At 35.0% G+C, this 61264-nt stretch overlaps 4 protein-coding genes across 4 annotated transcripts; 1 reads left to right on the forward strand and 3 right to left on the reverse strand.

Annotated features, from left to right (window-relative positions):
• Nucleotides 1-983: 983 nt before the first annotated feature.
• Nucleotides 984-6573, forward strand: LOC126494457 (olfactory receptor 7G2-like). The gene is made up of 2 exons (XM_050131824.1): nt 984-1009; nt 5622-6573. Exon 2 carries the CDS (start codon nt 5635-5637, stop codon nt 6571-6573), a length of 939 nt encoding a protein of 312 aa, XP_049987781.1. The 5' UTR covers nt 984-1009; nt 5622-5634.
• Nucleotides 6574-27177: 20604 nt separating this feature from the next.
• LOC126494459 (olfactory receptor 7G2-like) lies at nt 27178-28125 on the reverse strand. The gene has a single exon (XM_050131827.1). It carries the CDS (start codon nt 28114-28116, stop codon nt 27178-27180), a length of 939 nt encoding a protein of 312 aa, XP_049987784.1. The 5' UTR covers nt 28117-28125.
• A 7228-nt stretch (nt 28126-35353) lies between these two features.
• Nucleotides 35354-36301, reverse strand: LOC126494466 (olfactory receptor 7G2-like). The gene has a single exon (XM_050131833.1). It carries the CDS (start codon nt 36290-36292, stop codon nt 35354-35356), a length of 939 nt encoding a protein of 312 aa, XP_049987790.1. The 5' UTR covers nt 36293-36301.
• Nucleotides 36302-51755: 15454 nt separating this feature from the next.
• Nucleotides 51756-55207, reverse strand: LOC126494467 (olfactory receptor 7G2-like). Its single transcript, XM_050131834.1, has 2 exons — nt 54283-55207; nt 51756-51799 (listed from the first exon to the last, which is right to left on the reverse strand). The coding sequence occupies exons 1-2, from the start codon at nt 55190-55192 to the stop codon at nt 51756-51758; spliced, it is 954 nt and encodes a 317-aa protein (XP_049987791.1). The 5' UTR covers nt 55193-55207.
• Nucleotides 55208-61264: the final 6057 nt, after the last annotated feature.

Genomic DNA, 61264 nt, shown 5'->3' on the forward strand with positions numbered 1-61264 from the left:
GGATAGTTCCTAATTTTCTAAGAAATCACCATACTGATATCTAAAGGGGCTATACCAATTTTCACTCCCACCAACAACACAGGAGTATTCTCTTTATCCCATTTTCTCTCCAGCATAAGTTGTCATCAGTGTTGTTGATCTTGCCCATTCTTACAGTTGTAAGATGGCATCTGAGAGTTGTCTTGATTTACATTTCTCTGACGGCGAAGGATGTTGAGCACTTTTTAAAATGTCTTTTAGCCATTTTAGATTCCTCTGTTTTAAGTTCTCTGTTTAGGTTTGTACTCCATTTTTTAATGGATTATTTGTTCTTTTGATGGCCAATTTCTTGAGTTATTTGTATATTTTGGAGATCAGACCTCTGTCTGATGTGTGGTTGGAGAAGGTTTTTTCCCATTCTGTAGGCTGCTGTTTTGTGTGTATATATGTATGTATGTATATGTATATATGTAGTTATTCATATGTACAAATGTGTATACATATGATAAAATATTAAAAAACTAGTTTCTGAATTGAGAGAGAAAGGAATGACATTGGAGGAGTTATAGGAAAAAGATGTAGGAACAGAAGTATAAATATATCACTTATGTATGAAGTTTTAAAATATACTTAAAATTTAAAATAAAAGTGATATAGTTAGGTTCATATGATTCTGGGGTTTTTTTTGTATTTTTATCAAGAGTTAGAGATTTTAATACAAACCAAGCAACAATAATAAAATGTTTAATATCTGTAATTCATGAAAGGGTCCATCATCAGTAGGCCATTTTTAATATGTTAATGTGACTTTAAGTTGTGTGTCTGGTATACAACAGAAGTATAGGTCCTGGTTTTGTAGTTACTTTCTTACTCTTTTTCTTAGAAAATTGAGACCATTGGTATTGCTGGAGACTAACAATCATTTTTTGTCAAGACCTGCTATTTTTTGGTTTATTTGATTGTATGGGTATGAAGTGTTGCTTTCTTCTTTTGACTTTCTGGTCTCGGATCATTTATTTTCTGTGAGTTTGTATGTGTGTGTGTGTGTATGGTTTACATAATCTCTTTAGTTTAACTTGTTTTTCTAGCATGTTCTTTTGGGATAGACTTGCAGATAAGAATTTCATACATTTGGTTTTATCAAGGGATGTCTTAATTTCTCCTTCTGTAATGATTGAAGCTTTTGTTGGGTAGAGAATTCTGTGCTGGAATTTCTAGCTCTTAGACTCTATGGTACATCTTTTCAGGATCTTCTGGCTTTTTAGCTTTCCATTGAGAAAACAAGTGTAGTAAAAATTGGTCTGCATTTGTATGTTACTTGAAATTTTTCTCTTGCTAATTTTAATGTTTTACTTTATTATATACATTTAGTGTTTTTATTGTTACATGCCAAAGGGGACTTTATTTTCTGACTTAGTTTATTTGTTGTTCTGTATGCTTCTTGTACCATGGCAGACATTTACTAATTTAGATTAGGGAAATTTTCTTTTAAATTTTTTGAAATATTTTCTGTATATTTGACCAGAGTTTCTTCTCCTTTTTCTCTTCCTATTATTCTTAGATTCGGTAATTTTATAATTTCCCAGATTTACATTGGTGTTTTGTTTCAGGAATTTTTAAAATTAGCATTTTCTTTGACTGAGGTATCCAATTCATCTACAATTTCTTCAATGTCTAAATTTTTCTTTTCCATCATATTTCCTTTTTTGCCTCTGAGATTCTTCTTTGAATTTCTAAATTGTTTATTTCTAGGTTTTTCTGTTTTTTTATTTTGTTTTAGTTATTCTCTTTTTAATTTCAGTTACTATGGGTTTTTGTCATTTCATTACAAAATTTGTATTTTTATGTATTTCTTCAAAAAATCATTTCCTTTTTAATTATGTCTATCATATTCATAAATGCTTTTTTATAGGTCTTTTATTTGTGCTTTAACTATTTGGGTATATTCATGCCCTACTGTGTTAGAGATGCTGGGCTATATTAAAAACATATTGTCATAGCTGTCATTGATTATGTTTCTTCATTGGTGTGTACACATCTGGGGTTGGGAAGAATGTTATTCTAAGTGCTAATAGCTGATCTTGCTTTTTCTCACTGTTTGTCTTCTTTGGTTTCTGCATCATCTTGGGTTCTCAGGAGTGTGTGGTGGAAGTGTGTTGCCTGTAAGTAAAATCTTTTTGGATCCTGATAGGTAGGGGCACTGGGGGTTCCTAATAAAATATATTTCTGTGTATTGTGACCAGAGTCTTAGAAATGGGAATGGGATGATGGTGGTAGTGCAGCTTCAGGAGAGTGAGGAAAACATGCTATTCCCCAAGGTTATGCTTAGTCAGTCTCCTTGGAACAGGGGCAGAGAGTAAGGATAAGTCACAACAGAATTTCTGCTACAGAGCTGGGTCTGGACGTGGAGGAATCCTGAGATATGTGAAAATCTGCAGTTAGCCTACCTTCTTCCTTTCCCAGTGTGGAATTGGGTCCTCAGGGAATACCTACTGGGCTTGGGGGACTGGAATAAAACGATGAGTTGGGGGTAAAAGTTTAAGGGGAATATCTGTGAGATATGGTGTGTATGTGTTAGGAAGTAAGAAAGGCTGCAGCAGATGTGCGGTAACAACTGGAGATGAGACTGGGGTATTAATGTAATAGTGGAGAGTTCACGATCTGCAAGTCACCGTCCTGCTTTCCTGCCCAACGTGGCTTGCTGGTTCCCAGGGAATGCCTGATGGAATTAGAGGCGGGAGAAAGCTTTGAGTGGGAAAAGATTTGGAGGGGGGTTGATCTATGCCATCTACCAGGGATGGAATGTGAGGGAGCTGCTTCAAGTGTTCTGCTGCAGAGCTACTGATGAGATTAGGGAATTAGAATTTGAGGAATGGAGGGAAAGGATAAGATATGTAGTTAGCACTGCTTTTTTCCTTGGCAAAGGTGCTACTTTTAATTTTTTAACCTTTACTTATGGTGTTTATGGACTTACAGATACACAAACACACATACACACATTATATGACCCCCTATATTTGCTAGCTTACTATTTTGTAGTTGAAGAATATTGAATGTTACAGTATAATTATATATTGATTTTTAAACTGAGTAATCACTGATAAATCAAATACAAAGAAGAAACTGTCCATTTTCATTTAATTATTGGTTATACTTTAGATATTTTTGAATGTAACATAGATGGCACAAATTAATTTGTCACAGTTTTTATGTGTATTATTAGACTGTATTTTACCTTCTCATTTGTGTATTCAATGCTTTCTTTTTAATTTATTTTAGTAAGTCACACATGAAAGGATATATTTTAACTGTCTCATTCACATTTTGTGATTATAATTATTCATTTTCCTATTCCTCCTTCCAAACTTACAGTCTTAATAATACTACCACAGCTTTCCACATTGATGTTTAGGATAGAGTGGAAAAAAACTTTCCTTGAATGATAGGATATAGATAGGGTAAGATATGCAAGATACTATCCATAACTATGGTAAAAAAAAAAATATCAGATGATGGAAAGGTAAGGTCCTCTTTTTGTGTGTTAATCAGCAAAGAAACTTTCTTCCTTACAGATGTTATGTCTGTAAGGACCTGTGCTGTCCTGTAGCCATCTGAGAGTCAAATGGGCTCCACTTAATTGGGACGTTTGTAAAGCAAAGTCCCATGGGCCACCAACACCACACTTAATCAACATTTGACTGTCTTTCCCATTTAAGCATGCACTACACCAACATTTGCTTTGAGAATCATTTATTTCTTCAAAGAAGGAAAAGTGCCCTTTTGAAATTCTGTGTTCACAGAAGGAACAATTTCTCTTATTGTGTTTGTAAGTTCAAGAAGAACTGTATGTCATTCCTTTATGCTAGTGCCCAGGTAACTTGAAAAACTCCATTTATGCTCTGTAACGTACATTTATTTGAGAAATTTTCATTTTGCTAATACTTACCCTGGTCTTAAAACCGTTCTAAAGAGCAGTCTACTCTTGATTCTTTTAAAGAATGTTCTATAATTCTCAGCCATTTTTATAGTATATTGGACAAAGCAAAAATTGCAATAGTGTATATGTAGGTTAGATAATATTTGGCTCACTATTATAAAGCATCTATTTACAGAACAGTTCTTTTTTGACTTTTTGTGTATGTGTATTGACAATAATGAGCATATTAAAGCTGATACTTAAGTAAAACTCTTATTTGTGTTTTTAAATATTATTCTATGATTTTGAAAATTTACAGCATAGAATACTACATAAAACAAATTAATTACATCAATTTAGAATTATGTAATATTATTATTTTATATGTAGTTCTGTATAAAATCATACACATAGACACATACATGTGAATATATAAATATATATATATTTTAAAGACTCAGGAGAATAATGAGTACCAACTTCTGTTTCATTTTTCCGTCTGGAAATGGAGCATATTTATTCTTCATATTATTAGATGTACATATGTGTTGTTTTAGCAATGTCAAATATTATATAGTAATATGCTTTAATTTATTGGTTAGTGATAGATGATAATAAAACTATTTTAATCATGATGCATAGCATGCTTACCAAAAATTTATAATTATTTGGTATACTTTAATGGTTATTAAAATATTTTATAAGTTTTATTTATTTTTCTCTAATCAGTTTGATTATACTTTTTTAAAAAATATATTAGTTGTTCATGTTTGTGAGTGTGTGCATGCATGAACGTCTGTGTATGAATGTAGGTATATCCTTGCCATGCTGTGCGTGTGGAGGTTAAAGGATATCTTTGGGTGTTGACTCACTCTTTAGCCCATGTAGATTCAAGGGTTCAAACTATGAATATCAATCTTTACAGCAAGTACCTTTACCTGCTGAGCCCACTCATCAGCCTCAGATTGGTAAATCTTGTAGCTAACTGTAGGTTATGTTAATTTAATTGCTATATAGTTCAGTAAATGTTTGGGAGAAGTGATAATACTGTTCATCTATAGTGTTAAGTTCTTGGTCTTCTATACACACAAAGTTCTAAGGTCTGTGATTCTACACTTGAATTTGAGATTATAAATCAAGGCTTCTCTATCTTTATTTCATTTTCAAACATTATTTTTATCCTATTTTGAACAGTTTCATGTCGTTAATAAATTACAAATTATAATATAGGTGCCTCATATATAAAACTCTGTTTTGGAATATCCTTGCAATACTTACTTAAGGACAGATGATATGTCACAGTGCTGTATATTAAGACACAGAATATCTTATATAATGATTTTATATCTTCCTTGCATTAAGAAAATAATAAGGCAAAAATTAAAATGAAGTGTGCCAATTTTAAAAATATTACTTGATATGGTGTTTGTATATGCTGTAAATCATTTTGTTTGATTATTTTTTAGTTGAATTCAGAATTTGGAGGAATTTTAGTCAGACACAATGTAATACATTATTAATACTTAGTGTTTAAATGAAGAAAAAGAAATAATTCAGTTTAATGTAGCCAAAAGAACAGAGCAGAAAAAGCAAAATGGACATTATTACAGGAAAGTGGGAAAAGAAAAAATAATTGAAAATTATTTTAGAAGGTGAAATTTTTCTTTAATGAAGTATCTTTGGAAAAAAAATATTTATGTCTTAATGTCTGTTTTTTCTCCCCTAGTCTTCTAAACAACATGGAATCCATGAATCAAACAGTTACAATAGAATTTCTGCTCTTGGGCCTTTCAGATGATCCAGAATTACAACCCATTCTCTTTGGACTATTCCTGTTTATGTACCTGGTCACATTTCTTGGGAACCTACTCATTACCCTGACCATCAGTTCAGATTTCCATCTCCATACACCCATGTACGTTTTACTCTCCCACCTATCCTTGACTGACATCTGTATAAGCTCAGCCACAGTACCGAAGATGCTTTGGAACATCCAAGCACAGGATCAGAGAATATCATACACAGGTTGCCTCACTCAGGCTTGCTTCGTCTTGATTTTTGCTGGATTAGAAAATTGTTTGCTTGCAGCAATGGCCTATGATCGCTATGTGGCGATTTGCCACCCTCTAAGGTACACAGTTATCATGAATCCAAACTTCTGCACTCTGCTAATTCTAGTTTCACTGATCATTAGTGTTGTGAATGCACTACTGCTTAGTCTCATGGTGCTGCGGCTGACTTTCTGCACAGACTTGGAAATCCCCCACTTCTTCTGTGAACTTGCTCAGATCATAAAGCTTGCGTGCTCTGACACGCTTATCAATAAGATTTTGATTTATATTGCAGCTGTCCTATTTGGCGGTATTCCTTTCTTAGGAATTTTTCTGTCTTATATTGAAATTGTCTCGTCTGTTTTCAAAATCCCATCAGTGCAAGGACGGTATAAAGCTTTTTCCACTTGTGGGTCTCACCTGTCAGTTGTTTCCTTGTTTTATGGGTCAGGTTTGGGAGTGTATATTAGCTCTGCAGTTACAGAATCTCCCAGAAAGACAGCAGTGGCTTCAGTAATGTATTCCACAGTCACTCAGATGCTGAACCCATTTATCTACAGTCTGAGGAACAGGGACATAAAGGTGGCCTTGAGAATGCTCATCTTTAGGGTGGCACACTTTATGTAATGTGATCATTCTTAGCATAAGTCAATAATTAACTTGGCAATAACCAAGTGACAGATTAGTACATGATTCTCAGACAGAAACTGAGAATATTTTCTTCACTCAAAGAATAAAATTTCTTTGAGTCTATTAATTGACAAAAATTGATTGTTGTGTCTATATCAATATGTCTATATCCTTATTCATTTGACCTTGGAAAATCTGTTGTATATTAATTATATAAGCAAGTATACTTTCACAGGAATGGCATAATCTATATTATCTTGGTGGGCTTATATTCTATTGTTATTTTACAATATGAAATACAGTGTTATGAAGATAGAGGACAAATAATGACTTAATTTATTATAGATACTGAAATTTCAATATTGGAATTAGTAGTTCATCAGTATGAGTCTATGATTTTGCTCTATGTATCTCTCATATTAATAGACCATGTTCCATTTTATAAACCTGTACAACTTCTGTGAAGAGCTCTCTTCCTCATTAAAAAATAAATTTCAAAGACAATGGTTTGCCATGATCAAGGATAGTCTCATTTCTCAATGAAGATATAATTGTAACACTAGCTTTAGTAGGAATCCATTTGAGTATGTGTGTATATATATGTATATATAATATACATTTATTTTTACACACATATACACTGTTTTTACATGTTTTATAAATATATGTATATATAGATACACGTATGTATATTTATATGTAATTTAAAAAGTACATAACCATCCTTGTTTTGATTAAAATTTTGATAGTCTTTTTTTGCTGGTTAAGCAGAGCTGAGTGTATTTTCTCTCTCATGTTTATAAGCAAATATCTATTTTATTTGATGTATTATTATTTTCAACCTAAATATATTTTCTGATTTAAGTTTTTCCATAAATTCAATTATTATATTAATATCATACAATAAACATGTATTTAATTTGACATTAAATAAGCTTAAAGAGACTTAATTCGTCTTTTATAAGACTATAGAGATATTTTATATGCTAAGCACATAAAATTTTCATTTTTGGTAAAAATGCATGTTGGTAATTTGTGTAATGAGCATCATATTATATTTATATATGATTTGGGGGTTTTGTATATATATATTTCAGAAATTTATCTATTGATATATTAGAACAAATATACTTCAATAATAAAAATTTATGAAGTTTATTACATTTAAAAATGCATTAGAAATATTTTTTCTGTAGACCTTTTGTGAACATATCTCATTGGAGGAAGAAGAAACACAAATGTGTAAGTTTTAGGAATGCCCTAGTTTACCACTATTAATGTCAATTATTCTCACCTACTAGATATATTTTTCAAAATCCTACTTCCTTCAATCTAAGGTATTGGCAGAATTTTGTTTTCCTTATGAGGCATGTAAGATCATAGTGGATGTTATTTTCCAAAGCTCATTCTATATTAAAAATTATAGAAAATGCAGATTTTAATTTAATGTTAGTATTAGTAATATTATTAACAGAAAATTTAAATGAGGATAAAATAATAATCCCTGCACACATATACTAATGGTCAATGACAATTCTTAAGATATGGAAGGAAACTGCATACTATTAATATATGAGCAAAAGTAGTATAGGTATAATACACACACAATTTATATTGTGAGAGGCTTTTCCGAGGTAGATGCAATACACACATACACACACACACACACATACACACACACAGAGTCAACTAGAAAGGGCAGATAAAAGTTATTATTGTACCAACTTGGTGATCTAACGAATTTTTATTCTACTCACTAACTGGAGTATGATTGAGGAGCTACTTATAGGCACAAGTTGCTTATACTTATACTCAAAAGCAGTTGCAATACTAAAACATCCACTTCAGTATAGATGAAGACTTATGAAATTCACAACCCAAATTTTTACATTATTACCAACAAACTCCACAGTGCTGAGAATAGGCTTGGCATGGCCTTTTGCTCCAGGCAGCTTTTTTCTGCATTAATAACACTGGTAAGTATATTCTGAATCCTAAAAACATAAGGATTTCCAGACATGGAAAGTTGGTTTCCTACTACAGTCTCAAGACTTTCCTATCCCACATGGGAGAAAAGTTTCAAAGTAGAGGAAATGACAATACAAAACCTTAGACTCTCACTTGAAAAATCATCTGAGAAACATGAGTACAATTCCAAAACTTACGGTTACTTAAAGCAAGTCAGAAACATAAAATTAGTGTATTAGTGATGCTAGCAAAAACATGGTATCATTAAATCTGTAATGAGGTTTGGTGCCCTCTTGAGGAAGAGATCTGGTAAGTTGTCCTCATTAACTAAGACCATGAAACCCGATATAGACAAGTACAAAATTACCACAATATATGGGCTGCCCATATATGCCCAGGCATAAATTTCATTCACCTTATATGTGGTATTGGGTTAAAGTTGTACTCATTAGATTAGTGCAATATGTTTGAGGATATTTTTCCCTTGAATTTAAATTTTTGAGGAGCATTTATCCTTTTTAACTGTTTTAAATTTGCAAACATGTATTAAAGTATCTATCACATATTCATTCTGTTATTTTATTAACTGGTAAATGAACAACTTGGCAGAAGCTACCTACAAAGAAAAATGATTGTCTTTAAGTAGTCAATAGCTCCTCAGCTAGGGGTGGTACTTTAGAAGTTCTTTCCTATGTAAATATGTTTTTCTTGTTGCTTTCAAATCATTAGCTCAACTGTTACAATCTAAAACATGTCCAGATGTAGTAACAAGTGCAAGTGAGCTTGTGAGTTATAAACTAAGATTAGTGATCATATTTTAATTCCATAATTGAATACAAGCAACCATAGGGGAGCTTTGATAGTTTGCTTTTCATCAACTTGGTATGCACTCCAGCAAACTGGGAAGAGAAAACTTCAACTGAGAAAAGATATCCATTATCTTATTATTTATGCATCTATGTGAATTTTCTTTATTAATATTTGATATTAGAGCCAAGTCTGCTGTGGGCATTAAGGCCTTCGAGGATAAGGTATGGGTTTTATGAGAAAGCAAACTGAGCAAGTCATGGAGGTCAAGCCAGTCAGAGGAGTTTATTCACATTCTTTGCTCAGCTCTTGCCTCCAGGTTCCTGCTTTAAATCCCTTTGCTGACTTCCCACCATGATAAACTATAAACTGTAAGATGAAATAGAACCTTTCTTGCTAAGCTTACTTTTGGTCATAGTGTATATCACAGCATATAAAACAAAATTTTAGAGTATACCAACTCAGCCTCTCTTTTGTAAATATCCTGAAAATATAAGCTTGCCTAGAATACAAGAAATTTCAATACATTATATTCACTCATTAATTCAATAATATAATTTCATTTTTCTATTTTCATTAAGCAATTAATACATTCCACACCATGCAACATCTTTTTTATTTTATTATCATGAATGAGTATGTGTGTGTAGTGTTGGAGGTGGAGTTTGCACTTGCCACAACATTTATGTGGCAGTCAAGGACAACATGTAGAGATGATTTATACATTCTTCTTTAGTTCAAGTTCTTCGTTTGACCTTTCTTTTACTCAGTTTATTTAGGAAGAAGCATTATGCAACAAGGGATCTTGCTGGTCCACATCTAATTCATAAATACAAAACTCAACATAATGGAAAAAAATCCATATAACGTTGTGCATTTATGATAATCATGCAATGTGATTGTGCTAATTTTGTGATATGAAGAACATTTTCTAGTTTTAGATACAAGCATTTATTGAATAACTAACTCATAATTTCAGGTATTTTTACTTACTAGAAGTTGCTATAAGAGATTCAACAAATTCATTTTCTTTCTATTTGTATCACATTGCATTAGAAAAATATTCAAATACCATATTTATTATTATAATTTAATTGCTCATATTGGCACAGCTAGAATGAAATAAAAAGTAATTATGCAAGCAAAAAGAATTCATTACCAGTATAAAATAATATAAAAACTTGAAACATCCATGAATAAAAATGTATAAAAATTTCAAATAAAGAAAAAGACTCTAACTATACCCCTGAGTAACAAGAACACTGCTTTATTGCAGTGGTTGTTAACCTGTGGGTTGTGGCCCCTTTGAGTATTAAATGACCTTTTCATGGGGGGTCAGCTAAGAGTATCAGAAAACACAGATATTTACATTATTTTTCATAACCAGAGCAAAATTGCAATTAAGAAATATGAAAAAAAAATTGTTGCAGGTAGTCACCACAGAATGAGTGATGGAGGAAGGACATTGGTTAATTATAATAAAGAAACTGCCTTGGCCCATTTTATTGGATAGAAAATTAGGTAGGCGGAGTATACAGAAGAGAATTCTGGGAGAAAGAAGCTTAGTGGAGGAGTCGCCATGATTCTCCAGCTCCAGACAGACGCAGGTTAAGATCCTCCCTGGTAAGCCAGCTCGTGGGCTACACAGAATATTAGAAATGGGTTAGAACAATATGTAAGAGCTAGCCAATAAGAGGCTACAGATAACGGGCCAGGCAGTGTTTGAAAGAATACAGTTTCCGTGTAATTATTTCGGGCATAAGCTAGCCATGCGGGCGGCTGGGTGCCGGGGACGCAGCCCCGCCACTCCTACTTCAACAAATGAGGAACTGTATTTTAAAAAGCCTGAGAATCACTATTGTTTTGCACTATTTTTCTCGACCTTGGTTTAAAGGCATGATCTGAAAAGATTGCTCCATTACAGCTTTCAGATGACCAAAGAGCTTCTGGGATCCATATGTCTGCTTTAAAATGATAGGTTTACAAATGTATACATGTATTTGAGAGCATCTTTTGAATGTGTTGTTGGGTATTTGAACTCTTGCTTGCTGGTCTTCCCAGAAAGTAATACGTTCTATCGTGTACTTTCCTCTTTATCTTGTTTACACTTTTGGTACCATAATTATGAAATATACTATTGTTTGGTTTCAAAGAAAGATACTTTGGCTGAGCCTTACTCTGCTTACTAGGAGAATAAGGAAATCAGCTTATACTTCTTATCATGATGATGCTGAAATATAACTTTGAAAATGAGAGAGAGAGAGAGACACAGAGAGAGAGACAGAGAGAGAGAGAGAGAGAGAGAGAGAGAGAGAGAGAGAGAGAGAGAGAGAGAGAGAGAGAGAGGTGCTTTGGTGTGTTTGTGTTTGTGTGTGAATTTAATCTGCATCACCCTTGATAGTGGGTAGATAGTTTTCCTCCTTTTTTTTTAGAAACTATTATTTTTATTGAGCTCTATATTTCTCTCTGATAGTTTTCCTCTTAAAAAAACACACACTTCCAAAGAGAAGACTGGGGTCACTATTCAATCAATTCCTAGGAATCTAGTAAGACAGCGGTATCTTAGGGGCATCTACAAAATAATAATTTACTGACATAGTTCTTGGTTCCCCAAGACACTACTTTTGTTACTTTGCTGAATGTATATAATGTAAATTTGCCCTAAAATCTATATGCTAAGAGAAAGTTACTTCCTACTCATCAGAGAGAACCCTTCTGAAGTGGACAGCAGTAGGCAAAGAAACTCAGAACTGTAAAAAGTACAAAAAATAATTGTTTCTGAACAGGTTATCATAAACTTAATATTCCAGTGCCTTTTGCTAAGTCCCCAGGAAAATTACCAGAAGGGAAGCAGAAAATCATAAGAAGCAGAGATCAGTGAGGAGCAGAGAATGATAGTATCTTCTAGACATGATAGGGCCAGGTCACTTATAGTACCTTTTTTTTTTTTTTTTGCATTAACAATACTGGAGCAAAAGCAAACAAACCAGTTTCAATATGGATAGAGACGTGGCTCAGGATCCCTCAGCACTTCCTGAAGATCTGCCAACATTTGATGACTGTTAGGAAAAGAAAAACCATTGTCATGTCTTTAAGGACTTAGTACTTGGAATATGATTCTTGTTCCAGTAGCTGGCTCTACATCCATGAGTATACAGACGGCATTAACTGTACTTAGTGTGTTATATAATTTAAAAAAGAATATAAAATTTGGAGTGGTAGGTGAGAGTGAATCTGTGTGGAATGGGGTAAGAATAGGATTGAATGGCCTGAAATAAACCTCACACACAGAAAACAATCCAAAGAATTAATGAAACAAATAGCTGGTTCTTTGAGAAAATCAACAAGATTGACAAGCCCCTATCCAAACTAATCAAAAGGCAGAGAGAGAATGAGCAAATTAACAAGATCAGAAATGAAAAGGGAGACAAAACAACAGACACTGAGGAAATTCAGAGAATCATTAGGTCTTACAACAATGGCCTATATGCCACAAAGTTGGAAAACGTAAAAGAAATGGACTTGTTTTTAGATAAATACAATATACCGAAATTAAATCAAGACCAGGTGAACAATTTAAATAGACCTATAAGTCATGAGGAAATAGAAGCTGTCATAAAAAACCTGCCAACCAAAAAGAGTCCAGACCAGATGGTTTTAATGCCAAATTTTACCAGAAATTCCGAGAAGAGCTGATACCTATACTCCTTTAGGTGCTTCACATAATAGAAACAGAAGAGTCATTGCCAAACTCTTTTTATGAAGATACAGTTACCCTAATACCAAAACCACACAAAGACTCAAACAAGATAGAAAATTACAGACCAGTCTCACCCATGAACATCGATGAAAAAAATTCTCAATAAAATACTGCCAAACTGAATCCAAGAACACATCAAAAAAAATAATAATCCATTATGATCAAGTAGGCTTCTTCCCAGAGATGCAGGGCTGGTTCAACCTATGAAAATCTATCAATCTAATCCATCATATAAATAAACTGAAAGAAAAAAACATATGATCTTTTCATTAGAAGCTGAAAAAGCATTTGAAAAGATTCAACACCCCATTATGACAAAGGTCTTGGAGAGGTTAGGGATACAAAGAACATATCTAAATATAATAAAAAAACAACATACAAGAAACAAACAGCTAATAACAAATATAATGGAGAGAAACTCAAAGCCATTCCACTAAAATCAAGAACAAGACAAGACTGTCCACTCTCACCATATCTCTTCAACATAATACTTGAAGTTCTAGCAATAGCAATAAGACAACATAGAAAGGTCAATGGGATTTGAATTGGAAAGGAAGAAGTCAAACTTTTGTTATTTGCAAAAGATATGATTGTGTACAACAGTGACCCCAAAAACTCTTCCAAAGAACTCCTACAAGTAATAAATACCTTCAGTGATGTGGCAGGATACAATATCAACTCAAAAAAATCAGTAGCTCTTCTATACACAAAGGATAGAGAAATAGAGAGGGAATTCAAAGAAACTTCACTATTCACGATAGCTACAAATAGCATAAAATATCTTGGGGTTACAGTAACCAAGGAAGTGAAAGATCTATTTGACAAGAACTTTAAGGCTGTGAAGAAAGAAATTAAAGAGGACACAAGAAACTGGAAGGATCTCCCATGCTCTTGGATGGGTAGGATCAACATAGTAAAAATGGCAATTCCACCAAAGGCAATCTATAGATTCAATGCAATCCCCATCAAAATCCCAACAAAAATTTTCACAGACCTTGAGAGAACAATAATCAACTTTATATGGAAAAACAAAAAACCCAGGATAGCCAAAACAATCCTATACAATAAAGGAACGTCCAGAGGCATTACCATCCCTGACTTCAAACTCTATTACAGAGTTACAGTAATGAAAACAGCTTGGTATTGGCATAAAAGCAGAGACGGACGAATGGAATCAAATCGAAGACCCAGATATTAATCCACAAATCTATGAAAACCTGATTTTCGACAAGGGAGCTAAAAGTATATAATTGAAGAAAGAAAGCATCTTCAACAAATGGTGCTGACATAACTGGATGTCAACCTGTAGTAGAATGAAAATAGATCCATATCCATCACCATGCATAAAACTCAAATCCAAGTAAATTAAAGACCTCAATCAATATAAATCTGACCACACTGAACCTGATAGAAAAGAAAGTGGGAAGTAGACTGCAACACATGTGCACAGGAGACCACTTCCTACGTATAACCCCAGTACCATAGACAACAAGAGCAACATTAAATAAATGGGACCTCCTGAAACTGAGAAGCTTCTGTAAAACAAAGGACACTGTTATTAAAACAAAAAGGCAACCTACTGATTGGGAGAAGATCTTCACCAACCCTGAATTGACAAAGATCTGATCTCCAAAATATATAAAGAACTCAAGAAACTGAACATGAAAATTCTAATTAACCCAATTAAAAATGGGGTACCAAACTGAAAAAAGAATTCTCATCAGTTCTTGTTCAATGTCCAAAAGACACTTAAGGGCATATTCAACCTCCTTAGTGATCAGGGAAATGCAACTCAAAACAACTCTGAGATACCATCTTACACCTCTCAAAATGGCTAAAATCAAAAACACCAATGATAGCCTATGCTGGAGAGGATGTGGAGTAATGGGAACACTCTTCCATGCTGGTGGGAATGCAAACTTGTGCAACCACTTTGGAAATCTGTGTGACGGTTTCTCAGGAAATTGGGAATCAATCTACCTCAGGATCCAGCAATACCACTCTTGGGAATATACCCAAGAGAGGCCCTATCATACTATAAAAGCATTTGTTCACCTATGTTCATAGCAGCAGTATTTGTAATAGCCAGAACCTGGAAACAACCTAGATGCTCCTCAATGGAAGGATGGATAAAGAAAGTGTGGAATATATACACATTAAAGTACTACTCAGTGGTAAAAATTAATGAAATTTTGAATTTTGCATGCAAATAGATGTAAATAGAAAACACTATCCTGAGTGAGATAACCCAGACCCAAAAAGATGAATATGGTATGTATTCACTCATTAGTGGACTCTATCCATAAACAGAGGACATTAAGCCTATAGTTCACAAGCCTAGAGAAGCCAAATAACAAGTTGAACCCAAAGAAAAACATATATAGATCCTCCTGGAAATTGATCACCTTAGAACCTTCATCTGGCAATGGATCGAGATAGAAACAGAGACCCACACTGGAGCACTGGACTGAGCTCCCAAGGTCCAAATGAGGAGCAGAAGGAGGGACAACATGAGCAAGAAAGTCAGGACCACGAGGGGTGCACCCACTCACTGTGACAGTGGAACTGATTTATCGGGAGCTCACCAAGGCCAGTGGGACTGGGACTGAATAAGCATGGGATGAAACCGGATTTTCTGAACGGGGCGGACAATGAAGGCTGATGAGAAGCCAAGGACAATGGCACTAGGTTTCAATCCTAATACATGAACTGGCTTTGTGGGAGCTTAGCCTGTTTGGATGCTCACCTTCCTGGTCCTGGATAGAAGTGGGAGGACCGTGGACTGCTCTTCATTCTCGAGAGGGAGGGGGAATGGAGTGGAGGAAAGGGGAGAGGGGGAGAGAGAAGAGAGAAGGGAAAGACTGGCTAGAGCTTGGGGGGAGTGGGTGGGTGGAGATGGAGGAAGGGCAGACATAAGAGCAGAGAAGAAGATATTTACATTAAGGGAGCCATTTTAGGACTGGCAAGAGACTTGGTTCTAGAGAGGATCCCACATGTCCACAGGGATGTCCCTAGCTAGGTCCTTGAGCAGCAGAGTACAGGGTGCCTAAACTGGCCTTGCCCCACCATCACACTGATGATTATCTCGAATGTCACCCTAGAATCTTTGTCCAGCGAGGGATGGAGATAGAGACAGAGACCGTCATCAGAGCAACGGACTAAGCCCCCAAGGTCCAGTTGAAAAGCAGAAGGAAGGAGAAGACGAGCAAGGAAGTCAGGACCATGAGGGGTTGGTCCATCCACTAAGACAGTGTGCCTTTTCTAATGGGAGCTCACCAAATCAAACTGAACCAGAACTGAATGAGCATGTGATCAAACTCGACTCTCTGAATGTGGCTGAAAATTAGGGTTGACTGAGAAGCCTTTGATAAAGGCACTGGGACTTGTTTCTACTGCCCATACTGGATTTTGGGGACCCTAGTCTATTTGGATGCAAAGCTTCCTAGGCCTGGATGTAGGGGGGAAGGGCTTTGGACTTCCCACAGGGCAGGGTTCCCTGCCCTCTCTTAAGGAGGGAGGGAGAGTGGGGGAGCTGGAGAGGACTGAGAGGAGGGAAGGAAGTGTAAATTTTTTAATGGAAAAATAAATAAGTAAATAACTTGAAAAAATAATTAATTTATATGTGAAAGTTACATAAATTATCAAGTTAATATTGTTCTTTTGAAATTACAGCGTGAACATTTGAAATTTTAGTTTTATTTATCTTTAGTAGCTTCTATACAAGATAGTATCATTATAATCACTCTAAATCCCTCACATCCCTCAGATACCTCCAAAATAAGGCCCTTACACCTTTATTTTTATTATAGATTCCACAACCTAATGCATCCAATTAGTAATACCCATTTCCTCATGGGTTTGAGGGAACCCAATGGAGCATGGGCAAACTCATAGTAGCCAAAACTCTTAAATTCCCTTAGTAAATTATGAAAGATTAGTATTTACAGTTACTAGCAAATTATAACCAATAATTACAGAAGAACTTTAGTTCAAAAACTTTTCTGTATACTGTCTATATTAATATGTAATTTATTGTTTTGTAGTATAGTAATCAAGTGCTCAGGAGAAAGTTAAAAATTCATATAAGAATGAAGAAAATAAAGTGACTCATAATCTACTTTTTGAAATAAATTTATTAATATGAAGATATAAAGTGTGCATTTTTTCTAATATACTACTTCTTTCACAATGAGCTAATCTATGAAGTAACTTGCAATTTTTAAATCAACTAAATATGAGTAGTTTTACTTCAATAAATATGTTTATCACACCTCAAGACATTACAAATGTTTTTTTGTAGATGATAATGAAAAATATAATTAGTTAATACTGTTTGCAATATATCTAGTTAAAATCAATGTTTCCAACTGTTAACATATTATTAGCCTATAACATTTTCATTTTGATCATATTATCACAGATATTATAAATGTAGTATATTGAATATGCTATATAAATGCAGCACAATTACAAAAGGATACTAACATCCTAATATTGTATTTATGTGCCTTTGTGCATGCAAAATTAAATAAAGAGATAAAATAAGAAGGAAACAAAGCTAGGTGTTTGAGGTACTCAAAATAGATGTGAGCCAGTACTAAAGGCTTTCAATGTTCTATCCTAATCACTGAATAATCCAAGTAATAATTCTTCATTCAGGAATACTAGTCTTCAATGATTTCAGCAACTCATACTCCCTTAGGAATGACAAAGGTATAATTATACTGAACTGTGAATATTATTGCCCCAAAGGTCCCAGGAACTACATATATTCTATAATCATACCCAAGTGTCTTATCCAGGTCAGTAGGCTATTCTGGTATCAGGAATCTGGATGTACTGCAAGTTTTTGTTTCTTACTCATGTAGCTTCCATGGGCTTCTCTTTCCTTTCCTGGAAGGAACTGAGGAATCTTTCTTTGTGTTCGTGCTAAAGATATCTGAACTATCCTAGACTTTGCTTTTTTTTTTNTTTTTTTTTTTTTTTTTTTTTTTTTTTTTTTTTTTGCTAAGAATGATGCATACACACTTGTCTTCTTCAGGTAGTGGTATGCTGAAGGTATAGAATGGTGGACAGAATTGTTCCACTTGTGAAACTTCTGCTTTACTGCCCTCAATCTTCATTAGTTTTCCTCTACTTTACAGTATCATATGAAAATATTTCATTTTGCTAGTATTTCATGGTGTTACTTATCTCATACCAAGGTTTTAACTTATTCAACAGCTCTACTTACCATGACCTGTAGCTCATTTGGACTTCCAGCAAGTACTGTTGTATCATCTGTGAAATGCAAGTTATTGATTCACACACAACCTCCCTGAACACATATCTCCTCATCCTCCAGGGCTGTTGCTATTATTAATTCCATGAAAGTATTAAAGTGGTGAGAGGATGAATCCCTACAAAACTCCTATAATTGTCTTAAACTGATCACTTAGTTCTCCTCAGATTTTGATTGATGTAGAGGTATCTTTATAGGCACTTTCTAGTATTTTTATAATTTTTATCTGGGTGCCTGTAGAACCTCAATGTTTCCCAAATTCCTATTGAATGTCTTTCTGAAGCTGATGTGACAGATGTATAAGTATTTTCCAAATTCTTAATATTTTTTCTGCAAGTGGTCTCAGTGTTAGGATCTGATCTATTGTGCTCTTGTTAGCTCTGAATCCACACTGGGCCTCTACTAGGAATTCTTATGTTCTGCCCTTGATTCTTTTCAAGATAATAAAGGAGAGTATCTTGCTGCTATGGCCCAACACACTCAAGCCCCCATCATTTGAACAGTCCAGTTTCTCCTTCTTCTTGTGTATAAAAATTGTGACTGAGTGGGAATAACTTCATGTTCCTATAACTCTCTGAAGAGTCTGAGAAGTGCCTCAACCCCTAAGCCTATTGTAGCCACCTCCAGCTCCTTCACTACAATGTCATCCACTCTGTGGGGCCTTTCTGTGTTTTGCTCTATTGATAGCTTCCTCATCTTGCTCCTATCAATACTTAATTTTCTCATCATATCTGGTGTTTGTGTGGCTGCCAAAGTGTTTTTTGTTGTAGTCTATTTGAGAGCATTTAGTTCATTGTATAGAATGTCAAGGTATTTTATCCATCTTTTCTTGACTTTACTTGTTTCTTCTAATAAATGACCTATGCCACAAACATCAAGAAGACTGAGACACAGCACACATGAAGGACACACAAACATTTTAACATTGTAATAACAAATCAGAACCTCAACAGGCAACTTTGTCTATCTGGGAGGAAACCACAGTTCAAAGGAGACAACCGTTTCAGACATCAAGAGCCAGATAGGGTTGTCAAGGGTTGCATTCCATGCACTAGGAAATGTTTGGTCAACAAGAGATATAATGACAAAAATAAAATTACTAATATATAAGACAGTGTCTTGATCTGCCTCCTTTACAGCTCTGAAACCTGGAAAATGTTTTAATAACTTAGGACTTTTCATGACAATGAGACACTCTGCTCCTGGCAGCACCAATCTACTTCAAGAGGAAGATGGGCATCGAAGAGGATCCTTATGGAGTTTGATAGCCATTTGGGCAAGAAACTGCTCTTGCCTGGACTACTGCATAAACTGGACACAGAGAACGCAGAGAGAGGACTGCTGAACTTGCCTAAAGGTGAGATGATCTTTCGGGGTTCCTGATTCATGAAAGAGTCTGCGAGACATTCTTCAGGACAAGCAGATAGTGACTGCCTTTGAAATTTCCTGCTTTGTGGAAATGTCTGCTGGAAACTATGGGCCTGTAGGCCGAAGATGGATGCCCCAACGGTACAGAGGAACTTTGGGTGACTGTCCAGGCAGCGAGATGTCTCTGTCATTTCTAGAGCTTTGGATGTTAAGTTAAAGCCTTCTTTTTTTTGTTTAAACAGAAAAAGGGGAAGTGATGTGGGAGTGTCATATATCAATATGTTGATTTCATTGGTTAAGTTATAATAAACCAGCTGCTTGGCCTCATGGCTTGGAACATAGATGGGAGGAGTAAACAGAATAGAATTCTGGGCGGAAGAGGAAGTGAAGTCAGACTCTGCTTTGCTTGGAGCAGAGACACCATGATGGACGGAGGCTAGAATCTTCCCGGTAAGCGCACCTTGGGGTGCTTACACACATCATTAGAAATGGGCTAGTCCAGGTGCGAGAATTAGCCTGTAAGGGTTAGAGTTCATGGGCCAAGCAGTTCTTAAATGAATACAGTTTGTGTGTTGTTATTTCGGGCATGAGCTAGCCAAACGGCCGGGGTGTTGGGGACGCAGCCCCGCCGCTTCTTATTTCAACAGAACTGATCCTCAGAACAGTGGCTGAATGTATTTGAGATGGCATTTCTCAGGAGGGTTCTCATCATTATACAAAGAGATAGGCTGTGTAATGATGACACTAAGAAACATCTCTATCTGTGGAAGGAAGTAAACTACAGGATATGGTAACATGGCTTGAGATACTTTGGTCATATTATGAGAATGAATGACAGCAGATATTCAAGATAGCACTACTTGGAGGAACTCACAGGATAAGGCAAAGAGGAAGGCCCAAAGAAACACTGGATAGACATTATTAAGGAAGACTGTAGAACCTTGTGTTCGACAATAATAAAAATATCTAGAACTTCCCAGAACTGGAAAAGCTAGAGAATTTCCATAAAATAGCTGCTCATGCATGTTTAAGAATTGTTAGGGCATAAATGATGATGATAAAGATGAAATGGGTGTTTCATGGAGTCTAGTTATGGCTTCCATACTTCACATCAATTAATTTTGTCAAGTTTTAAATATTGTGAATTTTCATTCATGAAATTAACTTAGAATATTTAACATATACATGTATTTGATCAGGTTATTCTTGATTTTTACTTCCTGAATCTTATTTGCATTGTTTAGCAGGGCTTTATTTGGAACTACTTTCTATTTATGAATATGCAAAGAGATCATAGGAAGAGAATAAGGCCAATACCAAGATGGTATTCATGTCTATATCTTTCTGTGATTTAATTATTTTTAAATGAAAGCCATAATAAAACAACATCAAAAGTAAAAAGAACATATATATGCTCCATGAATTCATTAATGATGATATTTTGCCTTTAAAATTCTTAAATTTCTAAAGCAGCATAAATCAAATAAAATCTATTAGGTTCCTGTGTACTATCCAACTTTCAAAGAGAAGAAAATATTTTACTTTTACTTCTCTAAATATGTAATTTTAAACTAATGTACAGATTTACTTGAATATATTTTGTATTAGAGGCATATGAATATATGTAGACATATTACTAAATGTAATGTAAATGTTCTTATTTCCATCTTCTTTTCTATATCATTATTTATCTGTCATCCCAAGGATAATAGGAAGCTCATATTTCCTTTGTTATCTTGTGGCATACCCATGTGAAGTAGGCATATTTAGCCTAATAAGGAGATAAGCCTCTCAATGTTTGTCTTATATTCCACGAGTGAACAGAGAAATTGAAATGAGTCATTCTCTTTCTATTCTAATTTTTCCAAATAATGGGAACAGAAATATGCAAACCTACTGCTTGGCTTCCAGCACATGCACGGATGTTCCTCTAACTCATATTGTGGTTGTTGGTGGCATATGAGATGGTAGGTAGTCCACCTCTGGTATTTCTAGAACATTGTTCCAGGACATATGTATAGATGATTCATATGAAAGTTTTAGCTTCTGAACACCGAAAGGTAGCATATATAGAGAGATCAAATTGATCACAAAAACTAAGCAAGCCTCTATCATTTTCTTATCAATTAACAAGAATAACATACCTTTCTCTCTCCAAACCCATCCTTCCCCCAAGCCTTTTCACCTGAGAGGTCCTTGGAACCCTGTAACACAGCCTGCTCCAGTGCTAAGGAGACCTAAGAGAGGGCAGACCAGGAAAAACTCCCAAGTACTCAGCCACAGCAAAGATTGAACCAAGACACCAAGACACTGTTGGCCTCATTTGAAGGAAGAAATGGGTATGCAACAATGCAAAAATTCCTTCAAGATCCTAAAAGGCAACATGGTAACACCAGAATCCAGTTAGAATTTAACAGCAATACTACTACCAAAGCCTACAAACTCAGGGAAACTGAACAGTCATCTACTGAACAACACCTGGGTGAAGGAAGAAATAAAGAAACTTAAGTCTTCCTTGAATTCAATGAAAATGAATGCACAACATATCCAAACCTACGAGACACTATGAAAGCAGTGCTAAGAGGAAAGATCATTGCACTAAGTGCCCATGAAAAGAAAACAAAGAAAGCTCATATTAGTGACTAAACAGCACACTTGAAAGCTCTAGAATAAAAGAAGCAGACTCACCCAGGAGGAGTAAAAGACTGGAAATAATCAAACTGAGGGCTGAAATCAACAAAATAGAAATACAGAAAACAATCCAAAGAATCAATGAAAAAAAGGAGCTGTTTCTTTGAGAAAATCAACAAGATTGACAAAGCCTTATCCAAACTAATCAAAAGACAGAGAGAGAACACCTAATAAACAAAATCAGAAATGAAAAAGGAGATATAACAACAGACACTGCGGAAATTCAGAGAATCATTTGGTCTTACTAAAGAAGCCTGTGCTCCAAAATTGGAAAATGTAAAAGAAATGAACATTTTTTTTAGATAGATACCATATACCAACATAAAATCAAGACCAGGTGAGCAATTTAAACAGGCCTATAAGTTATGAGAAAATAGAAGGTGTCATAAAAAACATCCCAACCAAAAAAAGCCCAGTGCCAGATAATTTTGATGCAGAATTCTACCAGAACTTTCAAGAAAAGCTAATACCTAGACTCCTCAATGCGTTCTACATAATAGAAACAGAAGGGTCATAGCCAAACTCTTTTTATGAACCTACAGTAACCATGATAGCAAAACTGCAAAAAGACTCTACCAAGAAAGAGAATTACAGACCAATCTCACTCATGAACATCAACGCAAAAATTCTCAATAAAATACTGGCAAACAGAATCCCATAACACACTAAAATTTCATCCATTATGATCAAGTAGGCTTCATCCTAGAGATGCAGGTCTGGTTCAAAATATAAAAATCTATCAATGTAATCAATTGTGTAAAAAAAACTAAAAAAATAATAATTTTATAAGATGCCAAAAAAGCATTTGACAAAATTCAACACCCCTTTTTGATAAAGATATTGGAGAGATTAGAGATAAAAGGATCATATCTACATATAATAAAAGCAATATACAGCAAACTGACAGCTAACATCAAATTAAATGAAGAGAAACCTAAAGCGGTTCCACTAAAATCAAGACCAAGAAAAGGCAGTCCACTCTCTTCATATTTCTTCAACACAGTTCTTGAGGTTCTAACAATAGTAATAAAACAAGATAAGGAGATGAAGGGAATTCAAATTAGAAAGAAGAAGTCAAACTTTTGTTATTTGTGGATGATATGATAATGTACATAAGTGACCACAAAATCTCTACCAGAGAACTCCTACAACTGATAAATACCTTCAGTGATATGGCAGGATCAACTCACAAATATCAGTAGCCCTCCTATACACAAAGCCCTCCTATATACATAATGAAGTTGAGATGGAAATCAGAGAAACATCGTCTTTCACAATAGCCACAAATAGCATAAAGTATCTTTGGGTAATACTAACCAAGGAAGTGAAAGACCTATTTGGCAAGAACGTTACATCTTTGAAGAAAGAAATTGAAGAAGATTCCCCAAAATGGGAAGATCTCCCATGCTCATGGACAGGAAGAATTAACATAGTAAATGGCAGTTCTAACAAAGGCAATCTATAGATTCAGTGCAATCTGCATCAAAATCCCACTACAATTCTTCACAGAGAAAGCAATAATTCTTGAGAGAGTTTATTGTTCATTGAGAGAACAATAATCAACTTTATATGGAATAACAACAAACCCAGGATAGCCAAAACAATCCTATTTAATAAAGGAAATTCCAGAGACATTACCATGCCTGACATCAAGCTCTATTACAGAGCTAAGGTAATGAAACCAACATGGTATTGGCATAAATACAGAGATGTTAACCAATGGAATTGAATTGAGACAACATATATTAATCCATATACATATGAACACTTGATATTTGACAAAGAAGCTAAAATTATACAATGGAAAAAAAGAAAGCATCTTCAACTAATGGTGCTGGCATAACTGGATGTCATCCTGTAGAAGAATGAAAATAGATCCATATCTATCACCAAGCACAAAACTCAGGTCTAAATGGATTAAAGACCTCAATATAAATACAACCACACTGGACCTGATAAAGGAAAAAGTGGGAAGTAGCCTTCAATTCAAGGACCCAGGAGACCACTTCCTAAGTATAACCCCAGTATCACAGACAATAAGAGCAACAATGAATAAATGGGGCTTCCTCAGTCTGAGAAGATTCTGTAAAGGAAAGGACACAGTTAATGAGACAAAATGGCAACCTAATGAATGGGAGATCTTCACCAATCCCACATCAGGTAAAGGCCTCATCTCCAAAATAAATGAAGAACTCAAGAAATTAGACATTTAAAATTCTAAATAACCCAATTAAAAACGGGGTACTGAGCTGAACAGTGAATTCTCAACAAAACAAATTTAAATGTTCAAAAAATACTTAAGGACACATTCAATCAACTTCCTTAGCAATCAGGGAAATACAAATCAAAACAACTTTGAGATATCATCTTACACCTTTCATCAACATCAAAAACACCAATGATAGCTTATTCTGGAGAGGATGTAGAGTAAGGGAAACACTCATCCATTGCTGGTGGGAATGCAAACTTGTGCAACCAATTTGAAAATCGGTGTGACATTCTCTCAGAATATTGGGAGCCACGTACCATAGTATCCAGCAATACCACTCTTGGTAATCTACCAAAAAGATGCTCAAACATACTTCAAAAGCATTTGTTCACCTATGTTCATAGCAGCATTATATGTAATAGCCAGAACCTGGAAACAACTTAGATGCCCCTCAATGGAAGAATGGATGAAGGAAATGTGGCACATCTACACATTAGATTACTACTCAGTGGTAAAAAAGAACAATGATATCTTGAATTTTGCATGAAAATGGATGGAAGTAAAAAACACTATCCCAAGTGAGATAACCCAGACCCAAAAATAAGAATATGGCATGTACTCACTCGTATGTGGATAGATACTAGCCATAAAAAAAAGGACATTGAGCTTATAGTTCATGGTCTTAGAGAAGATAAGTAATGAGGTACACCAAAAGAATATATATATATATATATATATATATATATATATATCCATCTGGAAAATAGAAGCAGACAAGATAGCCTGACAAAATTTGGGAGCATGGGGTGGAGATAAAAGGAAGGGGAGAACGGGAAGAAGTGGGGAAAAGGGGAGGGTTGGGGAAAGCTTGAGGGAATTGAATGGTGAGATGAAAGGACATATATGAGAGCAAGGAAAGAGATATCTTGATTGAGGGAGCCATTTGGGGATAAGCCAGAAACCTGTCTCTAGAAAACTTCCCAGGAATCAGCAAGCCAACCCTAGGCAACAAAAAACATGCCTGAACTGGCTTTGCCCTGTAATCAGACTGATGATTATCTTAAATATCACCATAGAAACTTTGTCTAACAGAAGATGAATAAAGAGACAGAGACTCACATCAGAACACTGGGCTGAAGAGCAGAAGAAAGGAGAATATAAACAAGGAAGTCAAGACCATGAGGGGTTTACTCACTGAGACAATGTGCCTGAGCTAATGGGAGTTTACCAACTCTAATTAAACTGGGAATGAATGAGCATGGGATCAAACTAGTCCCTCTGATTGTGGTTGACAGTTGGGGCAGACTGAGGGGCCAAAAACAATGGCACTGGGATTTGTCTCTACTGCAAATACTGGCTTTTTGATATCATATTCTCTTTGGATGTATACCTTGCTCAACCTGGATGTAGTGGGGAGGGCGTGTGGAGGGAGTGGGAGGGAAGTAGGAGGAAGGGAGAAAGTAGGAATTTGAATTGATATTTTTAAGTAATAAAATAAAATAATAAAAGTATAATATAATTTGAAAGTTGCAGCAAGTACTAAAGCTATGAAAAGCAAACTCTCTTTTCAAGCCATCTAGAAAGCTGGGAAGCATAGCAATATATAATTAAAATAATCATTAAGGCTACAGTGATGACTCCCTAAGAAGAGTCAATGTAATGCCACTTACAACAGGCAATAACCACAACCAGGAAGACAGAAGAATTTTTCTAGCCAAGCACTTACATTCATGTGCATAGAAACATATACATATGCATACACATACATTTAATACCTGTAAAAAAATAAGGTTTAGAATATCCAGAGAAGTAGAGCATGAAAATGTTCAGAGTACTATTCAAATGTCTTCAAGGCAAATCCGTTTAGGCCTGAAAAACTCAGAAACTATAGGAGACAGTGTCTGGGTAATGTACAAAATGGTAAATGATATTTAACGTTCTATTTCATAGTAAAATAATGCTGTTTTAGATATAGGAATTTTATAGTTAACATGTGGCTATAAAAGTTTTCAACATTAATAAAGTGTATATTTGAAGGTACTAAAAGATCAACTCTTGTCTTATTAAAACTTCTAGTAACATTGTTTTTAAATATAATTAAATCATTAACATCTTAATATTTCTACCTTCAATACCTATGGTGTGTCCCATCTTCCCTATCAAATTTATTGACTCATCTTCAATTACTATTTAATATATAATATGCCCTATTTATAAATTTATTTACATACCAATATCTGATTTTATATAGAATAAAATTATAAAAATGGGAATTTGTTTGCCTGCTTTTGGAATTAGGTATGAGAAAATATATCCCACGTATAATGTGAATATCACTTGTCAAAATTTTATCAAGATCAATAAATATAAAAATAATAAATCAAGGACAATAAATGGATAGATTTTTTTTGGTCAGTGTGGTGTATAGATCCCAGCAACACACAAGATGTTGTGGGTATTTAAACTTTGTTTTCTTGGTAGGACCATGAAAGACTCAAGTCAAAATAAAGTAATACATCATGGAAAGCAGGGTACCTTTGTGATAAGTTTCCTTAAGGCTTTCTTCATATCCCTATTCCTTAGGCTATAAATAAAGGGGTTCAACATTTGAGGGAGGACAGTGTACATCATATATGAAACTGTAGTGATCTGAGGTGAAACAGTAATTGCAGAGGTGACATAAACTCCCACTGCTGCCCCATAGAATAATGACACAACTACAAAGTGAGATCCACAAGTGGAAAAGGCTTTATACCTTCCTCTCATTGAAGATATTCTCAAAATAGAAGAGACAATTCGAGTATAAGAGAAAATTATTCCAGAGATTGGAATGCCACCAAATATAAATGTTGCAAGATATATCAGAATATAGTTGATGAGAGTATCAGAACAGGCTAGCTTAATGACCTGAGCCAGTTCACAGAAGAACAGAGGAAGTTGAAGGTTTGTGCAAAATGAGACCCGCAGTATCATCAGACATTGTAATAAACTGTTCACTATGCTAATGGTCAGTGACAATAGAATTAGCACACTACAGAATTTTGGATTCATAATTGCTGTGTAGTTCAGTGGGTGGCAAATAGCTGCATAGCGGTCATAAGCCATTGCAGCAAGGACACAGCTTTCTAACACAGCAAAATTCAAAACAAAGCAGGCCTGAGTAAGACAGCCCATGTAACTGATGCTCTGATCCTGTGTGTGGATGTTTTTCAGCATATTGGGGACTGTTGTTGTACTAAGGCAGATGTCAGTAAATGAAAGCTTGGAGAGAAAGAGGTACATGGGTGTTTGCAGATTGGCTTCAGAGCTGACCACAAGAATGATGAGCAGATTTCCCAGAATTGTGACCAGATATGTAAAGAGGAACAGGCCAAAGATGAGGGGCTCCATTGTAGCATCATTTGTCAGTTTCAATAGAAAAAAGTAGGAGATGCTTGTTTCGTTTCCAGGTTTCATGTTGATGATAAACCTAGCGAAAACAGAGCAGAAGAAAATATTTAAAGACCATGCTTCAACATAACTTGGAGGCATGTTAGAGATGAAAGTTATACTCTAAACCCAAACATATTCTTCTATCTCATTTAAGAGATAAACCAGTAGATAATACTTATAATTTCATGCAGTTGGTTTTGATACATGTTGATATTTCTCACTTAAATATTTTCTATATTTTCATAGGGAAGTTCTCACATGTTGATAAACATGTAGAGGACAGAATGGAGCTTATAGAAATAAGGGCTCCCCTTTTGCCCCATGAGTTTTGGGCTAGGAGTCAGGTTGCAAACTTGTCAACAAGAGACAATCCTTTCTAGGTCATCTATAATGATCTCTATATGTTAAATTTTGGAGATATATTAATAAAGGTCACTAGCATCTCCATGGTGAGAACTACAGACATAAATAATTTTCCTTGTTAAAAAACTATCATTATCTCTTCATATTTCATGCCTTTTTAAATACAATTTTTAATAAACTCACACATACTTTTATTAAGAGAATTTTTTGTAATAGAAAGTTAATATATTTTAAACTGAAAATTCCTTTCATTGCTACATAATTATGAAATTATTTTATTATTACAATGAAATAATTGAAATTAAGTCATTTTCAGTCCCTATGATTCTACAAAACAGAAGCTAGAGTTAACACATTATGAGAACAGTTGAATAATTTGTAATAAACTACAGAATTCATTTGCTACATTATTTGTCATTTCATTGTGACTTATTGATAATCATTTTTACCACTTCCAAAACAATCTTTAATTAATTAAAAAAATATAGAAGAAATACTATCCTTGTCTTGGGAAAAATTCAAAATAACATTTTTATGGATTCTCTGGTACTTCACATAATGCACCCCAAACACACTTAATTAATTAGATGTGGGATTCCTTTCTGTATGTTATGAATTCCATTGGTTAATATAGAAACTGCTTTGGCCTGGCCTGGCAAAATAGAGGTAGGCAGAACTAAACTGAATGCTGGTAGAAAGAAGGCAGAGTCAATCAGAAGCCGTATACTCCTGCTGGAGACAGAAGATGGAACTTAACCCAGTAAATCATAGCCTTGTGGCAATATACAGTTTAATGGAGATGGGCTAATTTAAGATATGAGTTAACCAGAAATATGCTTAAACTATTGGCCAAAATGTATTGCAAATAATATGATTACTGTATGATTATTTCAGGGTCCAGCAGCTGGGAACAAACAAGTGGTCTTCCATTACAGATTGACACCAACATGGCAAATGAAAATCCACTTAAAACCTGAGAGAGTTTTGGAAGGAATTCTAGGCAAAACAAAACAAAGCAAAACAGAGTTAGCACAGCTTAATGTTGTGACTTCTTTATGAGATGGTTTCCTAATTTATCAGTAGCATAAAAAAAGCCACAAGATTTTGACATGGTGGTTGGTGTTCCAGGCTGTGCTGCTTGTTCACATTCTGGCTCTATCAGGAGGTCAAACATTTAGATGGAGTCTGTGGGCAGCTTGCTGCAAGTTATTTGGTGGCAGCATTCATCAACTGGTTATCAGAGTGAAGTGGAGAGGACGGCTCCCACCCAGCAGTCTCAGAGGCAGTAAACAAATTTCTGCCATTTTAGACTGGGCACAGCAAGCAGGCAAGGCCATATTTGCTCTAGCAATGCCACTGCTTGGGTTTTTAAGAAGTGTTTAGGATTTTAAGAAGCAGTCCTGTAAGATAATGATTACAAATACACAATAAAGACAAATTCAGATAGAAAAGACCTCTAAATGGGTCCCAGTGTTGGATATATGTGTGTAGGCTTGGAAGAGAGAGAGAGAGAGAGAGAGAGAGAGAGAGAGAGAGAGAGAGAGAGAGAGAGAGAGAGAAGCAAATCGTCTAAATAAATAGAACAAAGTCTTTTAGAGACAGAGTACAGACAGTCATAGATTAGAAAAGTAAACATAATAAAATAAATATTAAACATGTAGAAAACATAATAGAGTTAAAAAATAAGCCACATAAAGATGAAATATACACAGAGAGTCTGGATTATATATATATTATTGTGTTTTCTTTGATTTTTTTTTTTACTGTGAAGCAGCTACGTACCGAGAGACATTTCATTGTATGGGCTGCTAACTTAAAACAACATATATGTTTTAAAAGTTTCTTTACTTCAAAATTTTTGTCTAAGGACAAGTTGCTTTGAAAAAGAGGATCTTCTTTTGTTTCCACGGAAGATGAGAACCTGTGGAATCCTTCCAAACTAATGTGGTTTGATGGAGCAAAACCCCCTGAAAGGCTGCCATGAATAACGCTCAAAATACTTCACTCAACAAAAAGCAAGAAGCAGTTTGGAGTAAACTATACCCAATTTCCCAAGTATTGCTTATAAATGTTTGCTTACATTTAAAGTAGGTATGCTATAGATATAAATATTTTGCATTGATAGGAATCTTGGTCTGTTGAGGCAAATTTGAAGTCAAGTTTTTTATATGTGTATTTCTACACTTGATTAAGGTATTGTGTTTATGCAACTCATTTAAAATATATTGTATAATTAAGAATCATAGGTTAATAGATAGTCATCTTTAATAGTCAAGCTTGTAGTCTTGTTATATTTTCTAGATGTACAGAGGTATAGTTCAGATGGATAGCTATTCTTCAAACATCTCAACAACTACAGAAAATGGCATTTAAAATATTTTAATAACTTAGAACTGTTTATGATATAAGACACATTTGTTCATGTAGTACCAATTACTTTAAGTGGATGATGGACATCAAAAAGAATTCTTATGGAGTTTGCTAGCCATTTGGGCAAGAACCTGCTCTTACTTCAACTGCTTGATGCTATACTGTATGTTTAAACATGCAGGTCACACAGAAAAATGACTGCTGAACTTGCCTAAAGGTGAAATTGTCCTTTGGGGTTCCTGCTTCATGGAAGAGTCTCCAGGACAGTTTTCAAAACACAGAAGAAATTAACTGACATACTGCCAATATAGGTTGAACTGTCTTTGAAATTTGATGCCTCATGGAAAAATCTACTAGATACTATGAGACTATAGACTGAATATAGATGCTCCAATAATACAGAAGATCTTTGTATGGTTGCTTAGGCAGCAAGATGTCTTTGTCAATTCTAGGGTTTTGGAAGTTGGTTAAAATGCACTTCTTGGTTACTTAGGTAATATTAAATCATTCTGGGGTCTTTGATAGATTTGAAGAATAAATAGTTATAATTAAAATTTTCCTTAGTTGTGATATAATATAGATATAAAGATTGTGAATATAATTCTTGCTTGATACCTGTTTTGTTATATGTAACTTTTCTGTGTTAAAGTTAAAACAATCCTTTTTATTTAAACAGAAAATGGGAGGTGATGTGGGATTAACCTCTGTATGCTGGGAATACCTTTTGGTTAATAAAGAATACTATTGGCCTGGCATGGCAAAATAGAGGTAGGTGGGGAAAACTAAACTTAACGTTGGGAGAAAAAAGGCAGAGTCAGTAAGAAGCTATGTTTCCCTACCAGAGACAGATATCAGAACTTTACCTATAAGTCACAGTCTCATGCCAATATGCAGATTAATTGAGATGGGTTAATTAAAGATATGAATTAGACAGAAATATATTTAAAATATTGGCCAAACAGTATTGCAAATAATGTGGTTTCTGTATGATTATTTGGGGCTGAGAAGCTGGGAACAAGCAAGCAGCCTCCTAGTCCATTTATTCCCCAGTCCCTCCATGTCTGCCCGTCAACTCTTGTTACCCTCCTAAAAAAAGTAAAAATAAGAATGAGATATAAAAAAAAGAAAAATTTAAACCTAATTTTTGTTGTCTATATACTCTCTCAAGTAATGGTCAAACTCTCAGTGGTCTTACCCTTAAATAGAACATAGTACTACTTTTCCCATAACCCTGAGAGATATCCAGGGGCAATATTGATGTGAGTGACCTGTACTGTCACCCTAACCCATGTTGGTGTCTATCATCTGCATGCTTCTGAAGGACCTGACTGGGTCTCTGGTCATACTGCACCATGGTACCAAGTTTGTGGTCTGTGTTTTAGCCAGCCAGAAATCATGGTGACGTCCATAATCTGTGTTGTATCTGACTGTAAAAGCAAGGAGGCTAATTTATCTGTGATATTGATACCTATAGATGCACAGTTGAAAGGGGGGGTCATGAAAAGCTTCTGTGAGAACTCCTACTATCCCTAGAATGTAACAGGCTAGACAGGAAGTTATGGAAGAGAAGTTTTAAAACCTGTGATGGGTATGATGACATGTAGGTCTCCACAACTAAAATTCTTATCTTTAAATTCCCATATTAATATATTCAACACCACGTATTCATCACATTTTCATAAATAATTCTATGCCATCATTCATCCCTGTATTTCTTTACAACTCTATAGTCCATTTTCTATTTTCACATCTTCCTGTTATATTATACTCCTTACTTCACCATAACCTCTTTATTTTCTTGTCACCTTTCTGACTTTATGCTATGTCTCCACAGTAAAACTACGCATGTGCGCACACACACACACACACACACAGAGAGAGAGAGAGAGAGAGAGAGAGAGAGAGAGAGAGAGAGAGAGAGAGAGAGAGAGAAGCAGACAGAAAAAGATAGAGAGAAAGGGAGGGAAAGAAAGAAAGAGAAAGGGAGAAAGAAACTAAAACTAGTAACAGCATATAAGACAAAATATATCATATATCATGTGTTATCTTTTCACTTTTTGTTAGTTTACCCTATCATCCCATTTGGACATAAATTTCAGAATTTCCTTTTTCCTCATAGGGTATAAACTTAATTGTTTATACCAATCATAATTTTATTTTCCATTTATCTATTATTTTCTACTCTGAATACATCAGCAATGAACATGAATACAAAATACTCTGTAGGTACAATATAGAGGCCCTTAGCTAAATGCCCTGGATTGTGTAAGTTATATTTTCAGTTTTTCTTCTTGCATTAATGATTTTCTGTCTTGTCTTTCTTTCTTATCTTGACAACATTTTCTCTCAGTAGAACATATTTTTAACATAAATTCATATATTTTTTCAAAGTGCTAAAATGAATTAAATGAAAATTTAGCATTTCAATCAGGAATATTTCACAGAGTATAAAACAGGAAATTTTGGTCTAAAATTATGTGATATTTTTAAGAAATCGTCACCAAATATAGGATTCAACTCAGATGTGGAAAGATTATGTGTAATTGAGGCTTCATGTTTTTCACTACCATCCTGGTTATACAAGAGAACACTTAGTCATGTATGTGTGAATATAATGACAATATATTGGTGATTAGCATATAAAACTCTGGCAGAGAATTTTCCTATGTGACATATTTAAGATATGCAGAGTTCTACTTATGTGTTTGTAGAGTTTCAGTGGGCTAAGTCATTATTTACTAATTATAAGATGAGATTCAGGACCCAGTATGAGACAAATAAGAACACAATTTTCAAGCAGTGAGGTTCTGAGTGCTGTGTTTACTCACTAGAAAATAGATGGTTGTATGTGTTTGAATGGCTTGCTCATAGTAACCATCCTAGCCGTCATTTCTATCACACCACTCACACTGGATAAAAGCAAATATTCAAATATATTTCAGTGTGTCTTGATTAACAATAGGAAAAGCTTTTTTTCTTGAAGTAAACAGAACAAAAACACTCATCACAAAAATCAATATATAATATTTATGCCATTTTATTTTGAATTTCTAAGCTATGAACCTTTCAAAGGCTCTAAAATTTTATCATAAAGAATTATATGTAATAGAAGTTGGATATGGAACAGAAAACACATATAGCATGAGCATTATGGATATCAAAGACATGACAAAATGCTAAAATTCCTCATGGAATATTGATCATGTAGAAAATTAAACAAGAGTGATATGAAACTTCATATTACTTTTAGCAATGTGTATAAAGAAATATATGATAAATAGCAAGACTTGATCCATGAATGAGTTAGATATATAAAGCATACCTTATCAAATTAATAACTATACCTAAAGTAATGAGAAATGGCTATCAAGAAATTACCTTGCTCAGGAAGATTAAAATCTTCCTGCATATGAAATACAGATAGAAGAGGTGAACATTAGCTTCTCAGGCAATATCTTCTGTAGTAGTAGGCATAGGCTTTGCTTCCTGAAGTAGGTAGATCTATTGAATGAAATATTCTCAGACTTGTTCTTACTCTTTCTATCTCCCCAAAGGTTGAATATCCAAAGTTTCTCATTAAAGTAACTATGACACTATCATTAAGATCCCTTGAGGGCCTGCCACTAAGGAAGAAGGCATAGATGTGACTTCATCACCAGCGATATAATGAATTCCTGAGAGAATATTTCTCATTCAGTTTTTCTTGATATCTTTACTTATTATCACTTCCTTCATACATTAAGAATACTACTCTTGGTCATATACCCAAATACGCTCAATCATATTTGTTAAACTATGTTCATAGCAGCACTACTTTTAATGGCCAGAACATGGAAACAACCTAGATGCCCTTCATCCAAAGAATGGCTGAACAAAATGTGGTTCATTTATACATTAGCATACTACTCAGCTGTAAAAAAAAACAATGGCAGCTTGAATTTTGCATGCAAACAGATGTAATTAGAAAACACTATTGTGAGTGAGGTAACCCAGACCCAGAAAGATTAATATGGCATGTATTCACTAATAAGTGGATACTAGCTCTAAACTAAGGATATTGAGCCTATAGTTCATGATCCTAGAGAAGCTAAGAAATAAGGTGAGCCTGGAAAGTAAAAACATACTAATCAACTGACAAATTTGGGAGCATGTGTGTGTTGGGAGAAGGGAAGGTAAGAAGGAAAGAGGAATGAAGAAGAGCAGTAGTGAGGAAAACTTGAGGAAATAGGTTAGTTGAGAAGGATGTGGCCAGACATGAGAGTAGGGATAAAATTATGAAGATGTAAATTTGTTTCCATGGTTTTGGTATTTGGTATGAGAAAAAATATCCAATGTATAATGTGAATATCACTTGTCAAAATTTTATCAAGATCAATAACTATAAAAATAATAAATCAGGGACAATATATGGATAGATATTTTGTCAGTGTGGTGTATAGATCACAGTAACACACAAGATGTTGTGGGTATTTAAACTTTGTTTTCTTGGTAGGACCATGAAAGACTCAAGTCAAAATAAAATAATACATCATGGAAGGCAAGGTACCTTTGTGATAAGTTTCCTTAAGGCTTTCTTCATATCCCTATTCCTTAGGCTATAAATAAAGGGGTTCAACATTTGAGGGAGGACAGTGTACATCATATATGAAACTGTAGTGATCTGAGGTGAAACAGTAATTGCAGAGGTGACATAAACTCCCACTCCTGCACCATAGAATATTGATACCACTAAAAAGTGAGACCCACAAGTGGAAAAGGCTTTATACCTTCCTCTCATTGAAGATATTTTCAAAATAGAAGAGACAATTCGAGTATAAGAGAAAATTATTCCAGAGATTGGAATGCCACCAAATATAAATGTTGCAAGATATATCAGAATATAGTTGATGAGAGTATCAGAACAGGCTAGCTTAATGACCTGAGCCAGTTCACAGAAGAACAGAGGAAGTTGAAGGTTTGTGCAAAATGAGACCCGCAGTATCATCAGACATTGTAATAAACTGTTCACTATGCTAATGGTCAGTGACAATAGAATTAGCACACCACAGAATTTTGGATTCATAATTGCTGTGTAATTCAGTGGGTGGCAAATAGCTGCATAGCGGTCATAAGCCATTGCAGCAAGGACACAGCTTTCTAATACAGCAAAATTCAAAACAAAGCAGGCCTGAGTAAGACAGCCCATGTAACTGATGCTCTGATCCTGTGTGTGGATGTTTTTCAGCATATTGGGGACTGTTGTTGTACTAAGGCAGATGTCAGTAAATGAAAGCTTGGAGAGAAAGAGGTACATGGGTGTTTGTAGATTGGCTTCAGAGCTGACCACAAGAATGATGAGCAGATTTCCCAGAATTGTGACCAGATATGTAAAGAGGAACAGGCCAAAGATGAGGGGCTCCATTGTAGCATCATTTGTCAGTTTCAATAGAAAAAAGTAGGAGATGCTTGTTTCGTTTCCAGGTTTCATGTTGATGATAAACCTAGCGAAAACAGAGCAGAAGAAAATATTTAAAGGCCAAGATTCAACATAACTTGGAGGCATGTTAGAGATGAAAGTTATACTCTAAACCCAAACATATTCTTCTATCTCATTTAAGAGATAAACCAGTAGATAATACTTAAAATTTCATGCAGTTGGTTTTGTTATATGCTTATATTTTTCACTTAAATATTTTCTATATTTTAGTAGGGAAGTTCTTGAATGTTGACATACATGTAGAGGAGCTTATAGAAATAAGGGCTTCCTATTTACCCCATGAGTTTTGGGCTAGGAGTCAGGATGCCAATCTTGGCAACCGGAGACATTACTTTCTAACTCATCTTGAAGGATCTATATATATTGATTTTTGGAGAAATATGTATTAATGAAGATCTCCACTATTTTCATGGTGAGAAATACAGACATAAGTAATTTTCCCTGTTAAAAAACTATCATTAACTTTTCATTACTTTTAGTGCTGTTTTTTAATACAATTTCAAATAAATTTACACATACATTTTAAGAGGATTTTTTGTAATAGAAATTTAATATATTTTAAAGTGCAAATTCCTTACATTGCTTGATAAGTATTATTAAATTATTTTATTATTACAATGAAATAATTGAAATTAAGTCATTTCAATCCCTATGATTGGAGGGGCATAAATGACCGACAATTAGAATTAACCAGACTAGCTTTAATATAAAATATTCAGCTTTAATAAAGGGAAGAAGGGAAACTTACAAAGCCAGGGTTCCAGTGATTCAGGAGCGCAGGAAAACAAAGAAAGAAAACCAGTACACATCGATGGTTTTATAGGCTATTTGTGGCCCTGGGGGGGTGACACACCTTATACAGCACGCAATTGAAGTCCCCCATTATCTCCCCCTTTCTCTAAACATGATCGCACTAAACCCAATACAACTATATACGGTAGGAACAGATACCAAATATAAAATTACAAACAACAAACAATATTAAGCAAGAAACATATAACAAAAGTTTTGCTAAGCATTCTATTTCAAGGAGTCTAAATAATGTAGAGGGTAACTAAGATTAGCTAATCTTCAACTCCATCAAAGATCTGAGAAGGGAAGTAATATTACTTATGCATCCAGGAAGTACAAATGAGAAACTTCCAAAATGTGCAACAAATAACAGAGACTACTGACTACCTGGGCAATCACCCAAAGTCTTGTTTGCAATGTTGAGGCAACCAGCTTTGGCTAAGGCCTAACATAACTGACATACCATTTTCAAAGGCAAGGAACTTTTTTTGTAGAATTATCCTACCCTGTCTTGGCAAGATAAGACAATTCTGTTTTTATCTGTTCATGGATATTCTGTATCTCTGTCAGTAGTCAAGGAATGGGCTTTTCTTTGCCCAAAGGCCAGTTCTGCCAAGAAGACAAGCTTCCAGTGGAGTGTCTTTGGTGCTCAACGTTCTCTCTGGAGTAGAGCGGTGTTGCCAGGAGTGATTGTGTCTCATTAGTATGAAACTCTAGGTTAGATTAAAGGCCATTTTCTACAGCTCTTCAAAGAGGTTGAAGATTATACTATCTATACTAAATATAATCTTTGTATATCTAAAAAAACTGATTATCCTAAATATGAATATGACAAACATATATGACTATTGATTTATATACCTATCTAACTTGAAGACTAAGAGAATAAACAACTGTGCAATAAATGAGGACAATGACCTCGAAATGTTACATATGATTCTACAAAACAGAAGCTAGAGTTAACACATGATGAGAACGGTTGAATAATTTGTAGTAAACAACAGAGTCCATTTGCTGCATATTTATCATTTAGTATGACTTATTGATAATCATTTTTTACCACTTCCAAAACAATCTTTAATTAATTAAAAAGCAATACAGAAGAAATGCTATCTTGGTCTTGGGAAAAATTCAAAATAATATTTTTTGGATTTTCTGGGACTTCACATCATGCACCCCAAACACACTTATTTAGATGTGGGATTCCCCTCTGTATATTATGAATTCAATTGGATAATAAAGAAACTGCTTTGACCTGTCATGGCAAAATAGAGGTAGGCAGGGAAAACTAAACTGAATGCTGGTAGAAAATAGGCAGAGCCAGTCAGAAGCTATATAGCCCCACTGGAGACAGACGATGAAACTTTACCCAGTAAATCACAACCTCGTGGCAATATACAAATTAAGGGAGATGGTTTACTTTAAGATATGAGTTAACCAGAAATATGCTTAAACTATTGGCCAAGAAGTATTGCAAATAATATGGTTACTGTGTGATTATTTCAGGGCCCAGTAAAGCTGGGAACAAACAAGTGGCCTCCTATTACAGATTGACACCAAAGTGGCAAATGAAAATCCACTTAAAACATGAGAGAGTTTTAGAAGGAATTACAGGCAAAACAAAACAAAGCAAAACAGAATTAGCAAAGCTTAATGTGTGACTTCTTTATGAGATGTTTTCCTGATTTATCAGTAGCATAAAAAAAGCCACAAGATTTTGACAGGGTGGGTTTCTGGGTTGTGCTGCTAGTACAAACTCTTGCTCTTTCAGGAGGCCAAACATTTAGATGGAGTTTGTGGGCAGCTTACTGACAGTTATTTGGTGGCAGCATTGCCCAACTGGTTATCAGAGTTGAGGTGGAGAGGGCAGCCCCACCTAGTTGTCTCAAAGGTAGTAAACAGACTTCTACCATGTTAAGTGGGCAGAGCAAGCAAGCAAGGCCATATTTGCTCTGGCAATGCCACCACTTAGGCTTTAAAGAATTGCTTAAAATTTTAAGAAGCAGTCCTTGTCAGAAAATGATTACAAATACACAATAAAGACAAATTCAGATAGAAACAATGTCTAAATGGGTCACAGTGTTGCATGTGCATGTGTAGGCTGTGAAGAAAGAAGAAAAAGAGTACAGAGAATTACAAAAGAAGTAATCATTTAAATAAATAAAACAAATTCTTTAAGAGAGAGAGAGCAAGTCATTGATTAGAGAAATAAAGACAATAAAATAAATATTAAACATGTAGAAAACATAATAGAGTGAAGAAAATAAGCCCCATAAAGATGGAATATACACAGAGAGTCAGGATTATATGGACCAAAATCCCCTGAAAGGTAGCCATGAATATCCCCCAAAATACTTTGCACAACAAAAAGCAGAAAGCAGTGTGGAGTTAACAATGCCCAAACTGCCAAATAGTGCGTATAAATGTTTGCTTACATTTAAAGTGGGATATGCTATAGATATAAATATTTTGCATTGCTATGAATCTTGTTCTGTTGATGCAAATTTGAAGACAAGTTTTTATATTTATACATCTACTCTTGATTACGGTATTGTGTTTATGTAGCTCATTTAAAAATGTACTGTATAATTAAGAGACATATGTTAATAAGTAGTCATCTTCTGAACATAGCAGACAATGAGGACTACTGAGAACTCAAGAACAATGGCAATGGGTTTTTGATCCTACTGCACGTACTGGCTTTGTGGAAGCCTAGGCAGTTTGGATGCTCACCTTACTAGACCTGGATGAAGGTGGGTGGTCCTTGGACTTCCCACAGGGCAGGGAACCCTGGTTGCTCTTTGGGCTGACAAGGGAGGGGGACTTGATTGGAAAAGGGGGAGGGAAAGGGGAGGCGGCAGTGGGGAAGAGACAGAAATCTTTAATAAATAAATTAATTAATTAATTAAAAAAATAGTCAAGCTTGTAGTCTTGTTATATTTTCTAGATGTACAGAGGTGTAGTTTAGATGGATAGCTATTCTTCAAACATTCAATGACTAAAAAATATGGCATTTAAAATATTTTTAATAAGTTAGGACAATTAATGACATGAGACACATCTGTTCCTGCAGTACCAATTACGTAAAGAGGATGATGGACACTGAAGAGAATTCTTATGGAGTTTGCTAGCCATTTGGGCAAGAAACTGCCCTTGCTTCGACTGCTTTATACTATACTATATGACTTAAACAAGCAAGTTCCACAGAAAAATGATTGCTGAACTTGCCTAAAGGTGAAATGGTCCTTTGGGGTTCCTGCTTCATGAAAGAGTCTCCAGGACAATTTTCAAAACACAGAAGAAATTAACTGACATACTGCCAATATAGGTTGAACTGTCTTTGAAATGTCATGCTTCATAGAAAAATCTGCTGGAAACTGTGGGCCTATAGGCTGAAGGTAAATGCTCCAATAATAGAGAAGAACTTTGTGTGGCTGTTTAGGCAGCAAGATGTCTCTGTTAATTCTAGAGTTTTTGGAGTTGCTTACAATGCACTTCCTGGTTACTTAGGTAATATATCCTTCTGGGGTCTTTGATGAAGTTGAGAATAAATAGTTATAATTAGAATTTTCCTTAGTTATGATAAAATATAAAGTAGATATAAGGAGTGTAAATGTAATTTTTGTTTGATACCTGTTTTGTTATATATAATTATTCTGTTTTAAAATTAAAACTTTTTTATTTAAACAGAAAAGGGGAGGTGCTATGGGATTCACCTCTGTATGCTCTGAATACCATTAGTTAATAAAGAAAGTGCTTTGGTCTGGCAGGGCAAAATAGATGTAGGTGGGAAAAACTAAACTGAATGTTATGAGAAAGTAGGCAAAGTCAGTAAGAAGCTATGTTGCCCCACCAGAGACAGATATCAAAATTTTACCCGTAAATCACAGTCTCATGGCAATATGCAGATTAATTGAGATGGATTAATTTAAGATATGAGCTAGTCTGAAATATGTTTAAGCTATTGGACAAACAGTATTGCAAATAATACGGTTTCTGTGTGATTATTTGGGGACTGAGAAACTGAACAAGCAAGTAGCCTCCTACTACATTATTTCCCAGTACTTCCATGTCTGCCTCTCAACCCTTGTTACCCTCCTAAAAAAGTAAAGATAAATATGAGACTTAAAAAAAGAAAAATGTAGACCCAATTTTTGTTATCTATATATTCTTTCAAGTAATGATCAAACTCTCAGTGGTATACCCTTAAATAGAACATACTACTACCTTTCCCATAACCCTGACAGACATCCAAGGGCCATATTGATGTGAGTAACCTGTACTGTCACCCGAGCCCATGTTGGTGTCCATCATCTGGATGCTTCTGAAGGACCTGACTGGGTCTCTGGTCATACTGCACCAAGGGTCCAAGTTTGTGGTCTCTGCTGTAGCCAGCCAGAAATCATGTGGAGGTCCATGATCCATGTTGTGGCTGACTGTAAAAGCAAGGAGGCTACTTGATCTGTGATATTGTAACCTATAGATGCACAGTTGCAAGGGAGGGTCATGGAAGGCTTCTGTGAGAATTCCTACTATCCCTAATATGTAACAGGCGAGACAGGAAGTCATGGAAGAGGAGTTTTAAAAAGTGTGATGGGGATGATGACATGTAGCTCTCCACAACTAAAATTCTTATATCTTTAAATTCCCATATTAATATATTCAACACCACATTTTCATAAATAATTCTATGCTTTTATTCATCCCTGTATTTCTTTCCAACTCTATAGTCCATTTTCAGTTTTCACATCAACCCTTTTCTATTATACTCCTTTCTTCATCATAACCTCTTTATTTTCTTGTCTTCTTTCTGCCTTTATGTCATGTATCCACAGTAAAGCCACACACACACACACACACACACACATACACACACACACACACAGAGAGAGAGAAACAGACAGAAAAAGACAGAGGGAGGGAGGGAAGAAGAGAGGGAGGAAGGGAAACAGAGCATATAAGACAAAATATATCATATGTCATATGTTATCTTTTTACTTTTTGTTATTTTACTTTACCCTATCCTCCCATTAATCATAAATTTCATAATTTCCTTTTTCCTCACAAGGTATAAACTTAATTGTTTATACCAATCATAATTTTTTATTCATGTTCATTGCTGATGTACTCACAGCAGAAAAAAATAGCTAAATAGACCAATCATAGTTTCTTTGTCCATGTAGCTATTCTTTTCTGCTGTGAGTACATCAGCAATGAACATGAATACAAAAACTCTGTAGTTACAATGTAGAGGCCTTAGCTAAATGCCCTGGAGTGTGTAAGTTAAATTTTCAGATTTTCTTTAAAAATACTGCATCAATGATTTTCATAGTGATTGTCCTAGCTTGACTTCCCAGAAGCAGAAATAATGTCTTGTCTTTCTTTCTTATCTTGACAACGTTTTCTCTCAGTAGAACATATTTTTAACATAAATTCACTCATATATTTTTTTCAAAGTGCTGAACTGAATTAAATGAAAATTTAGCTTTTCAATCAGAAGTATTTAACAGAGTATAAAATGAGAAAATTTTGGTATAAAATTACATGGTATTTTTAAAAATAGTCATCAAATATAGGATTCAACTCAGATGTGGAAAGATTATGTGTAATTGAGGCTTCATGTTTTTCACTACCATCATGGTTATACAAGAGAACACTTAGTCATGTGTGAATATAACCACAATACATTGGTAATTAGCATATAAAACTCTGGCAGAGAATTTTCCTATGTGACATATTTAAGATATGCAGAGTTCTACTTATGTGTTTGTAGAGTTTCAGTGGGCTAAGTCATTATTTACTAATTGTAAGATGAGATTCAGGGACCCAGTATGATACAAATAAGAACACAATTTTTCAAGCAGTGAGGTTCTGAGTGCTGTGTTTACTCACTAGAAAATAGATGGTTGTATGTGTTTGAATGGCTTGCTCATAGTAACCATCCTAGCCGTCATTTCTATCACACCACTCACACTGGATAAAAGCAAATATTCAAATATATTTCAGTGTGTCTTGATTAACAATAGGAAAAGCTTTTTTTCTTGAAGTAAACAGAACAAAAACACTCATCACAAAAATAAATACAGTACAATATTTATGCCATTTTTTTAAATTTCTAATCTATGAACCCTTTCAGAGGCTCTAAAATTTCATCATAAAGAATTATATGTAATAGAAGTTAGAAACAGAACAAAAAACACATATAGCATGAGCATTATGGATATCAAAGACATGACAAAATGCTAAAATTCCTCATGGAATATTGATCATGTAGAAAATTAAACAAGAGTGATATGAAACTTCATATTACTTTTAGCAATGTGTATAAAGAAATATATGATAAATAGCAAGACTTGATCCATGAATGAGTTAGATATATAAAGCATACCTTACCAAAATAAAAACTATGCCTAAAGAGATTAGAAGTGGCTATCACGAAAGTACCTTTCTCAGGAGGATAAAAATCTTTCTGTGTATGAAATACAGATAGAACAGGTCAACATTAGCTTCTCAGGCAATATCTTCTGTAGTAGTAGGCATAGGTTTTTCTTCTTGAAGTAGGTAGGTCTATTGAATGAAATATTCTCAGACTTGTTCTTACTCTTTCTATCTCCCCAAAGGTTGAATATCCAAAGTTTCTCATTAAAGTAACTATGACACTATCATTAAAATCCCTTGAGGGTCTGCCACTAAGGAAGAAAGCATAGATTTGACTTCATCACCAGTGATATAATGAATTCCTGAGAGAATATTCCTCATTCAGTTTTCTTGACATCTTTACTTATTATTATCACTTCCTTCATACATTAAGAATACTACTCTTGGTCATATACCCAAATATGCTCAATCATATTTGTTCAACTATGTTCATGGAAGCATTATTTGTAATAGCCAGAACATGGAAACAGCCTAGATGTCCCCCTCAACCGAAGAATGGATAAAGAAAACGTGGTACATTTATACATTAGCATACTACTCAGCTGAAAAAAAAGAATAAGAGCTTGAATTTTGCATGTAAAAGAATGGAATTAGAAAACACTATTCTGAGTGAGGTAGCACAGACCCAAAAAGATGAATATGGCATGTATTCACTCATAAGTGGAAACTAGCTATAAACAAAGGATATTTAGCCTATATCGTTAATGATCCTAGAGAATCTAAATAATAAGATGAACCCTAAGAAAAACATACATAGATCCACCTGGAAAATAAAAACACACAATATCAACTGACAAATTTGGGAGCATGCGGGTGGGAGAGAAGGGAGGGTAGAAAAGGAAGAGGAAGAAAGAAGGGGAGGAGTGAGGAGAACTTGAGGAAATGGGTTAGTTGAGGAGGAGGAAGGTCAGAGATGAGAGCAAGGAAAGAGATATCTTGATTGAGGGAGCCATTATACACTTAGCAGAAATCTGGCTCTGGAGAAATTCCCCAGTAATTCACAAGAATGACCCCAGAGAAGAACCTAAGCAAGAGAGTGGAGTGGCCCTGATCTTGATTTGCCTTGTAGTCAGACTGATAATCTTAGTTATCATCTTAGAAACTTTATCCAGAAAGTGGTTTCCATCAGAGACCCACATCAGAGCATTGGACTGAGCTCCCAAAGTCCAGTTGAAGACTGGGAGGAATGAGAATATGAGCAAAGAGGTCAAGACCATAATGGGTACACCCACTGAAATAGTCTGCCTAAAGTAATGGAAGCTCACAAACTCAAGCTGGATTGGGAAGGAACAAGTATAGGACCAAAGTAGTCCCTCTGATTGTGGCTGACAGTTTCATGTCTGGGGCAGACTGAAGGGTCACTTGCAGTGGAACTAGAATTTATTTCCACTGCATGTACTGGCTTTTGGGAACTTATTCTCTTTGGATGGATACCTTGCTCAGCTAGATATAATAGGGAGGACTTTGGACCTTGCCCAAGCAATGTGACATCCTCTCCAAGGAATGGTTGGGGGTGGGGTGGTAGCGTATCTGGATGGAATGGAAGGAGTGCAGGTAGTGGGAACTTGGATTGGTATGTATAATGAAAAAAAAGATTGTTTTCTTTTTAAAAAAAAAATTAAAAAAAATGAAAAGAAAACATTGTCAGGTATGGGTTCATGCCTGCACTTCTCAAACCTGGGAGATGAAGGATCCAGGTCACTTTTGGCTGTATAGGGAATATGAGGCCAGCCTGAGCTACACAATGCCCTGTACTCTTCCATTGGGGGGATCAGGGGACATTAATTTTTTTTTTCTGGTCTCAGGGTTGCATAAGGGAGGATATCTGCCACCTTCTGAGTATTTGGATGTAAATTGCTTTTCCTCCTCTGTCACTCTGAGGTCTGTTTCTTCCTTGTTCTATGCTCTCTCATAGAGTTCATGCTTTCACTGCTGGGGATAAGAAAGCCTTGCTGAACCCAAACTTGTGAAAACATATAAAAATGTTTTCATCTTCTCCTGTAGCTCAGTTTGCCTTTATTGTATGTCTGGGGATGACATTGAACTCCTGATCCTCCTGCCTTCACCCCCATATGGTAGGATTACATGTGTGTGCCAACATGCCAGGCCTCCCATCCAAGTATTACCCAGGCCCAACCCTGCTTGTCATGCGATCAGACAGTATGGTCATATTTATTCCAGGATGCTGGTAGTGTGATATGGGGTAGAGAATAATGCTCCCAGGTTATAAGAAGATAAGTACCAAACAATCACATTAGTTCTTTATTATATACTGCTTAAGAATAGTCCAGCAGATAAACCTAGGACACCAGGCAGTAAAGTTGACTTTCTGTTCCTGCTTATTTGGCATAAACCCCCAGAAATGTCAGCCATTGTGGTGACAGAAACCTAGCTTCACTCTGTCACCCTCAGCAGTCTAATTATTACTGTGAGTTTTAGGGGATCTTGACTAACAGTATTTGTGGTAGTGATATCGAAAAGAATTCAGTAGTGGCCTAGATGACAAGGACATTTAAATAGGCTTAAGCATGAGGAGATTATCTTTGCAATGAAAGCACTTACATAGGCCCTGCTACCAGTGCACCAGCTGACCCTACCACCATGCTGTGCCTGATCTTCTGAATACCTGAGCCAAATTGCCATCTCCTCTGTTAAGTCTTGGCATTGATGTTGGAGGAGCCATGAGCAAAGAACTGCAAAGCATTGGTGGCTTCTGGTTAGCTGTGATTGGTCCATTGCTCTGTGACCTCACAATGAGCCATTGTGAGTGATGAGAGTGGCCCACCCATATAAGGCTTGGATCTTGTCCTTAGGTGGCAGTTAGGCTGCTGGTTGACTGCATAGGACTTGACTCAAGACTTTGGTCCAGAGAGATTTTGATTGTCTGTCATTGAAACTGAACATTTGTGATCACCACTGACCTGAACATTGTGAGTGTGCTTCCCAGTGGGCTCGGGTATGTGCCTGAATTTTGACTGACTTTGGTTTAGATGTAGTTAGTGCCTGTGCTTCAGTTTAGTTTATTATCAAAAAATTTTCTATTATTCTCTACCTGTTTATCTTTAACATTTTGTACAGTGGTTTATTTCTTTACCACAGCTTTTGCTAAGGTAGCTGTGAAAAGTAAAGAATTTGATTTGGCCATACGTGTGAAGCACACATACCTGCTTTGTTACTTCCCTCAGCCTTTCCCTGTGGTTATAACTTCGCTTATCATTGAAAGTGTCTTCTTCTGCTCACCATGACACTTATTAAACAAAACATGCTCTGGGAAATGTTGAGGGACAACAATTTCTTCATGGCCTCATAGTGTCACAGATAGACTATCAGCCTTTTGATGTCCATAAATATGGGTTTAAAGAAAAGGAACTGAGTATAATTATTTTAGACCTGAAGAATTCTTCAGTAGTTGGAGTCATTAAAGAATTTGAGGATCTGAGTGAAAAGGACCTGTGTGTTCACTATCTAGTCCATGTGTCTAACCCCGGCTGGCCTAAAACTGAATGAGTCCACTCTTGTTGTTACTGCTGCTATTTTTAAAGTCACAATGTCCTCCTCAAGGTTTGTGTGGGTGAGGTTTCATACCATCTCAAGCCTCTGAATTTAGGTCTCTAACAGAGGCTACTATTCAGCAGACTGTAAAACCCCATGGTGGTGAAACCTATTGTAGGGAATTGGGTTATTAGAGGCAACAGGACACAACCAAATCATATAAACATCTGTTTCAGACCCATCTTCCCAATCCCCAGACATAGCTTCCCTGACCTCTGAGAGTCTGAGCCATATCACAACCTTTGGAAAACATGGTGTTTCATAGGTAATTGGTCACTGCCAAGAACCATGGAGTCCATGGAGACAGAAAGTGAAGAATCTCTTGGTTTTGTTTTCAGTTTTGGTTGTGAATACCTGTGAATCATTCATTTTCCCCTAGGACATTCTGCTAGGCTGCAACTTGGGTGGCTGCGGAGTTGTTGGGCTCAGACATTGGTTCACATAAACTTTGATATTACCAATTTATGAAAATCAGACACTATTCTGCTTTGACATCTAAATGGTGACTTTGCTTCCTCGCTTGTTGGTTTGGGTTCCTGTCTCTGAATTGGTTCTTGGTTTAATTTCTGACTTCCATTCAATTTCTTTTTCCTAACCCTATATGTCTATCCTTAAGCAAGATTCTTTGACATTTTAAAATTAATTTTAGGTTTTAAAAGATTTATTAGTATGAACAAGCTGTAAGAAGCAAGCTATTCCATCACTATGTGAATCTTTAGCACATCTACCTGTACTATTTTCTCCTACAACCTTTGAAGCACTTAAATGCTCATCCATCCTGGAAACTATCTTCCATACTTACTCTGCTGCATCCAATATTCTACCAAAAGGACCATTGTGAGGTCCTTTTGTATTGTGAGGTAGTCCAGTTTACTACATTGTCCCAGTGTTGGAGAGGGCTAGCATAATTTACATGGCCAACTATAAGAGCTTTAGGTAGAGAAATTGAATGGATGAAGTGTAGAGATGATGTATGTAGTAGTCAGAATTTTTAGAGAACTTTAGCATTTTAGTGCACAGGACATTGGGGCAAACCACAGGTTATTCTCTAACTAGTCCATATTGTGTCTCTAGCAAAGGTCAGCACATAGCTTCAGAGTCTGTCTTGTTACTATGCCACTTGTTACCTTACTGCTATGTTAGCTTGTTGTTGAGTTCTTAAGTCAAAGTGTCCTCTTCCGGTTTAATAAGAATGGTCTCACATGTTCCCATGTATCACATCCTTGGGCTCTAGCAAGAGGTTCCATTTGGGGAGGTCATAAAAGCCCAGGGCAGCAGGAGGAACTGGATGTCTGGATGCTTGTCAAAGTCATGTACCCAACTGCTGCAGAACCATCTCCCCAAATCTGCCCAGCTCCTCATCAGTCACCCTTCCTTGCCCTTGGAGAGCCTGAGAGGAGGGTTACCCTTTGCCTTTTAAGTTGTAGCTTGTTGGAAATTTGCTCACAGCCATGACAAAAGTTATCCAGTTCCTGAAGCTGGATAGAGATTCATCTTTTGAGCTATTTGCTGTTACTGCTGCTTTTCTTACTGTGACATCACAAAAGCCTCTGTGAGAAGTTTTTGGGATCTTTTTCTATAAGGTACTGTAGTGGTCTGGGTTTTGTCTTGATGCCACAGAAAAACTCCCGTTGGATATAAAGCAGCTGGTTGTCCACATTTGTCCTGATAACCTGGACTTTCCTAATCTCTTGGACCTTGACATTGGAAGAGTTTGTTGTTGGATTTTTTCTTTTTGATACATGCACTTGGTGCTTTCAGTTGTGGCATGGATTTTTGATTATGTGTTCATTTTGTTTATTTGCTCCATTTAAATTTTTTTATGTTTTACTTTGGTTTCATTTTTTTATTTTAAACCTTTCCCAGGAGCTATAAGTCCATGTGTTCAACAGTACTGTAACATCCATGAAATACTCTGTCCTTGAAGACATCCATGATTTCTAACTCCTATACTCTTTTCATCCCCTCTTCTCAGTTAATTTTTGAGACTTGGGAGGAAGGTTTGTGAAATATAAGACTATAAATAAACAGAGAACAAAAATAATAATAATTTATACATGGACAGAAAAATATTTTCACCTTAAAATAGTAGTGTGTTAATACCTTAGAATTTTTATTATCAAGGGCAAATGGAGCTCTTTTAGTTGAGAAATGTTCATAAGCTTAAGAGGTGAATATTGGCTAAATCACACAATATTGTTTATAACTACTGAGACAATAGCTCAGGCTTATTACTAACAAGCTCTTACCATTTAAATTGATCCATTTTCATTAGTCTACATTCTGCCATGTGACTCCTGGCTTTACCTGTTCTCTAGCATATCCTGCTCCCAATGTAGCTTGGCAGGTATCTCCTCTGAGTCCACCCTTCTTCTTCCCATCATTCTCATTTGGCTTTCCTGCTTAATTTCCTGCCTGGTTACCATACTTTCAGCTTTTTATTAACCAATGAGAGTAATACATATTCACAGTAGACTGAAGGATTATTCCACAGCAATTATCTAAGAGGGGGAGCAGGTGCTCAATCCTGAATGGTAGACTTATTGAACGAGGTGTTCCCAGACACACTTTTCCTAACTCTGCATCTCAATATCTAAAAACCCTCATTATAACAGCTATGACACAACCATTCTGATTCCAGGAATATGTCTTTAAAGGCAAAAAGAGTAGACGTGACTTCATCATCACTGCTGCAATAACTTCTCAGGATGATTTTCACCATTCTTTTTATTATTTGTGTTCACTTAACTATCATCACTTGAATGAATATGGCTCCCATAGGCTCACAGGTGTGCCATTATTTGAAAAGATAAGAACTTGTGGCATTGTTGGAGTAGGTGTGGTCTTTTTGGAGGAAGTGTCATTAAGAGTAAACTTTAAGGTTTCAAGGACACAAAGCAGATCCAGTGGCACACTGTTTCTCTCTCCTGCCTTCCAATCCTGATATTGGAGTCCTGGTTCCTTCTTCAACACCATGTTCCCTGCACAACATCATGTTTCCCAATAGGAAGATAGTAGACTAAGTATCTGAACTTTCTGTCAGCCCCAATTCAATGCTTTTCTATACAAGAGTTTCTGAGTTCATGATATCTCTTCATAGCAATAGAAACTCTAAGACACTGACTTTACATGCATATCATATATTATTTATCTAACACGTTACATTTTCCCTTAATGTTATGTACAAATATATTACTATATAATTTGCAGTCCTAGGAAGGCTAATTTTGATTTATCATTGAACATATGAATTGCATAAATGGTTATAAATATGAATATTATGTCATTAAAGATACTAGAAAAATTTCACTCTCAACTGAAGTATTAGTGAATGTTGTTAAATTGTATTTTATTACATGTTATTTATAAGTTTATTTGTCAAGGAGGAATGTGCATGCTATGACACATGTGGAAGTCAGAGAAAAACTTGCAGGAGTCTGTTCTTTTATCCTACTATGTGAGTCCTAGGGATCAAACTTAAGTAGTTAGCTTTGGCTGAAATAACTTTTGTGCTCTGAGCCAGCTTGCGATCCAAAATTGGACTTTTAATGTATGTTTTATACTTAAAATTATGAACTATTTTTGTTGTACATTGCTGTACATCATAAACATTGACTATAGAATTCATTCTAGAAATCCTAATAGGTCCACAAGATCCCCATTTTATACATGACTATCGACCACCATAATCACTGTGATGTCCAGTGCCACATGGAGTCTGAATATTGTCTCCCATCTCTCCTAGTATAGGGTAACTGAATGCATAGGTTTATGTGACTATAAACCCTTATAAAATGTGTCTCCATATGGATTCTCAATAAGCCTCTATCGTCAGTTGCCCTTGCCAGTATTGCTTCTCCACTTTGCCCAGTATTTCTTCCTCTTCTACTCACCCATTTAATTCTTCCTGTTCCATTATTCCATTCTCCCTTTTATGTCACAGCAATATATGCCCCTCTCTTGAAAAATCCCCTCCTCTATAACTGTCCCTTAGTGGTTACCTAACTTATTTTGCTCTTCAAAATGTTATACACATATCTAAATGTTTAATTTTTTAAAAAAAATTACTTTCTCTGAAAAATTAGAATGAAATTTTGACGAGGATTGCATTGAATTTGTAATAGCTTTTCCCTAATTTTTGTTCAACCAATCCATGAACAACTTTCTATCTTCTGTTAGGTACTTCAACTTCTATGTTTAATGTCTTAAAAATTGATTATGTAAGTATTTAACTTCCTTAGTTAGATTTATTCCAAATTTGTTGGTATTATTGTGAGCTGGATTGTCTCCTGATTTCCTTCTTGGTACAGCTGTCATTTGTACACATAAAGCGTACTGATTTTTGTGTATTAATTTTAAAGTCTGCTAATTTGCTGAATGTATTTACCAACTTTGGGAGTTTTTTTTTTATCAGAAATATTGGTCTACAATTTTTATTTTTAGTTAGAATTATAGATTAAATGAGAAACATTACGACAGATACAGTAGTAATTCAAAGAATTAGAGTACTTGCTCATTTTGCTCTTTTATTTACAAATGGCAGCAACTAAATGAACAAAATTATATGTTAACATTCTTTGTATTACTGAAGGTCTTCTCGGCGATTCTCATACTTTTGAGTCTGTTTCTTTTCTTTTATTGAAAAGAGATTTTTTCATATTATATATTTTGATTACAATTTTCCTTCTCTCAACACCTCTGAAAGCTGCCCCACGTCTCCATTCATGTGAATCCACTGTTTTCTTCGGTGTCCCTTAATTTCAAATGTATATTAACATTCTCTAAGTGTTCGTGTGGCTTCAGACATTTCCCTTGTTATTGACTTGCTTATGTTGCAATTTAAATAGCTATGTTGCTTGGTATATAATCAAACTACTTTACTTCCTCCCATTTATTTTCTTCTCAGCTACTCTTTCTTGAAAACCACCCATGTCCCCCACTCTGAAGTTGATAGGCGATTTTTTGTTTTCTTTGATTATTACTGTTTCATATAATGTAATTTTATAAGATTCAGAAAATTAATCAAGTGATATATTTACTAATTCTCATTTGTTACCTAAAATGTGGTCAATTTTAGTGAAATTTTCATGCTCTTATAAGAAAAATATTTAATTACGTTGATATTTAAATTCTCTTTATTTCTGTATAATTTATTTATGATGTTTCTTTGCTAATATTTTGGTTAATTATATTATGAATATGTGAAAATTGGTACTAAGTTTCCCCTAATCTTCTCCCAATATCGATGAGGTAGTTAGGCATAATAGTGTTGTTTTATAAAGTTAGGAGCCCCAAGATTCAGTAAGTGAATACTGAAGGTACTTACCAGTTTTGATGTATTATTCTAATCATTAAGTTATAGTCATCCCCTTTGTTCTTCTGACAAGCTGTTATTTACTGTCTACATTGATAAGTGCAATAATTTATCATCATCTTTTCTGGCTTTGTTTTGTAGTTTGAATTCTGTGGATTCCTAGAGTTGTTCTCTTAAATACCTACTAAACTTTTCAAAGTTGTCATATTATTTTTAGATTTTATTCTGTAATTATGGGTGTCGGCCTGTCATGTATTTCATATATATATCCATATATGTGTATATGCATATATACATACACAATGACACACATAAATGAAATATCATTGCACAGTAGGTGACATTTCTGACCTGGCCACATCTAAGCATACAGTCTGAAAACCCAACAATACTAAAAGTTTCTTTCACCAAGGAGATTGTATGATATGAGTAACTCCTCCCGTTGCTAGTACCCCAGAGAAATATTGTATATCTTTCATTACTCTCAAGGTACTATCCATATTTACAGATAAGTAACTAATTTGTACATATGCTTGCATGATCTGGCTGTATCAAAAGATACCACAAGTAATTAAATATGTATTACAAAAGAAAATGGTATTATAAATATTGACTGCTATGCAGATATGTGCCTAGGCCCTTATTGAAACTATGGAACTGTAATTTTTTTCCCCAGAGAGGGTGATAAACAATATCAATACTTTATCTGAGTTAGATGGACATTCATACTATAAAATACTTTTATGATGATTTACTTATTAGATTAACATTGTACTTGCTAATTAGAGTCAAACCCTCTTCATGAGTGGGTTATACTATAATTATAAGCATCCTTGCTGTGACCCGTAGTATTGCTATGTAATAGTGATTCAATATTCAGTTCTTTGCAGGAGGTAATAACAAGATAATATGCATTCTAAGGCTCAGGAAATGACAGAAATTGGTGCCTTGAAAGAAAGCAACAGGAAGTAAAAAAGATGGATTTTGATGGGAATAATCTTCTGAATTTACCAAAGAAAATTCTACCTTGCAGAACGATGTCACTAAGCTTTTAAATATCTCAGATGGTAGACAAGCAATCTACCTATATCTAGATTGCAGTGTTTGCCAAGAGCAGCAAAAATCCTAATTACTAGCAAGGTTGAAGTAAACATAAATATCAAATGTTCATATTATTTTCTCTGTGTGCACCTTGTGTTTTCTGAGTCTATAATTATTATATTATTTTTAAAACATTTGGAACCAAGATGTGCATGATTTTTCTGTAGAATTTGAGTCATTTAAGATAGGAAAATGGTAGAATAGGGAATTTATACTTGTCACAGAAATGCTCCCAATTCAGCTAAATTTTAATAATCTTAATACACTCATTAATATTTGCAAGCATACTTGCCAGAATCTGCTTTTGCTATCCTTATTTGAGGTGAATAAAAGTGTATTGTTTTAAAGTTACTCAACAGTAACTGACTTAATATTAAATAGTTCATATATTTTGATACACACATTCTTATATTCCACTTTAATGAGTGCATGTATATCATACTCATAAATGCATACAAGTGTAACTTTAAAATTAATTACATATATATCGGTAGTACATCTCACTGAATCTAGAGCCCCTATGTCTGTCTTTGCTTATATGTAGTAAGAAGACAAATTGTATCTAGAAATTTAAAGGAATGGGTCAAACATCTGAGACCTAGATATAGTAGCATAGTCAGAAAACACAGACAAGAAGAGATATAAATTATATTATGTTTCAACTAATCATTTAAATTCTACAGTAGAGGAAGAAATATGCATTCTAACTCACAAGATACACTATCAATGTGACTTACTCTGAACAGTGAAATCCAAAGCCAAAAAATAATCTGCTAATGATTCAGTTTCCTCAATGCTTCCATTATATCACCATTCCTTAGACTATAGATAAAGGGGTTCATCATTTGAGGGACCACAGTGTACATCAGTGAAGCCACTGCAGTACTTCTTGTTGAAATAGTCAGAGCAGAGCTAATGTAAACCCCCAGAGCTGTACCATAGAACAATGACAAAACAGCTAGATGAGAAACACAAGTAGAAAAGGCTTTGTACCTTCCTTTCAATGACGATATTCTCATTACTGAAAAGACAATTTTTACATAAGAGAAAATTATTCCAGAGATTGGAACACCACCAAAGATGAATGTTGAAAGATATATCAGAATGTTATTGATTAGGGTATCTGAGCAGGCAAGTTTGATTACCTGAGCAAGTTCACAGTAGATTAGGGGGCTTTCCATATTTGTGCAGAAGGACAACCTCAATAACATCAGACCAAGCAGAAGAGAGTTTTCAAGGCTAATAACCAGACACAATATAATTAGCCAAACACAAAGGCTAGGGTTCATGATGACTGTGTACCTCAGAGGGTGACAAATGGCCACATATCGATCATAGGACATCACAGCAAGGAGACAGTTTTCTAAGGAAGCAAATTCCAAAATAAAGCAGACTTGAGTGAGGCAGCCTGTATAGCTGATGGTCTGATCCCATGTTTGCATGTTAACCAGAAGCTTTGGGATAGTAGTTGAACTTAGACATATGTCAACAAATGAAAGATTAGAGAGAAAAAAATACATGGGAGTATGGAGGTGGTGGTCCAAACTCACAACCATGATGATGAGTAGGTTTCCAAGGACAGTGACCAGATAGATGCAGAGAAAGAAGCTGAATGTGAGTGGTAGCACAGCTGGATCATCTGTTAGTCGCGCAAGAAAGAACTGTAGGGCATCTGTTTGATTTCTACCCTCCATGATGTTGACGAATCTGATGGAAATACTGAGTTAATTAAAATACAATATCCACCATCAGACACTTTAGCAGTACTCAGAAACATCTCCAAAGTAAATGTAAGAAATGTAACATTCTTAACCATTTTCCACTCTTATTTATTACTATTTTTGGATGTTGGTTGGGGGAAGTCCGTGTTTAAGCTACTCATCCAAATGCTGTAGTTATGTATCAGATCTACAGAAAACAAAAATTTAACGTAAAAACATTTAAATAATATTGTTAACCCAGGTATTTACTTAAATATTTTCTTCTGCTAGGTTATCTTTCTACCCCATTTGATAAAACAAATTATTTTACTAAAATTAGTTTTTGAAAAGTTCCAGTTGGGGTACAGTGTACAACTACCAATTTCAGTCCCATTACTTTCACCACCACTTAATAACCCTCTTACTGCCTACATATTCTCCCTTTTACTTCCATGTCTTTTTTTTTTTTGTATGTGTGCAAGTCAACTTCAGCAGCCATGGCTTCAACCATGAGCACAGAAGCACAAGAATAATCACAAAAACAGACTTGTAAAATTGACATAAACTTTACTCTACACATTGTGCCAAACCTGAGGGTAAAGATCAACCTATTAGTAAGAGATTATCAATCTGAATGATTCCATGCATTATAAAAATGTTGACAATAAAATTATATATCATGTTTAAATAATGTTTTCCAAAATTTTGTCTAACTTGGTGATACAAGCATGTCCTAGAAAATGTAAAATATTTTACATTGCCTTAAAATTTATTTTATATGACTGAACACTCAGAAAAGAAGAGGTTGAGGAGGTTCATGGGAGCTTGACTTATCCGGAACGTCAGAACTAGCCCCTTTAAGAAGGGAGGCTTCCTGTTCTAGAGGTCACACCTGCTCCCAGAATATTTTAAATACTGAAAAACCATCCCCACAGACTAGTAATGGAGGAAGGTGTCCAAAAGATGGGCACCTAGATGCCTACATAAAGTGTGACCCAGAGTTTCTAGATGGACTCCAACCTGCAGAGGTTCTCCATCTTCCAGCTGTTTGCTTTAATAAAATATATCATTCTTTTTTTCTTTTACACCCTTTGGCTAATACTTCTTTCTTCCAAATTAATCAGTTTCTTTGTGTGCAGGATCCTCCCATGTGTACTCAATGATCAAGCAAATAACAGATACTTTGTTCTTTCTGCCTCTGATCTCTAACCATTATTTGTGTCTGAATACTAAATAGTACCACTTTAAGCCTAGCATGGTTGGTGACTGCTTTAGCACTCTGCCTCAAGATCTGTAGCCACTACTTTGTATTTAAGACCTGAAGGATCTATCTCTGTTTTGATTCTCTGGGCAGTGTTCGTCATTGTTTTGGTCCCTATCTGACCAAAACACTTTTCACTTTCTGTCAAGACAGTCTGCTTCTGACTGACTCTTTCATATTCCTGACCCTGATATCTAGCTGTCAATCTAGCACCTCACACCTCAATTCTCATCTAATTTTGTCCTTTTTAAAGTACATACAAGTCTTTGTTTGCCACAGAAAATAAACTATGTTACCTCTACATTGCCACCAAATACCTCCATAAAGAGGTTGCATCTTGAAATAGAATGGGTAGTTGATGCTCATTTAATACCTTTTTCCATGTACCTTAAAAATATCAAATTAACATACCCAAATCATCAAAAGCTTTATTAAAATTTATTTTTATTTCTGTAATATTTTCTTTCTAAACAAAAACTCTAAAATTTTACTCATATATTCCGAGTAACTGAAAGCTACAAAAGAAATTTGTTTCAGCAGGCGGGTATCATACACCAAAATAGATTTTAGCAAGCATTATAAAATGCTGCACATATACATAAGACTCCCATGAAAATAAATTTAATTGTTGGAGAGCTTGTACAATGTTTTAATTCACATTCTCTCTCTCTCTCTCTAAAAATATTATTTTAATAAGACTAGAAAAGACCTATCATTTTTATTGAAAAGAAGATTTAATGGGAAAATAATTAAATGAACACACTAAAGAGACATATAAAATCAAAAAACATATTGTTATTTGGAAAACCTAAATATTTCATCCTACACTTTGATGTAATTGCTAGTTTTGATATGCTTTTAGGACTGTCACTGTAGAACAGTGACGATGTAACAGAAAACTTACTGAGACAGATATATGGCTCACTATGTACAACTGGTAGTCATGTAAGCTTGACCCTTTAGGTTTGTTCACTAGAAGCTGAAATGGAAGGAAGGAAATAAGTCCCTAAAATTGTCATCCAGCCTCCATGTGAGCAATATAGCATGCACACTTTAATTTACTAAAATAAGTCCCACCCCTTAGGGGGCGTGTTCGCCTCAGGCTAAAGTTCTCCTATAAAATTGGTGAGCATGCTCCCAGCGTCCTCTTCTGCTTTCCTGGTCTCCACGGGAACAGTGGTTCTGTAAGTCTGTTCCTCCATTAAAGCTGTCTATATTTTGACAATCTGTCTGCATTCGCTTACGCCGTTACAATTTAAAATCAATTTTAGCATTTCGTAATGTCAGACTTCCCAACTCTGATTGTGATACAAACTTTAGCTCAAATCTTATGAATATATATATATACGTATATGTATATATACATGTTATATAATAAGAAATGTGATGATCTAATCACATTTAAATGTGATATAAACACATTAAAATGTGTTCAATTAATAAGTTTATGTAATCATGTTAAATTATGTAGACTTACAATTAAAAAAGCTTACAAATTGAATCTTTACAATATTTTACTTCAGGGCAATAATTAAACAACATTTTATGTCATAGTAAGACATATATTAGAACAAAAACATCCTAAACAGTGCTGAACCATGACCTGTCATGTTGCCATCATTTCCTACTTGCTTTACCTTTGTCTTATTCTGCTCATATGGTATTAACAGTTACTAAGAAAGAAAATATCAAGGAAAATCAATATGCTGGAAAAGTGGAGAAAAGAAAAAAGAAAGACAATATTTTCTTCATGATAAATATATTATCAAAAAACATTTAAGTATTAAAAACTGCTTTTGGAATAGCAGTCATTTGGAATATAACAAAAGAAGCACCATTAAAGCTAGACACAAAAATGTAGTAGGTCAGTCTTACATGACTACCACTTTTAAATACTTACCCATGTTGCTGACCCTAGTAACACTTTCAAACATGAACAAATTAACTTAGAACAAATAATCCAATAGGTTTCATGGGGAGAAGCATTAACTTAAACACTTACCTGTATATTTATTAAGGAAATATGATATGTCCTTGGTAAATAAAGGTGTGAGTATATGATTCATGGATAAGAAAAAATCTCTAGACAAAGGCATTTGCATTATAGCCTGACGAAAAGAGTGTTTATGAGTAAAATTTGTCTCCTAGAGTATCTCCATCCCCAGAGACACAATTTCCAGCAATCATTATCATGCTATATTATCATGCTATTACTGAAAGTGCATATTCTTAAAGACCAAAAGTAAAGAGTTGAATGCAGTACAAATGGTATTTTGTCTCTTGAGACATGATTACATCATAAAATTCTCACTACTTTGCCTATTCATATTCATTTCAGTGATCTTGCTTACTTGGTACATATACTAAGTTAAATGGATTCTTTATATTTATAAATAAAATAATTCATCCATTGAATAATGAGCCCAGACAATCAGTTTTTACTATAGCTATGAAAATATGTCTCATCTTAAAAATTCTGAATAATAGAAATATAATAATCAGGTTTTATGTTATAAATTTGCAAATTTTCTTTCTTCTATAATAGTACCAAGTGTTGTTGCTGAATTCTAATTTTTAGTATATTTTGTAGGAAACAATATAATTTTCTAAGGTCTGACTACTGCATGCCTTACTGACTGGTGTTCATGGTACTGAAAGTACTCTAAATGCTACAGAAGGGAAAAGAAACCAAGAGCCTGTATTCAAACCATACTATTTATTTTAGTGAGCTTTATTGCATTGTGGCAAATGTGACACAAATATTATGAGAGTAACAAACCACTCTTAGATTTAAGACTCACTTCACCAAATGGGGCACATACATCACATTATTTTGATAGTAAAGAATCTGAGGCTAGGTAAGCTATGGGGCTAGGAAAAAGTAAATTATTTTGGTTATGCTAAAGGAACATAGAAAAATAACCTCTAATGACATTCTACTACACCCATAGATCAGTGTCTATATTACCCATTGTCAGAGAAAATTCCTATTACAATATATGGAAATTCACACAGAGACACAGAATGAACAGGGTGCACAGTGAGAGACTTTAAAACAGCACTTAAATGGGATTTCTTAATTAACTTGTCCACTCAGAACTTAAGAAGCTATTCAGAAGTAGAAGCAGAGAAAGAGTAAAAGCTAGGGGAGATGAATGATATCATAGAAACAGTGTCTTCCAGTTGCAGGATATTTGATCACACTGTGTGAAAAATATTTTACCACTTTACCTCACCCTTCTAAAACACATTCTTTTGGTTTAATAAAGAGCTGAAAGATTAGTAGCTAGGCCAGAGAGGTTAGATGAGATTTATGGAAAGAGACAGCAACACTGGGAAAGAATCAGAAATGTGGGAGTTTGCCAGTGAGACACCCAGATAGGATCCATATCTATCCTATCTGGGTGTCTCACTGGCAAATTTCTCTGAATTTGACAAATGCAAGTGAACTAGACATTGTTTGTGTACTTATTGACTGTATATATTGTATACAGTCATTGTACTTATTGTATATAATTTTTCTTATATTAGTTATAGCCCTATTTTGTATTTGAGACAAAAAGGGAAATATAGTGGCATTTCCTTTGTATTTTCATAAATAAAACTTGCCTAAAGATCAAAAAAGTAAAAAAGCCACCATGGCCAGCCTTACAGACCGGGCAGCAATAACCCACACCTTTAATCCCAATAGCCATACCCTCTTGCCATAGAAACCAGGTGGTAGTGGTACATGCCTTAATCCCAGAACTATGGAGGATTATAAAACAGGAAGAGACAGCTCTCATTTATAGTCTCATTCTGAGATTTCTGGAGGCGGGATTGCCATTTTAGACTGAGGTCAAGGTAAGAGTCAGTGGCAGGCTGTTTTGCATTTCTGACATTCAAGTTGAACCCCAATTCCTGTCTCTGAGTTTTTATTAATTGTGCTTCAATGTCCTCTGCCTTACAGAAGTTTTAGGAGGTCCATTTTGTTAATTGTTGCTCTCAGTGTCTGTGCTACTGGTGTTATCATTAGGAAAAGGTCTTATGTGCCAATGCATTTAGGCTACTCCCCACTTTCTATTCTATGAGGTTCAGTGTGACTGGACTTATACTGAAGTTCTTGATCCACTTGCACTTGAATTTCATGCATGGAGAAAATATGGATCTATTAGCAATCTTCTACATGTTACCATTCAGCTATGCAAGCACAGCTTGTTGAAGATACTTTTTTTTCCATTGTATAATTGTAACTTCTCAAAAATCCAGTGTTCATATATGTGTGGGTTAATACCAAGGTCTTCAATTCAATTTCATTTTTTCACCTGTCTCTTCTATGCCAATATCAAGCTGTTTTCTTTATTATAGCTCTATTATGGATCTTTATTCATTAATGATTATCACAACACACAGGAGGGGACTTCCACATCACATCCCCTTTTCTGTTTAAATAATAAAGGAAGGTTTTAACTTTAACATCATAAAATTGCATATAACAAAATAGGTATCAAGGAAGAATTACAGTTACAATATTTCTATTTACTTTTTTCATAACTAAAGAAAACTGTAATTGTAACTATCTATTCTTCAACTCCCTCAAAAACTCAAGAAAGATATATTACTTAAGTAAATAGGAAGTATCTTGTAAGCAACTTCAGCAGTAGTTTTTCTACAGTTCCTGCATGTCCAGTGAAACAGAAACTTGACTATTATAGATGACTCTTTCTTAAGTATACATTACATTTTTAATTTAATTTAAGTATATATTACATTTTTATTTTATTTTTTATATCCTTTTTTTATTTTATTGAGAATAAGAAAAAAAA

Source organism: Alexandromys fortis, unplaced genomic scaffold, assembly GCF_014885135.2.
Source record: "Alexandromys fortis isolate MF-2015 unplaced genomic scaffold, M_Fortis_MF-2015_v1.1 scaffold_350, whole genome shotgun sequence".
NCBI classification, from domain to species: domain Eukaryota; kingdom Metazoa; phylum Chordata; class Mammalia; order Rodentia; family Cricetidae; genus Alexandromys; species Alexandromys fortis.

Coding starts and splice junctions, on each gene's coding strand:
- LOC126494457 (XM_050131824.1), top strand. CDS start 5,635: ATGGAATCCATGAATCAAACAGTTACAATAGAATTTCTGCTCTTGGGC.
- LOC126494459 (XM_050131827.1), bottom strand. CDS start 28,116: ATGAAACCTGGAAACGAAACAAGCATCTCCTACTTTTTTCTATTGAAA.
- LOC126494466 (XM_050131833.1), bottom strand. CDS start 36,292: ATGAAACCTGGAAACGAAACAAGCATCTCCTACTTTTTTCTATTGAAA.
- LOC126494467 (XM_050131834.1), bottom strand. CDS start 55,192: ATGGAGGGTAGAAATCAAACAGATGCCCTACAGTTCTTTCTTGCGCGA. Junction 51,800..54,282: donor AATGGAAGCATTGAGGAAAC/TGAATCATTAGC, acceptor ACATGAATGGAG/ACGTGGGGCAGCTTTCAGAG.